This window comes from Scomber japonicus, chromosome 16 (genome assembly GCF_027409825.1).
Source record: "Scomber japonicus isolate fScoJap1 chromosome 16, fScoJap1.pri, whole genome shotgun sequence".
Taxonomy (NCBI): domain Eukaryota; kingdom Metazoa; phylum Chordata; class Actinopteri; order Scombriformes; family Scombridae; genus Scomber; species Scomber japonicus.
Window position 1 is genome coordinate 31,789,293 of NC_070593.1, and position 72,089 is coordinate 31,861,381.

The 72,089-nt window shown below is 41.3% G+C and overlaps 2 protein-coding genes and 1 pseudogene across 3 annotated transcripts in view; 2 read left to right on the forward strand and 1 right to left on the reverse strand.

Annotated features, from left to right (window-relative positions):
• LOC128375393 (mitogen-activated protein kinase kinase kinase 7-like) overlaps positions 1–16,711 on the forward strand; it is a 19,537-nt gene extending 2,826 nt beyond the window's left edge. Inside the window, exons 3-14 of one of the 2 annotated variants that reach the window (XM_053335739.1) lie at positions 1,244–1,309; positions 3,396–3,441; positions 3,682–3,820; positions 4,065–4,189; positions 6,184–6,312; positions 6,561–6,691; positions 11,441–11,525; positions 11,612–11,739; positions 12,595–12,736; positions 14,786–14,841; positions 15,692–15,807; positions 16,311–16,711. In XM_053335739.1, the coding sequence (XP_053191714.1) occupies positions 1,244–1,309; positions 3,396–3,441; positions 3,682–3,820; positions 4,065–4,189; positions 6,184–6,312; positions 6,561–6,691; positions 11,441–11,525; positions 11,612–11,739; positions 12,595–12,736; positions 14,786–14,841; positions 15,692–15,807; positions 16,311–16,482 (1,335 nt within the window). In that variant the 3' untranslated portion in view covers positions 16,483–16,711. The remainder of the gene's footprint in view (positions 1–1,243; positions 1,310–3,395; positions 3,442–3,681; positions 3,821–4,064; positions 4,190–6,183; positions 6,313–6,560; positions 6,692–11,440; positions 11,526–11,611; positions 11,740–12,594; positions 12,737–14,785; positions 14,842–15,691; positions 15,808–16,310) is intronic. The other variant, XM_053335740.1, reaches the window with a different exon arrangement.
• A 2,265-nt stretch (positions 16,712–18,976) lies between these two features.
• Positions 18,977–19,465, reverse strand: LOC128375014 (putative nuclease HARBI1). Its single transcript, XM_053335232.1, has 2 exons — positions 19,375–19,465; positions 18,977–19,272 (listed from the first exon to the last, which is right to left on the reverse strand). The coding sequence occupies exons 1-2, from the start codon at positions 19,463–19,465 to the stop codon at positions 18,977–18,979; spliced, it is 387 nt and encodes a 128-aa protein (XP_053191207.1).
• Positions 19,466–21,626: 2,161 nt separating this feature from the next.
• On the forward strand, positions 21,627–54,046 carry LOC128375016 (complement C3-like; annotated as a pseudogene).
• Positions 54,047–72,089: the final 18,043 nt, after the last annotated feature.

Genomic DNA, 72,089 nt, shown 5'->3' on the forward strand with positions numbered 1-72,089 from the left:
TCAACTTCAGGAAAGTCTCCCCAAAAGAGTTCAACATTTCGTTTTGTTGTTTTTATTTGAGTACATATTTCCTGTATTTTCTGTTTTTATCTTAATAAAGAGACTGAAAAATAAATATAGATGCTCATTAAAACTTAGCTAAAACAACAACGCTAGTGGTGGCTTAAGACATGTGCATAGTACTATATGCCTCATCACAGCCACATGTCATCTTCCTATATTGTAAATAAAAATATGGAGCTCCAGTCAACCTGTTTATTTGCATTAGAAGGGTTGGGCAATTAATCGAAAAATAATGTAAACCAACATTTAGAAATTCTAATCGACTTAAGCTTGCTCATGTCAATTAATGGTGGTGTTCACTGTTGCCATGACAGCAAAGGTTGCATATCTTTAAGGAATTTGAAAACTTGTGTCCAGTGATGATTTGAACCCAAACCATGATCTTTACATAGTTGTAATCAAGTAAACTAGACATTAACCACAGCTTAGTCACACCTTCAAACATCTTTATTTTACCTCCCTAAAGATCCTCATGTGTGAAAATACTAAACTAAAGAAACTGTGAAAATACATCATTGTTCATCAAGGGTGGAGATAATCCTTCATTAATCCTAATCAAGGTTAAAAGTTCAATTAATCAGGATTTAGATTTTTGTCATAATCGCCCAGCCCTAGAATCATAACTGATACATTTGATGTGAACATCAGCACAGATGTTTCTGTTGGTTATTTTGCAACAATCTGCTGTTTGCTGCAGACAGAAAAGTTAAAATTCAGTCTGTGCATATGGATGTTTTCATGGCGAGGTGCAGCAAGGCTGTGGTGCATTCAAGTGCTGTGGGAACATCTGGATTTCAAGACGTTAGAGTCACCAGTTGAACAAAGAGCTCAAACATTCACATTATCACAGTCTGTTTTTACACAACATGGCTGATGAATGCATAGTGCTTTGTGTCAGCTCACACTTGTGCATGTCATTCATAGTCACACATGAACATGCCACACACACTGACTTTTGGTTTCCTGTTTGTTTGTTTTTCTCTGACAGTTAGTGGAGCTTGGTCTTTAAATGCTGTTCTGAGAACAGTTAATACAGACACAATTGTCAAATATCAGTGCAGCTGTGCTTAAAGTCTCTTAGATACATCCAGTATATCAAGATAGATATATAAATAATGTACAGCAGCATTAGTAAGCATATTCATATATTTCCCATCTGCCCCTTTTTGTCTCTGTGCAGCTCCGCCAGCTCTCCAGGGTGAATCACCCCAACATAGTGAAGCTGTTTGGCTCCTGTGACAATCCAGTAAGTATTGTGAGGATATTATAGAATTGTGTATCATCATACATATATGTCTGATCAGAGATAACCCACTTCCTGTATACATTTCAGACCTCATCCAAAGTTTATCAGATGAAGGTTTTTTTCTGAATGTAAAATCAGGAATCATCATTCATCATTCACTGACAGCCAGTTTTGAAGTGAAAGAGGGAAATGAGGACTGTCGTCTTGTATACACACACACACACACACACACACACACACACACACACACACACACACACACACCACACACACACACACACACTGTGAACTTGTGTAGTTGTAAGCACACTGCACTGCTGTGGGCAGTGAAGGAGAAGTGGCACATGTAAGTGGAGCAGCAGTGATGTGCTAGTTATGACAGTTAAATGTTATAGATGCAGCGTATTATGTCAGTGAGATTCACTATGTGTCCGTTAAACATGATTGACAATAGAACAGCAGCAGCACAGTCATGGTGGCATATTAACTAAGATTTGGATAATTGAACTTAAACAACATTTCAATCTTTGGTTGTTTACACCTGCAATAAACATGTGACTCGAATGATCCAATCACAAGCGGACAGCTCTGAGTCCAGGTGTGAATGCATGTGGCCACATTCTATCAGCAGTGTAAAGCAGTGTGTCCTCAGCCACAGTGAAGGATAGAACAGAAGGATGGCTGTGGCTCAGGAGGTAGAGCAGGTTGTCCACCAATCAGAAGATTGGTGCACACATGTCCATGTGTGCTTGGGCAAGATACTTAACCCCAAATTGCTCCAGAAAAAAAACAGGGTGTGAATGGTTAGTTTCCTTCTGATGTGTGGTAGCTCCTCTCATCAGTGTATGAATGTGTGTGAATGGGTGAATGTGACATGTAGAGTGGTCAAAAAGACTAGAAAAGTGCTATATAAGTACAGTCCATTTATCATTTATCATTTACTACCTACTAAACTGACCTCTTAGTTCCAGCAGACTAGAAACAAGTATTGCATTTGATCACAGGATAAAGAAATGCATGTTCTGTTTGTCCTTTTTCACCTCTTCTCTCTATCAAGCAAAGAATCTGTCTGTCTCTATGTATGTTTGTCTTCTGCATGTCTTATCTGATCTACTTCAGATAACCTACTGTGTGTCATAGAGTTCCACTGTTGTCCAAAATCTATTAACAACACTGTTACACATTCCTTCCTTCCTTCTTATCAAGAACACACTAGAGTTTTTTTTAAATTATTATTATTATTTTGTTTTTTGGGCATTTTTGCTTTTATTTTGAAAGTAGATGCATTAGATGCTGACAGGAAACAGGGAGAGAGAGAGGAATGACATTCAGCAAATGTCCCTGGCTGGGGTCGAACCAGGGATGCTCTACACATGCAGCATGCACGACAAACACTCAGCTACCAAAGCTCTCCCACTGTAGGTTAGTTTGTCTTAAGATAAGACCTGGCTCAAATAAATCAAATCAAATAAATAAATGCATGCATTTCATTCACTCATACTCCAGTTTTTGTATCATACACTCATTCATTTGCCAGCTTAATCCCACACACACTGTCCTGCTGCCAGAAATACTCAAACACCAAATGTGGATTCATCCACTGCAGAAAATAGTCCCCAACAAAATATAGTATTTCTTCCTGTTTTGAATAAGGTTGGTTAAAAACTGACACGGTGAGCTCAGACACTAACACATTGTGGGATTTGTTGTCAATAAGAAAGAAGCCAGTGGGTGCGCAGGTGGTCGAGTGGTTAGAGCGCATGCCATATACGCAGCCGACCCCGGTTCGAATCCCAATCGGAGGTCCTTTGCTGCATGTCACACCCCCCTCTCTCTCCCATGTTTCCTGTCGGTCTACTGATAAATAAAAGGTGTCTATGCCATCTTAAAAAAAAAAAAAAAAAAAAAAGAAAGAAGCCAGACTGATGACAGATGAAGTACTGACATCAGCTGTGAAAACACAATGCAAAGACACAGTGATGAAGCCACAGCTGTTACTTTCTCCTACTGTGTGTGTCAGAGGAACATGAGTCATGTGGAAGTGTGTCACTGTGACTGCTGAGGTAACAGGATGTTTTGTTCTCAGGTGTGTCTGGTCATGGAGTACGCAGAGTGTGGCTCTTTATATAACCGTAAGTCTTTTTACATCTTTTTAAAAGTTGTATAGATTAAGCTTGATTACATATCACTATCAACATGATTCATGTAAAGGATGTCACTGTAATATCTCTCTCTCTCTCTCTCTCTCTCTCTCTCTCTCTCTCTCTCTCTCTCTCTCTCTCTCTCTCTCTCTCTCTCTGTCTCTCTCTCTGTCTCTGTCTCTGTCTCTGTCTCTGTCTCTGTGTGTGTGTGTGCTTGTCACTCAATCACAGTCCTGCACAGTGCTGAGCCACAAGCCCCCTACACAGCTTCCCATGCAATGAGCTGGTGTCTGCAGTGTGCCCAGGGTGTTGCTTATCTGCATGCTATGAAACCAAAGGCCTTAATTCACCGGGACCTCAAACCACCAAAGTAAGACTCTGGATAATGATGATGATGAAGCAGAGTGGAAGTTCCACAGTTTAGAGTTTTTCTAAGAGCTCAGAAAGCAGAGCTGAGTAAAAAAGATGAAAGAAAATAGATTGTTTTAGGGTGTAATTGTCCTTTACCACAACTAGGGGCTAGTGAAAGGCATTTATTCAGTACATTTTTCCTCCAGATGTTTAAGTATAACAGCTGATATTATCTAACATATAGTCTTGTGTCTCTGTTTCAGTCTGCTGCTCGTGTCTCGTGGCACAGTGCTGAAGATCTGTGACTTTGGAACAGCGTGTGACATTCAGACTTACATGACCAACAATAAAGGCAGCGCAGCCTGGATGGCTCCAGAAGTGTTTGAAGGTGAGCCGCCATCACCTCCTTCATATTCACCGCTGATGATGAAACACTGCACTCATCTGTTACTTTTTCACTGTTAACATCACAGCTAGACTTGGACTTACTTAGAAAAAAACGTTAATGTCCTCCAAGAGGCTATTTGTTGTACAACACAGAGACGCATTAAAAAAAACAGTAGACAAACAATCCAAATCACCCATAGCAACAACGCAGTGTCATCACAGTTCAAGCAAAAAAAAAAACACATTTATGACACATGCAGAAAGGTTCAGGTAAAATAAAAAGCAAATGGAAGCAAATAAATAATATATTGCACATTCCCCTGTATCCCCTGTCCCATAGTCAACAGTGTACTCCAAACTCTACCTGGCTACCTCAACTTGTTTACTTGGGTTATAGCCATGGTGAGTTTTGGGCCTTTTAGGTTCAGATTTTGGGGTATCTGTACCTCTGACCAGAGGGAGAGTGGAAGGGAGGAATCCTTCTCTGTTAATCAGTCTGCTCATGTAAAGGTGGTAAAGCTCCTCCTGCCAATCCTTTCACACTGATCTTCACAATTTTTCCAAACTTGTTTCTGTGAGTGATTTTGGTGCCAGTGCCAGCAGACCCTAGCAGAGGATACTCCAAATAAAATGTTCATAACATAAAGTGAGGATTATTTGATGAACATGAAAGAAAGTTAGTTTCCTAAGGAAATAAACATGCTGTTGACCCTTTTTGAAAATGGTATCGATGCATTGGATCTACTTGATCATGATCTTATGATCAAGACCTGATTCTGATTGGCTTCAGCCAGTCAGGTGCATCTTTGACTAGTAACAAGTGCTGTCATATAAAGCAGTTAGAGCTTGTTAGAACATTTTAGATCAGCAGTGGATATTTCAAACTTAGCAGCCTCTCTGAATTTTCACTACAAAGATTATGAAGCAGATAATATAGAGTGTCAGGCCTACTGCTGTCCATGCCATACAATACAAACTGCAGTTTCCTATGTCCTCCTAGGAACCAAGGGTATAAAGTGTCTTATTTCAGTTTATTTGTGATGTCATACCAATTTAGGCAAAAAAAAACATCTTACAATTTCGCAATTTCGACTTTTTTAAAATAGATTTTTGCTTGATTTGACAGGATGTCCCATGTAGTGGACCACAGGAGCATTGAGGTGTTTAGAAGATCAAAATGAATCAGATTATGGCTGTGTAGTGATATTCATCCATAATACATTCGCCTTGATTAAAAAACATCATTATTTAGCATTCTGGATTGTTTCACTAGTGTGTTGTTGCAAGGAATGAAGTATATTTTCTATTAAAACTGAAGTTTAAGATCCGATTTCAAATAAGATTAAGATTTAGGGGTACCAAGTTATGTGATAGCTATTCTCACCTGAGAAAAAATATGTTTGAAGGAACATTTAACTGTTTGGTAGCTGTTTTTCTTTTTTTGTATTTTATCTGTTTTATTTGTTCCATTCACAGTTTTGATTAAGCCCGTTCAGGTTTTCTCCCTGTCCCTACACTATATATTATCTGTCATTTATTGTGTACATTTCAACTTGTGCAAACTAAACTGAACTGATTGCCAGATCTCAGAAAATGTGGTTGCCAGTTTATAAGAAAAAAGAAAAGAATTGGCAGCTGATACAAACCAGAGTTACCCTACATAAAAAATGTAGCACCTTTTTTTCATTTAACGTTGGTGGAGTAATTACACATGGGGTTGTGTGGATCATTAGCACATGTGTCTAAAAGATATGAGAGGGGTGACGTTAGTGGCTTTTCAGAACAACATTTTATCTTTCCCCTGCATTTAGCTTGTTGTAAATTTGGAATTTGAAGCCCTTGAATACAATAATCGTGTGTGTGTGTGTGTGTGTGTGTGTGTGTGTGTGTGTGTGTGTGTGTGTGTGTGTGTGTGTGTGTGTGTGTGTGTGTGTGTGTGTGTGTGTGTGTGTGTGTGTGTGTGTGTGTGTGTGTGTGTGTGTGTGTGTGTCTCAGGCAGCAACTACAGTGAGAAGTGTGACGTGTTCAGTTGGGGCATCATCCTGTGGGAGGTCATCACACGCAAAAAACCCTTTGATGAGATCGGTGGCTCTGCGTTTTGCATCATGTGGGCCGTTCACAGAGGTGAGTGGAAGCCTGCAGGAACTCCAGCTGTGGTGTCATGTTTCTCTGAGAGAAGACTGAAGTGTTTGGCTAAGCCTGCCACAACTCAGTCTGCAGATCTGTTCATGTTGAAGCCAAGATGGTCAAAGAGGTTCTCCTCAGTGAAGCTCCCAGACCTCTGACTGTCTTTTTATATTCCACTGAAATATGTTTGTACAGATGCTGTTCAATGACAATAAGCATATTCATATCTGTCTACTGTGACACAGGTACTCGTCCTCCTCTGATCAGAGACCTCCCAGAGCCCATAGAGACTCTGATGACCCGCTGCTGGGACAAAGAGCCCAGCCAGAGACCCTCCATGGAGGAGGTCAAGAACACAATGAGCCGTCTCATGAAGGTACACTATCCTGTCCTCACCAGTCTGACTGTACACTGCTGCTATCCTCTTAAGATAAAGAGGTGTTTCCCAGAAGCATCATAGCTGAAGGTGCTCTATGATATGATGGGAGATGAATGAGTGAGTCCTATCACTTCTGTAGGAGGCTGAAAGCAACTTACAGGAGGAACCAAAAGCTACATTTTATTTTTCAGTGTGTGTAATCATTGTCCTCCTCACTCTTCTTCATAATATTTTCATGTCTTCATAACTGAAGTGACATTTGTTATATGTTTCTATGTCTGGTCTGTATGTTAGTCTCACACTTACATACAGAAATATTGTCTCAGTGAAACTTACACGAGGCTCCAATGCTTCATTTTGGTTAGAATGTGATGATCAGAGTAACATCTGTCTCCAGCAGCAGATACATCACTTAAAGTTTACTTTCTTAAAGCAGCTTTCACCCAGTAACATGAGTCAGAAAGACTTTGGACACACATTAAGCTACTGACTGTACACTATAATATAATTATTTGTGTAGTACTTATGTACTCCTTATGATGTGTATATTTTCATTATGTACAGTATGTGTCATGGCTTCCAGTTACTTAAAAATGTATTCATCATCACCTTCAAACATCTGATGTTCACAAACTCTGACTGCTTCAGTAAATGTGTAGAATATTAACCCTTACATACTGTTCAGGTCCAGGTTCAGGCCATTTTGACATTTGACATTGTAAACCCCTTTGATCAGTTGACAGCTCCGCCCCTCTCTTCACCCGAGTGTCCAAGACATGCGGCCGCAAGTCCGACGACACGACTACAAAGTCAATCATCGAACTGCGGCCTAAGGTTGTCCTGGTGCCAAGTGCACATATGGACACCCTTATGTTTGAACATGGTGTTCGTTATGGACAACCTGTGATGAGCACAGAAGTCCAATAACAGAACACCGCTCAGGTTCAGATCGGGGGGGCCGTTCCTCCCAATCACACCCTTCCAGGTCTCACTGTCGCTACCAACATGGGCGTTGAAGTCCCCCAGCAGAACGAGGGAATCCCCAGCGGGAGTGTTTTCCAGCACCCCCTCCAAGGAGTCCAAAAAGGCTGGATACTCTGAGCTGCTGTTTGGACCACAGGCACAAACAACAGTCAGGATCCGTCCCCCCACCCGAAGGCGGAGCGAGGCTACCCTCTCGTCTACCGGGGTAAACTCCAACATACAGGCACCAAGCCGCGGGGCAATAAGTATTGCCACCCCTGCCCGATGCCTCTCACCAGTGGCAACTCCAGAGTGGACGAGAGTCCAACCCCTCTCGAGGAGACTGGTTCCAGAGCCCTTGCTGTGCGTCGAGGTGAGGCCAACTATATCTAGCCGGAACTTCTCAACCTCACGCACCAGCTCAGGCTCCTTCCCCACCAGAGAGGTGACGTTCCACATCCCTAGAGCTAGCTTCGGCACTGCACCCGACCCCTTTGGCCCCTCTCACTGGTGGTGGATCTGTGGGAGCGGGGTCCCATGTCCCTTCTTCGGGCTGTGCCCGGCCGGGCCCCATGGGGAAAGGCCCGGCCACCAGGCGCTCGCCTCCGAGCCCCACCCCCAGGCCTGGCTCCAGGGGGGAGCCCCGGTGACCCGCGTCCGGGCAAGGGACACGAAAAACCAATTATGTTGCTCGTCATTGGTGTTTTCTGAGCTACCTTTTGTCTGGCCCCTCCCCCCGGACCTGTTTGCCATGGGAGACCCTACCAGGGGCATAAAGCCCTCGACAACTGAGCTCCTGGGGTCATTGGGACACGCAAACCCCTCCACCACGGTAAGGTAGTAGGTCAAGGAGGGCCATGTTCCGTGCCTCCATTGTTAAGGCGGCTGACCGGAGCTGTGGCCACAAGGTGGTCGGTGCCTGTCGGGGCGGCAATCCCGGAAACCACTGGTGGACACCGGCGGTGAGGGATGCCGTCAAGCTGAAGAAGGAGTCCTATAGAGCCTTTTTGGCTTGTAGGACTCCGGAGGCAGCAGACAGGTACCGGCAGACCAAGCGGAGCGCAGCTAGGGCGGTTGCTGAGGCAAAAACCCGGACATGGGAGGAGTTCGGTGAGGCCATGGAAAAAGCTGGAAGTGGACGGCTTCGAAGAGATTCTGGACCACCATCCGGCGTCTCAGGAGGGGGAAGCAGTGCGCCGTAAACACTGTGTACGGTGGGGACGGTGCGCTGCTGACCTCAACTCGGGACGTTGTGGATCGGTGGAAGGAATACTTCGAAGACCTCCTCAATCCCACCGACACGCCTTCCGGTAAGGAAGCAGGGCCGGGGGACTCGGGTGTGGGCTCTCCTATCTCTGGGGTGGAGGTCGCCGAGGTGGTTAAAAAGCTCCTCGGTGGGAAGGCCCCGGGGGTGGATGAGATCCGGCCCGAGTTCCTCAAGGCCCTGGATGTTGTGGGGCTGTCATGGTTGACACGACTCTGCAGCATCGCGTGGACATCGGGGGCAGTGCCTCTGGATTGGCAGACTGGGGTGGTGGTCCCTCTTTTTAAGAAGGGGGACCGGAGGGTGCGTTCCAATTACAGGGGAATCTCACTCCTCAGCCTCCCTGGTAAGGTCTATTCGGGGGTGCTGGAGAGGAGGGTCCATCGGATAGTCAAACCTCGGATTCAGGAGGAGCAGTGTGGTTTTTGTCCAGGCCGTGGAACAGTGGACCAGCTCTACACCCTCTGCAGGATCCTTGAGGGTGAATGGGAGTTTGCCCAACCAGTCCACATGTGTTTTGTGGACTTGGACAAGGCATTCGACCGTGTCCCTCGGGGAATCCTGTGGGGGGTTCTCCGGGAATACGGGGTATCGGACCCCCTGATAAGGGCCGTCCGTTCCCTGTATGACCGGTGTCAGAGCTTGGTCCGCATTGCCGGCAATAAGTCGGACTTGTTTCCAGTGAGGGTTGGACTCCGCCAGGGCTGCCCTTTGTCACCGATCCTGTTCATAATTTTTATGGACAGGATTTCTAGGCGCAGCCAGGGTGTGGAGGGGGTCCGGTTTGGTGACCTCAGGATTGGGTCACTGCTTTTTGCGGATGATGTGGTCCTGTTGGCTTCATCAGACCGTGACCTCCAGCTCTCACTGGATCGGTTCGCAGCCGAGTGTGAAGCGGCCGAGATGAGAATCAGCACCTCCAAATCCGAGGCCATGGTCCTCAACCGGAAAAGGGTGGAGTGCACTCTTCGGGTCGGGGATGAGATTCTGCCACAAGTGGAGGAGTTCAAGTACCTCGGGGTCTTGTTGACGAGTGAGGGAAGGATGGAGCGAGAGATTGACAGGCGGATCGGTGCGGCGTCTGCAGTAATGCGGACTCTGCACAGATCCGTCGTGGTGAAGAGAGAGCTGAGCCGAAAGGCAAAGATCTCGATTTACCAGTCGATCTTTGTTCCTACCCTCACCTATGGTCATGAGCTTTGGGTAGTGACCAAAAGAACAAGATCGCAGGTACAAGCGGCCGAAATGAGCTTCCTCCGTAGGGTGGCTGGGCTCTCCCTTAGAGATAGGGTGAGAAGCTCAGTTATCCGGAGGGAGCTCGGAGTAGACCCGCTCTCCTCCGCGTCGAGAGGAGCCAGATGAGGTGGCTCGGGCATCTAATCAGGATGCCTCCCGGATGCCTCCCTGGTGAGGTGTTCAGGGCACGTCCCACCGGTAGGAGACCCCGAGGAAGACCCAGGACACGCTGGAGAGACTATGTCTCTCGGCTGGCCTGGGAACGCCTCGGGATCCCCTGGGAAGAGCTGGACGAAGTGGCTGGGGAGAGGGAAGTCTGGGCTTCCCTGCTTAGGCTGCTGCTCCCGCGACCCGACCCCGGATAAGCGGAAGAGGATGGATGGATGGATGGATGGACATTGTAAAAACACCACAAATGTCTTTTATTCTGAAATTCAATGACCTTTCCTAAAGTGACCCAAAATGCACAAAAATGAAAATATTTAAAATATCATTAAATACATTTACATCATTATTGCTATGTTATATTTTCATGTCTTAGGTCAAATAGGACATGATATTGTGTGATAGGAGCTGTTTAGTGGTGTAAAAGCTAAAAACTACACTCTCTCTGCTCTCTGAAACATGAATCAAGGTTTAATCACACATTTATTGATCAGTCAGATCAACTATTGATGCTTTCTAAACACATCTGTGCTTCAACATTTAGTATAGACTCTTTTTATAAGGGATTCTTAGACCGGGTCACAATTAACTATGAGGGTGTAGAATATGAATATGTAAGATTTAAGAACATTCATAGAAACACTCAGAACTTCTATGAATGATTGTTACTGGGAAAACCTAAACAATACAATAGAAAAATTCCTTCATATAACTGTGTAAAGTTCATGATGTTAATTCAAGTTAATGCTAACTCGGACTGCATCATCCAATTGTTGAATGAACAAAACATACACAAATCATGAAAATCAAAATTTGGCAGAGTTTAAGATGATGTCATTTAAATAACTTTGTCTGACAGTCCAAAACTTGATTTATAATGCTGCAGATCATCATGATGATTGTTTAGCATTTTGTTTGTTTAGCATTCAATTATCAAAAAATGTTGCAGAAACTCATCGACTCATTGTTTCAGCTTCAACGGTTACACTGTAGGTAGTGTTTTGGATAAGACATAATGTTTAGATGGTATATTTATTGATAGTATATTGACTCCATTCTGTGATGAGCTCTTTTTAAACAGTCTGCATATGTGTGCTGAACTTTTTTTTATATTTCAGTACTTCCCAGGTTCTGATGAGCCACTGAAGCTTCCTCACCAGTCCTCAGCCAACAGGAGTGGCTCTTCATCAGCCACCAGCACAGGTGCTTAAACCATCTGCAAGCTTTAACATGAGTATATTTGTTCTTCCGCCTGTGTTTCAAACATTGAGTGTGTGTGCTGCCTGCAGGCTCGTACGCTGACTACACCATCAACAGCAACAAGAGTGACGACAACGCGGAGCACAGAAACTCTGTCGGCAAAGAGGAAACCCTGAAAAGCTTTGAGGCTTTCCCGCTGCAGTTCAAACCTTCAAAGGTAGAAGAAGTCTTTAAAGTCCGTGTAAAGTAAGAATAAATATGTGTTCTGAGTTTGACATACCACAGAAAAGTGTGTTGTTAACCACCCTGCCAAGTTTGAATGATTAAAAAAATCACCAAATATATGAAATTAGTCTTCAAAGTCTGCTTCCAAACGCTGAAACCCCGCCCCCTACCAAGTGGCATCTGTTAATCAAAGTCACCACCTCTACCTGAAACATGGACGCTACGTCTGAGAGCTTTCTGCTGCTAACTCAGCTGCTAGCTTGGCGGCTAACTCGCTGCTAGCTCAGCTGCTAACTCAGCTAACTGGCTAACTGTAGACTGTAGTAGTAGTAGTGTGAGCTGAATGTATTTATACCTCTACAGCAGCAGGGGTAGGTTTAGATAGATAGATATACTTTATTGATCCCAAGCTGGGAAATGACAGTGCAGCAGCAGCAGCATTACACACAGTGAAGATAACAACACATAGTATAAGAATATAAAGAACAAACTATACATAATAAAATAACAAAATAGCAAATAGAATAGAATAAAATAAAATGTAATGTACAAATGTATATACAACTAATTGGTGTGTTACTGTAGTGTTATGCTAATCACAACACGGCTGTGATTTTCAGACCCGCCCACTAAATCCTGAACACAGAAATCTTGAAACACAGTTTGTGAAGCCTAGCTCCACAATTCAACCTTTTTTATTAATACATTTATGACCTATTTAATGTGTTTAGAAGAAAATGTCTGAATTCACTTTACACTGTCTTTAACAGCTGATAATCACAGCATCATCCTGTCTGAAGTTTTGTTCCACCTCTGCTTCATCACTCCAACCTGTTTTCTCCTCCAGCAGACAGCCACACTGAGAACTGGTGTGTCCAGAGTGTCCAGTGTGGACAGCCAACCAGGACGCTCCCAAAGCCCCACCCGCTCCAACAGCCCTGTAGCCACCATCAGCCAATCAGAGCTGAGGATGACGTTTAATCCCACAGGTAAGAAGATGAGCTGATACTGAGTGAGAGATGGTTTTCATTTAGTCCTGATAGTAAAATGCTTCTGGTGTTTAAGTCTCAGTCTTGAACTTGAACTTTTAAAGTGAATTTTAACTCAATGAAAATTGAAAAGCCATCAGATTATATTGAACATTTCAGTCAGTCTAGTCGAGCCAAAACCAATCGCAAACAGTGTGTGAATGTGTGAGTGAATGTTAGCTCTGTACTGATTGGCCCCCTGTGTGGGAGCTCAGATCAGTGTATGAATGTTAGAATGTGACATGTAGTGTATTGGTGCTTTGAGTGGTCGAAAAGACTAGAAAAGAGCTATATAAGTACAGTCTATTTACTATTTATTATATTTATCAGCTGTAGGAAAACAGCAGCTGACTGAACAGCTGAAGAACAACAGTCACTTATCAGAGAGTAAAATGAAACATTTAAAGCTAAAAGCATCTTTGAATTGAATGGAATCTGAACTGAATTATGACAGCTGACACCTTGCTGTAACATTATAGAGGACGTTTTTTTTTACTTTCCTTTTCACTTTATTTTATAAACTATATATGAATATATTAATCACTGATGAACTGAAGGTACACTGTGTAGTGACAATGGGACACACATTGTTATGTGTTGTTTTGTTGCTTAGCTTAGGTCAGCTGTGAAACACACAACGGGCTCAATCTAGGAGCTAATAGATTCTACAATGTCAGGACTACATGTCAGGACTTCTAAATGTTAGTGGCATTTATCCTGTAAAACTCATATCACTGTGTCAGGTATATGTGTAAAGCCGGTTCTAATCAGCTTTATACATGTACATGCTTAACAGAGGAGGCACAGCATGGAGCAGCTGGGAGAAAGGAGAGATGCATCCTCATACAGAATAACTGCATCCACAGTCTAGCACAAAGTACTGTGTCTAAATATGTCAGTTAACCGTTGAACTGTTTAATTCACACACTTTGAAGAGAGAGACAGAGTGGAGCTCATCTTCACAGCATCAATAATATCAATCAGTATCACTAATATTTCACACTTCCAAAATAAGGCAGTAAGAGAGAAATCTGATTACTGATCATCAACACCATCAGCATTCTCTCTCTCTCTCTCTCTCTCTCTCTCTCTCTCTCTCTCTCTCTCTCTCTCTCTCTCTCTCTCTCTCTCTCTCTCTCTCTCTCTCTCTCTCTCTCTCTCTCTCTCTCTCTCTCTCTCTCTCTCTCTCTCTCTCTCTTTTCTTCTCCATACCATCACAGCTGCTGCTCTATTCACTCTATCATTTCCTCTTCTTGCACTCATTTACACACTTGTAACCTACCAAAAGAGACACTGTACTTAAAACACATGCATGAGGATACCTGAGGAGTGTGGGCCTTTCGATCTGGTTCATGTGGCCACAACAAAGGAAAGACTCACCATAGATACAAAGGCAACAAAAGATAACTACATGAAGCCAAATGAAATGTGCAGGATGAGAGGAGAAGCAGCTCACACACAGGCACATCACAGCAGGCCTCATAAATTCATCAGCTATTTGTGAGTGACACGCATTCATGAAACTATTTGTGATGTGTGTGTGTAAGCGGAGCTCACAGTTTGCTTTTGTGAAATGGGTCCATGAGTCACAACACTGAGAGGTGTGACCTGAACTCAGACACAGCACAGGTTTCTCATGTTCTGAATCAGAATATCACCCTTATGTCTATCTATCTGTTGTGTTATTAACTACTGAATTTGATTTGTTCCAGATTAGCTGTTGTCCTTCCCCCAAGACTACATGGAGCTTAGTAGTTTAGTAACTCTTCCAAATTTAGGTTCCAAAGGGTCCAAAAAGTGAGGGGAGAGGGTGGAAACAGAAGAAGAACCCACACCTTAAATTATGCATCATGATGTGTCTGTGTGTGTTGCACTGTTCTTAATCCACCACTGAGGGGCACCACAGTGCAACAGTATCACGTCTGTATCTGTTAAGATAGCTCTTTTCCTGTGTGTGTGTGTGTGTGTGTGTGTGTGTGTGTGTGTGTGTGTGTGTGTGTGTTTCCTCAGCTACCAATGGTTTAGACAGCTCCATTTCCTATCTGAAACTGGATCACCAGTTACAGGTAAGTTGAAAATCAGTTTTTATGTTCATTAAATGAAATACACACATTAATATTATATCTATTTCTAACACTTTATAACAACAAACAAAAACTAGGATGTGATTCATTTTACTAGATTGTAAAAGTACTTTGTTTGGCAAAGTATCATAGAATTATTAAAAGTCAGATTTTTGTTATTATCTATATGAAAACCAGGAATGTTGTTGAGTAAATAAAAAACAGGGATTTAAATCAAACTCATAATTTTAATACTGATCTGGTAAAGAGATTAACTGAAATCCAGACATGTGTTAGTGAGTCACACTACCAAAATGGTAGTGTGCATACCTGTAAATAATTATACATATATAATTATATTCCTTCCACAAGATGATACTGTGTTGGATCATTGAATGAGTAAGTGGTACTGCACAGTGGTGTCATTAGGTTTATTATATACTAAATCATATATGCATGTATGCATGTATCATATATGCATGTGGTAGTGCATATATCTATCGTAACTCTAAGTGAAAAAAATATAAACCTAAATGAATAAATTTGTCAAATAAATTGAAAAGAGCACACAGTTGACAATCATAATAATATAATCACATTAGTGTGTGTCAATATATCCTCATCACAAGAGAAATACAAATATTAATATGAATAAATATACATGTATGAATTGAGTTGAGGGTTTTTTGAGTTTCCAATCAATGAGTTACAAATGAAAGAAGAAAACAAAAATAGTGTGCAGTTACTGGTTGTGTTTTTAGTTTGATATTACTATTAATGTGTCAAAGTATTGCTCTCACTCTGTTCTTAAATGAGGCTTTTTATAAACTGTATGTATCCTGATTGGTTTCAGCCTCTGGAACCGTGTCCAAACTCCAAGGAGTCCATGGCTGTGTTTGAGCAGCACATCAGACTGGCTCAGGAGTACCTCAAAGTCCAGTCAGAGATCGCTCACCTTGTGAGGAGGAAGTAAGTCAAAGCATGTCATTTAGACATTTTCTTATTTGCTCTGTGAGAATGAGATGTTCTAGATCAGGTGTATATCAATGTTATGTCTGTGTTGGATGAGGTTAGATTAGTTTAGCATACACTGGAAGACAGGAAGCAGGAGGATACTGCTGGTCTGGCTCTGCCAAGTAAAAAAAACAAACACCCCTCACCTAAAGTTTACTCATGAACTCTGATCTGTTTTTATTAATCTGTAACCACAGAATAAATACATAGTCACTGCACCCAGCTGTTCATATAGAGTAGAGTAATAGGAGCAACTCCAAACTAGATGCAAGCTTTAAAAGGTGTTGCTAGGTGTATTTTTAAATTTTGGGCAAAGCCAGGCTAATTGTTTCCTTGTACTTCCAGTCTTTATTCTGAGCTAGGCTAACCTCACCCTGACCTCTCAGCTCACTACTCATTTAACAGTGGTTATGATGTAGTGAAAGTGACACAGGCTCTCTGCGTCATGGTCTGTTTAGACAGGAGCTGATGTCTGAGTTGGAGGAGGACCAGAGGGAGCAGCAGACTTCAACTCGACTCATCCAGGAGCACAGCAAGCTGCTGGAGGACAACAGCAGCCTGTCTACCTTCTGCCAGGGCCTGAAGAGCAACCTGAGCATGATCAAGAGTCAGAACCAGCACCACAGCTAGGACCTGAGGCCTGGACACAGCACACACTCCATGTCATTTTTATTTGTCTGAAGCCTGAGAGGAATCACTCCATGAGTTGACCATGAAGCAGTGAAGCTGCTATCCTTGGAAAATAACACCTTCTAATTTACCCCAAAAGAGTGTCTCAAGATAACATTACAAGCGTGTCATTAGTGGCTTTAAAGTCAAGCTGAAACTTGAATTACTTTTTTTGTGTAATGAAATTTAAGCTCACATAAGGCAAAATTCCAGTAGGATATCTGTTTGAACTGTGACTCATGCTGACCTTACACTTGCCACCTCTGTTTTAGAGATGTGGAGCAATAACACAGGTCAGAGAAGCAGCAAGAGTCTCCTGAAGCCTTCCAAATATATTTTAATTTTACATAACTCTTGACAAATATTTGGAGTCTGGCAAAACACAGAAATTAGCCCCATGGATTAGCTAGTAGCAGCATGGCTACAGCTACTAAACTAACTTGTGCTGCCTGCTCTTATACATATACTTTATTTTGCAGTAGTGTGTATCTTTATCACTCTAATGGGGGTGGTGTGTTTTGAAAGTTTATATTGAAAGCTGAACTGAATCCACAGTTATGAAGTAGGTATCAAGTGGAAGCTAGTTGGCCACACTGTTTATTTCTAGCTAGTGTTAGCTATCTTTTTTTGTTATATAAGGTTAAGCCTAAATGAGGTGAGACTAATGTCCGGACTGTCCTCACAACAACAGGTAGGAATGTGACATATAGAGAGTAACATACGGAGTGCTGAGGGCTCAGATGGAGCTAACAGCTAACAACAATGTTGGATCCCTCGACTGGGTTCAAACCTATACAACAATGGCTCTCAGATGTAGAGTGAAGTATGTTAGTGGCCGCACCAATCAAATGACATTAACAGTCGAGACCAAAAACATACTTTAACCATATATGTACAGAACAAGCACCAGATTTCTTAGCTACATTTACCTTCCGTTTGACTTTAAAATAAGGGTGAGCAATGTTTATCTTGAGATGATGAACTGAGAGTTAACAAGCCAAAAAGTAGCAGCTAGCATGTCCTCTGTGGGCCTGTGTATTTTAGTGATGGGTTCATTTCAATCATCCAAAGAGATTTAACATGGACTGAAATACTTTCTCTTAAATGGATTTGCATGGATTTAGACAATAACTCGCCTTTTTAACCAGTGACTTTTATTTAATTGTAATTTTTCTTTCTGAATTGTTGAAAAGTAACTACAATTGTGGTTTGTACATTTTTACTCTGATATATTCAGTTTATCCCACACTTTTTTTTTAAATCATGTTTTATGAAAAGAGGAAAGGCGCTGACAACGTGGGCCACATCGTTTTAAACCAATTTCACTGTGAATACAAGTGTTAGCAGAGGAAGTGTGCTTCAGAGACACACTGCCTCAGAGCAAAGAAAACCTTTGTTGAGACGCTGTTTGAAATGGAAATGATTGTAAAATAATGAACCTGACAGAATTTGTTTTTTTAAAATCCATTTAACTTCTATTTTTCTGCATTTATTTTTTAAACATAGTTATATTTCACAGAATGGTATTAGAATTATTCACTGCGCTTATTTGGGTTGAAGAAGTGTTCTGCAGATGTGCTTTTGCATTTGTGTGGAGGTTTCTGACAGTGGGTTACTTGGGGATGGGTTGTTGTTGTTTAAATGCAGATGTTCAGATGTTGCCTTGACATTTTTCCTGTACAGTTTGTTTTCATCTCAGTACACTTTTTGAATTGATGAATGAATGCCTGAGAATTGCTGAAATATGTCTCCTGTGATTTTAAAATGTACAGGCTGCAGTTATATATGCTTTACAGAAAGTAAAAAATGTTTATAGTATTTTGTCAGTTGTCATTTTATACAATATTTTGTGTTGCGTCTAACCCTCCTCCAGTGTTCAGGTCAAATCTGACCGATTTACAACTTTTCTATCATAAAAAATGTGTTTTTCATCAGAATGCCTCAAGATCTCATGATATCCTCCACACTAGGCAAAATGAATGGATAAGACTGTAATATGGTCATCCATCAGATGGAAAACATCCCTATACACACACCCATTCCACCACCACCTCTCACAAAGGCTGAAGAGATGGCCCTCAGTCGTGTGTGTGTGTGTGTGTGTGTGTGTGTGTGTGTCCACAATGCAACTTGTTTCTCTAACAGAGCAATGCTGGAAATTACAATGAGGAGGAAGAAGGTCCATCAACCTCCACAGCACAGCTTACCTCAGTAAGTACCTCAGATGTTGTTCAGCACTGACCCACAACTTACAATGACATGGCACTGTGAAATTCAACATCATTTGTGTTCCTATAGCTCCCTGTGAAACAAATCTACAAGGTATATTTACAATCACAACTAGAAATGGAACATAAGGCTGCAGATCACCAAGACAAAAATGGAAAATAAAATGGAAATGGAAATAGAACTGCTGGACCATCAGTTAGAGGTGGGTGACGTGCCCACATGATTTTTAATTGGGGGGGTCAGGATTATTATCTGTATCATTAGGGGGGAGAGTAGGACATTGTTCTCTTCGGATAGTGGCAATGTTGTGGAGAACCACACATGCCACTATAATATCACAAGCCCTTTCTGGGGTGACCCTGAGCCTGAACCCTAGCATCCCAATGGTCATCTCCACTCTGGCTCGTGTCCTACACTGAGCCAAGTTGTAGTGTTGCTGTGGACCAGGGTCAGGGTAAGGGGTCAGCAGATAGCACTGGCAGGGGTACCCTCTGTCTCTGAGTAGGTAACCATCGAATTCTCCTATGATAATACAAGATACAGTTTAATGTTTCAGTTTCAATAGGAGGAAACAAAATATTGATCATAGAATATAACTATATACTGTAGGCTATACAAACTCACCACGGGCAAATGTGGCACTCAGTGTAGACTCACGAAACACTCGTGAGTCATGCACAGACCCAGGCCAATTCGCTTCCACATTGTTTATCATGTGGGCTGCATCACATATGATCTTCACAGTGGAGAACAGTAATTAGCTGTATTGTGAAGTATATTTCATTTGCAATGTTAAAGGCTACTATTAAGGCCTACCTGTACATCAATGCTGTGGACAGATCTCCTATTCACATAATCTCCTTCATTTATTGAAGGAGCTATGATCGGAATGTGAGTGCCATCTATGCAGCCAATCACACCTGGAAACCCTAAAATATATCAAATTGACTGATTAGTGCTTCAAGTCTCAAAGCTTTATGACATAAATTACTGCTTAGACTGATACCTGCATTTCTGTGGAACTCTTCTTTGAGAAGTCTGGTGGGTCTGTGACTTGGAATAGTAGCCGTTTCAGTGCAAGTGTCACATTTCGGACAGCCCGACAGACATTTGCCGTGGACACATGCTCTGCATCACCGATGTTATACAAAAAACTGCCATTGGCAAAAAAAAGTGCAATACAAAGAATTTGCTCGGAACTGAGAGCATGTCCACGATGTGTCATGTGAACGATGTGAGGGCTGAGAATATTTAGATAAATAATTGATGATGCAGAGAAACGGAAACGCTCAAACAGGTACTCATCAGGAAATGATAAAACATCTAATCGGGGTCTAATAATCCTCTCCCGATGGAGATTTCTGCGGAGTATCTGCGCCTCGGCATTAACTGGCTCTTCAAGAAAAGGACACGCCATGTCTTGCAGTGTAATTGTAGAGTGGTGTGTGGGGCGAACGCTGGCAACGCTGAATGCAGGTCAAGTGCCATGCTGGTTATGCAACCCGTACCCAGTGGAAGTGCCTCAGCACCAACCCCTGGCCCAGGTGACAGAGGTAACAATGGCAGATATCCAAGGAGAACAAGAGCTTGTCCTTAGTAGTGTGGCATTAGACGTGGTGGAGGTAGAGGTGGGCCAAATTGGGGCTATGGGTGTTAACGATGTTACTGAATCCATCATCCTGTGCTGTCTTTACAGGGGGATGTGCTGACTCAAGACCAGCAAGGGGAATTTACCAGCCTGCTGTGCAAATGGACAAAGGTGTTTGCCAGCCACAAGGAAGATCTTGGCTGTACTGGAGTGGTGAAACACTAGCCATGAGGAGAGCCTGTGCTCACTGAGATGGTTCTAGATGTTTGACTGCCCACCCTGACTGCCTGCTGCTGCTGTGTCAGGAAGTTGAAGACCCATTTGCAGGTGCCAGTGTCCACCTCTAGCAGCTTCAGCTTTTCCGCCAACTGTTGTGGGATGATTGTATTGAATGCTGAACTGAAGTCAATGAAGAGGATTCTTGTATAGGTGTTTTTTCTCTCTTAGTGAGACAGTGTGAGGTGGAGTAATGGCAATGGCATCCTCTGTGGATCGGTTGGTTCTGTATGCGAATTGTAGGGGTTCCAGGTTCTTAATGTGCTGCATGACCAGCAGCTCAAAACTTTTCAGTATTGGTGTGAGGGCCACAGGACAGAAGTCCTGTATGATCATTTTTTGATAATGACTTGAATTATCATAAATAATTATTAATTATTAACAAGAAATTAAACAATAATGGTGGACTCCCCAGTCTGACCACATAAGAGCAGGAGGCGGATACGGGATTGTTTTTGTAATGCAGCCAATAGGTCTCAAGTCCTTTAAATCAGGGGAGGAAACAATCTGAGCAAGGATGACAGATTAAAAGTGAGAGTAAACAATAATTTATTACAAGAGAATATTCACCAAAACCCCTAGAAGTTACCAAAGGTAAAAGGCTGATCAGTCCCTTCTTAAAGAAATAAAACAAGCTCAACTTGGTGGGGGTAGTCCGATAGTATTGCAGACGCTGAAACGTCCCGACGGCCGCTGTACTCTGTTGCAACAGGTGCTGGCTCAATCTTCTGTCATTCTCCCTCTTAGGTATGGCTCCAGCCTGGCGACTCCCTCTCAAGTACAGGCGGCCTAGGGACACGAAAAGAGCCGGCAGATAACTGTGGCCAAAACAACTCAAAACAACGATAAACCCTCATTGATTTTTCACTGTTTACCTTTGTCAGAAGTGAGCAGTTTCTCAACTGTTGCTGGGAAATCATCTGAATGTCTGTTATGTGTTTACACATGTACAGCAATTGCACAAACAGGAGGGGGTGGATGAGACAGTGTTGAGGACAGGTAGAGGTGGGGGAGAATAAAAGAAGAGTACTGTAGAGCTCGAATATTGACAGCAGAGCAGGATCAGGTGGAAGGATGTGCAGAACTCCACTGTGGCTGCTGGCCTCACTGGCCTTTGCCTCCCTGTCTTCTCTAGCTGATGGAGCGCCAATGTAAGTAGACCTAACTTACCTTCATACACTCTTCCTGTGATTTAATGCAGAGACATAAACTTAAAAATACAAAATATAGCCTACAGTTTGTTTGCTCTGCTTTCTCATATTCACAAATTTTCTAAGACACTGTAATGAGCACAACAAGATCAGTGGTTGTCTGCATTTATAATTCATTTAACAAGTGTATGGATACAAACAAAAGTATTGTGCGAGTATTTGTTTAATACATACACACTACTGATTTTGCTTGTGTCTTACATAATAGTCAGCAGATTAGTTTGTAGTCTCAAAAGTCAAGATAATGTGGTCTTTCGAATGATACCAGCAAATTGGTCCACATTTGGTCTGAGTTTGCAAAGTGATGCATTACACCAGAGACAAGCAAACAATTGGATGCTTGATTTTAGTCTAGATAGTAAATAGATTACTCATGGTGTGTGATGTCCATACTAGTTGGGTGGGCAGATTTGGGTTAATCAAACCTTGAACACACAGGCTAAACAACAGTGGTTCTAAATTGAACCTTAAGGGTCATAAGAACATTTTGAAAAAGAAAATATGTGGATATTTCAACCTTTGTAGCCTGACAAAAGTCCTTTAAATGAAACAAAAAGATAAAAAAGAAAACACTCACAGCAGGTTACAGTAGTAAATCTGTGTTTAAACAGTGACCATTATGATGGTCTGCCCCCAACTTGTTGCGGGTAGGAACAGCAGAAAACATCTTTGTGGAATGTCAAGATTGCTCCAAAGGTGATATCCAGGTCGAAATCAGGGTCATGAAACATCCAACCAAAACCACAATGCTGGCAGACAAAACCGCCCTCCTTAATGAAGAAAACAAATTCCAGAACTTTGGAAAAATTACAGTAAAAAAGAACTCTTTGTACATATGTTCCGTACTGTATACTATAAATAATTTCCTTTTCATATTTTCTTGCATTAATCACCTAATCTGTAGAAAATGTTTTTTCTATCAAGACCACAAAGAAATATATTAAGCTTTTATATTTGCTCATGGTATATCTGATTGTGCTCCTCCACAAATGTTTGTATCTCTGGTTTCAGATACCTGTCGGGGACATCAGTAAGGATCCCAATGTGAAGCAGTATGTGTACCTGCAAGCTCGCTTCCCTGGCCAAGTGCTAGAGAAAGTTGTCTTAGTTTCCTTCCAATCCGGTTACATCTTCATCCAGACCGACAAGACCCTCTACACCCCCGACAGCAAAGGTGCGTCCAAATCAATGCTGAGAAACCCTTGTGATAAAGTCTCTCGGTACTCCAACATTTCTCCCGAGAAAATATATGACCAATATGTTTCAAGTGGTAAAATGTTATAATCTGTTGCAAAATTGAACAATAAACATGATGAACATTATGAACGAAGCGATGCTAAGCTCGTGCCACAGCTGGGGAAGCAGTCCCCCCGTCACTGTCCTCTCGCCCCCGGGCTGGTGTCCGACACTACGTGGAAGGCGGGTCAGTAGGGGGGTCGGCTACGGTACCATTCTCACCGATCTCCCCAGCTACGGGGCCAACTAGGCACCTAACCCTAACCCTAATCCTCGGCTGGTGCCTCGCAGCTGACTTAGAACTGGTGGGGACACTTAAGTGTTCATAAGGGACATTAATTCGCTAGTGCTGATCAAGCACAATATTCATTTTTTTCAAAAATAGACTTCTTGAGATGAACTATCATTTTTAATGAAGTCTTTCAAGTGAGAGATATACATTAATAAACAATGAGAAGAGAAACATCTAAATTTGAGAAATTTTAGATTACAAACACCAATGAGTAAATCATCAATCCTCATATCCTTCTTAAAAACTCAGTCCTCTCTGAGAGCATCACAGTTTGACTTCAACATTTTTTATTTTTTGAAATGAGTGACTGCATTACTACTACAGAAAAAGGCTTATTTTCACATAAGTGGAAAAGTAAATTCAAAACTCAAAACGTCTCTGTCTCAGTTCGTTACAAGATCTTTGGATGGACATCCAGTATGGAGCCTGTAGAGAGGGATGGGGCCACCCAAACTGATGCTTCTATTTCCATTGAGTTTGTGGTAATGCATTCTTTGTCTTTGATAGGCACAGAATTCAATGTAATATTGAATTCAACTATCACTGTTTGACTGTAGGCTAGACAATTTCCGTACTTTCCACCGTGTCTCCCTACATTCCTCTTAAATACCTAAATGACCATTGTTTCTTTCATTTCATTTCATCTGATACCCATCCCACCTCTCACTGTAAAATATATATGTCTCCCTCTAGTGGTTGAGTTTCAGCCTCTTAATCAGAGGTAGACAAGAACATACAAAAATGTTTAGTATCCAAGGGATCAGACCTATGAGTAGTACACACTTGTTAAAATATTGACATCACTCAATAAATGTAAACTGGCAATGCTCACTTTTAATGATTGTTCAATTATGCATTTTTAGACTCCTGAAGGCATAATTTTACCAGTTGATCCAGTCTCTCTGAAATCAGGCATGCACTCTGGAGTTTTCCCATTGGGTGAAATTGTCAGGTGTGTATTTTATTTTACTTTAATTACACACATTCTGCACAGTCTGTTTTTGTTGGCAGGTGTTAATGGGGATTTATGTATTTTTAACTTAACACTTCGGACTGGAAACGTTACGTTGTCAAACCTGAATGTAGCAAGTTAGCAGTTGCCAGGCAGCCAGCGCAGACTCCAGGAAGTTTTCTTTTTTCTTTTTTCTGATTGAGACATGATACACTCGTGTATCTGGGGTTCATGTAATATGACCCAAGCTCTCAATGGCCGCCAATCTAATTCCTCCAAAACAAATATTGTAACATATCCACAGATACAGTACATAAACACAGGAAATATAATAATACACACACACACACACGCACAAACACACACACATGCATAGCTGCATTAAATCAGAATATCTACGGAGGTAGTTGAAGGGCCAGAAGAAGTAAACGGAGAGAAATATATAAATAATAGTTATAATTGTTGTAATTCTGTTACCTACAGACTGAGCCATGCCAGTTGTTTTCCTCTGTTTCCAGTCTTTTAAGCTAAGCTAACTTGCTGCTGGCTCCAATTTTATTTTATGTAGAGATATGAGAGTGTTTAATATCAATCTTCTGATGTAAATCTCCAGTTGCCCCTTTAAATAGTGTTTCAATCTGGATATTAATTGTAAATGAATCATAGTACTAAGTCTAAAAAGGGGTAAAATAAAGGTATTGCAACTTTTCTAACTATTGTTTAGTCAGCCAACATAAATGTAGGGCACTAAAATGACTGTTAGCAGCTCATTTATGTATATCTCAACTTATAGAAGACATAAATAACTTCAGTCTGAGGTGTGGACTCCTGTGTTATGAATATTGTAACCTTTTACTGTGTGTGTGTGTGTGTGTGTGTGCGTGTGCATGTGCATGTTTAGTCCTGGACTTTGGAAAGTGCTTGCCAAGTTTAACAGCAACCCACAGCAGAGCTAATCTTCACAGTTTGAGGTCAAAGAATACGGTGAGTCCCTCTTACTCAAACTGTTATTTAAATTGATTTACTTTTGATCCATTTAGACATCCAATAAAATGTTTCCAATTTTTCAGTGTTGCCCAGTTTTGAGGTCAAACTGATACCTGAGTTTGGCTTCTTCTATGTGGACAGCAAGGACTTTACCGTCGACATTAAAGCTACGTATGTGCAGGTTTTTGTTTTGTGGATTTAGAAAATGGGCTTGATAGAGAATGTTAAGGGTGTTTTGACTATTCCTATTGAAACTCTTTCCTGTTTTTATTTGACTGTGGGCTTACAATGTCTTCTCTTGAGGCCATGCAGACGGAAAACATTCTGTAACATGAGTTCAGCAGTTTGTTTAGCAGAAGGTAACTTGGGTAATGGTATGAAATGTGCAGTTCAGAAAAGCGATCAACCACCGTGAGTACAACAGTGTTACCATCTGAGGGAGGAAGGCAGATGACAAAGTCCAGAGAAATGTGGGACCACGGTCGTTGGGGAACCGGCAGTGGATGAAGCAGACCAGCTGGAGCTTGCCGAGCGCTTTTATTCTGAGAGCAAACTTGACAGGCAGCAATGAATTCCCTGGCATCCTTCTCCATCGTGGCCCACCAGAAACGTTGTCTGAGAAGTGCCAGGGTCCGCGTGACCCCAGGGTGACAGGCCAGGGGTGAAGAATGCCCCCATTGGAGGACCTGGAACCTGAGGGTGTCTGGGACAAAAAGACAGTTACTTGGGCATGCACTAGGAGCGGGAAACTGAATGTTAGCCTGTTTGATGCCAGGTGATGGCACCCACCACACAAGCAGCAGGGAGGATGCCCTCTGGCTCAACCTGTGGGTTCTCAACCTGAAACTGTCGAGAGAGGGCATCAGGCTTAGCATTCTTGGAGCCTGGGTGGTAGGAGAGGACAAAGTCAAATCTATTGAAGAACAAAGCCCACCTGGCCTGACGGGAGTTAAGTCTCTTGGCAGAATGGATGTATTCCAAATTCTTGTGGTCAGTCCACTCCACAAATGTGAGCTCAGCCCCCTCCAGCCAGTGTCTCCATTCCTCCAAGGCAAGTTTGACCGCCAGCAGTTCACGGTTGCCTATGTCATAGTTCCTCTCTGCCGGTGTTAGCTTGTGGGAGAAAAAGGCACAGGGGTGAAGCTTTTGGTCCCTAGCAGACCGTTGAGAGAGGACAGCCCCTACCCCGCAGTCAGAAGCATCCACTTCTACCACAAACTGAAGTGAGGGATCAGGGAAAGTTAGTATAGGAGCAGATGTGAATAGATGCTTGAGCTCTCCAAACGACCTTTCAGCATCTGGAGACCATTTGAAGGGCGAGTTGACAGATGTGAGAGCTGTGAGGGGTCCTGCCACAGCGCTGTAATTTCTGATGAACCGTCTGTAGAAATTGGCGAAGCCCAAGAAGCGCTGCAGCTCCTTACGGGAGGAGGGAGAAGGACAGTCCAGGACAGCACTGACTTTGGCAGGATCCATCCGAATGCTTCCCTCCTTGATGATGAAGCCTAGGAAAGACACCTCAGACACATGGAACACACACTTCTCCGCCTTGACAAACAGTTTATTCTCCAGAAGCCTTTGGAGGACGCGCCGCACATGCTGGACATGCTCCTGCCTGGACTTAGAGAAAATAAGAATGTCATCCAAATACACAAAAACACAGGTGTTGAGCATGTCCCTCAGCACATCATTGACTAGGGCCTGGAAAACGGCAGGGGCATTGGTGAGACCGAAAGGCATCACCAGATATTCATAATGGCCCTGGGGGGTGTTGAAAGCCGTTTTCCACTCATCTCCCTCCCGAATTCGCACCAGATGGTATGCATTCCTGAGGTCGAGTTTGGAAAACACAGTGGCACCTTGTAACAGTTCAAAAGCAGAGGAGATGAGTGGAAGAGGGTACCTGTTCTTAACAGTAATGTCGTTGAGACCTCGATAGTCGATGCACGGGCGCAGTGACTTGTCCTTCTTGTCCACGAAAAAGAAGCCGGCCCCAGCAGGAGACGAAGAAGGGCGGATGAGGCCTGCTGCCAACGAGTCATTGATGTACATCTCCATGGTTTCTGGAGCAGACAAAGAAATGCGCCCTCTGGGGGGAGTACTGCCAGGCAGGAGGTCAATGGCACAGTCATAGGGCCGATGGGGGGGTAACGAGGAGGCCCGAGTCTTGTTGAACACCTCCTTAAGGTCCATGTACTCGGAGGGCACTCTAGACAGATCTGGGAACTCAGATGGGGGGTTACATTCAGTCACAGGTGAGGCAGAACGAAGACATGTGGCATGACAGTATGAACTCCATTGTGTGATAACACCAGAGGACCAGTCTATGTGAGGATTGTGGAGTATCAGCCAGGGATAGCCTAAAATAACAGGTGTGCTGGGAGCATTAATTAAGTGAAAATGGAGCGATTCTTGATGGTTACCTGCCGAAAAAGACCGGAGCCGTGCGGTGGGTGACAGTGCATAGTAGGCGGCCATCGAGCACACTAGCTGGGACAGGTTTAGCAAGGGGTTCACGACCAAGTCCCAGCTGAGCTGCCAGGATGTTGTCCATGAAGTTGGCATCAGCTCCAGAATCGATGAACACGGCTACCACTGAAGACTGACCAGCCACTGTAAACTGTCCATGATGCAGGGGACGAGAAGACATCTCAGGAGTCAGAGTGCGGCTCACCAGTACCCCTGGAATTACTGGTGAGCCTGATCTTTTACTGGACACGAAGCCGCGAAGTGACCAGCCTGGCCACAGTACAAACATCTGTTCTGTTGCAGGCGGCGCTGACGTTCCTCCACTGAGAGGCGAGTTCGTCCCAGTTGCATCGGCTCCGAGGTGTCAGGCTGAGAACTGGTTGTGGAACTAGGAGAGACCGCAGTTTCCCAGGCTGAAAGACGAGGAGGCGCTTTGGAGGAAGATGTACAGGCTTTTTCCTTTCTGCGCTCCCTGAGGCGCCCATCCACAGGAATGGAGATAGCGATAAGAGCCTCCAAATCCTCAGGAGGATCTCTGGCCGCCAGTTCATCCTTAATGTTTTCTTGTAAAAGGCATCATGAAGAGCAGCAGGGTTCCACTTACTTTCTGCCGCCATGGTGCGAAATTCAATGGAAAAGTCCGCCACACTTCTCTTTCCCTGACTGAGATTCAGCAGTCCCCTTGCCGCCTCTCCCCCTGGAGTAACACTTTCTTTAGTGCAGCAGAAAAAAGTTCAACTGAGGCACAGACAGCTGATTTCCTCTCCCACTCAGCAGTTCCCCAATCTCTAGCCCGACCAGTGAGCTGTGTGATGATGAAGGCCACCCGGGATCTCTCTGAAGGATAGGTGGAGGGCTGCAGTTCAAAAATGAGAGAGCACTGAGTAAGAAAGGGCTTACATGCTCCAGGCTCACCCGAGAATCGCTCAGGAGGGGGCAGCCGAGGCTCCGGTGTAGAGGGCCGCATGGAGAGCAGCTGCACCTGCCTGCGGAGCGAATCCAGAACCTGGTCCTGACGAGTGGCGAAATCCCGAAGACCCCCAGCCACCGAGTTGAGCTGGTCTTCTTGTTTTCTGATGGCAGCAGCTTGACTGGCAAGCTCTTGTCGCACTGGGTCTGAATCGGCTGGGTCCATGTTGGTCAGAGTGTACTGACAAGTGGTTGACAAGGCTGGGACCCAGAATCAACGATACGGACGCAGTGTAGCAGGCAAAAAACCAAGGGTCTTTATTAAAGGGAAAAGCAACAAAAACTTCAACCAAAAAACCACAAAGGTATCGAAAAACAAAAGGAGGGAGGCACAAAAAATCCTCAATGCCACAGGCAAAACTAGACAGAACAACAGGGCTTCGGAGGCACATGAGGACAGACACTCTGACACTGGGCGACTGAAAAGTGGCAGTATATATGCAGGTGGTAATGATGATGAGGGACAGCTGAGGGAAGCGGCGGGGCAACAGGTGAGGGGAATGAGGTGATTGCAGGAGTGGTGAGACCTGGAATGACAAAAAAGGATGATGAAAAACACAGAACAGGCCTAAACTGCTGGTCCCGTAACAGTATTTGGGGTTGTGAAGGATGGTCAAAAGAAGAGCTTCCCCAGCTCTCTTCAGAGGGTTCCAGTGAGCAAATACTAACACTTTTGTTACACCACAAGCATAAATCAAAAGTGCTACAAAATCTGCAAAACTGCAGAACATGAAAATATTCTGGGATTTTACTGTCCATATGTCTACAGTTATAACTGTTACATTTCAGAGGGAGGTATTCATGTTCAGAATGAAACCAGAGTGACATAAGAATTTACACATCCAACAAAGTACCTACTGACCTACTACTACCTACATTTCTGTATTATGTGGTTTTAGATAATACAGCAATAGTTAGATGTGGTGTTATGCTTGCTCTCGAAAAAAAACTGTGTGGTTCGTCTCCCTCTTGATGAACAGGTTGGCACCCTGTGTGGTAGCTCCTGTCATCAGTGTATGAATGTGTGTGAATGTGACATGTAGTGTAAAAGTATGAGAGGCTGTTTAGGAAATAATTTATAGCTGCTCTCACATGTTACATCATACTCTCTTACAAACACTAGTATAGTCACGCACACATACTATCATACTCTCTCACAACCCTACTATAGTCACACACACTTACTATCATACTCTCTCATATACACTATTACAGTGAACCCTCGCTATAACGCGGTTCACCTTTCGCGGCTTCGCTGTTTCGCGGATTTTTTTAGTGCAGTTTTTTTATGCTTTTTTTTTACAGTGCATTGTGTTCTGCGTCCTGATTGGCTAAGGGACTGTAGACCAATGTCAACAGTCTCCGTGCCTCGTCTCTGTACAGCTCGCCAAATTTACGTTTGCAATTTTCTCCATGACAAAACCCACAATGTCGACTAGGGTGGCATGTCTGTTTATAAGAATCTTCTTGCCCAGAAGAAAAAAGAGCGCTAACAACTACCCATAACTATGTTCTTCTCTCGGAAAAAGACACCTGCACCACAGCCTTCAGTAGAAAAAGACGCTACAGTGGAGCGGAGTCAGGACAAAGAGGCAGTTAGAGGAACTGTGAAATACGCGTCAGTCACAATGTGTCCAACCTCGTATTGATTATTAAAATTATTATTTTACAGTATTTCTAAAAACTATCAGTTATTTGTAAGAAAATCTTTTTATTTTTATTTCTTAAACAAATGCTTGGGCCTGAAAACAGGTTTTGATCTTTGGTTTCATTCTATAGTACAGTATTGTATTGTATAATAATTGTAAAAAATAAAGCTGACTACTTCACGGATTTCGCCTATCGCGGGTTCTTTTTGGAACGTAACCCCCGCGATAAACGAGGGTTCACTGTATACTCAAAATTACTAAAACACACAGCACAGCTCTGGCAGCTTCCTGACAGCCAGTTATTATTGTTGTGGGCCTCTTGAAGTCAACATTTCCCTTTGGCTCATTTGCAGTGATCTTGAGTTTTGAAATGAATTTATGATGGAACAAAAACATAAATGTAGGGCCTCCAGTGTTACAAAGCTCTCTTGATCGACAAAGAAGAATAACTGATCCAAAATCATGCTGTCATATCCACCTCTGTCAGTTTCCCTTGTAATGTGCTGAAGGCACCTCATTGCATTAGTGAAAAAAATCCTAATACTCATTACCATTTACTGCTAACAAAAAGTTGCTTTGAAAAAGAAGGTAAATTAGTGGAAAAATCATATTTGCAACTGCAGTTACTTACAAAATTATAAAATTGTACTTATAAAGTTGCCTTCTTGATTTCAGTTCCATTTAGCTAGCAGTAAGCTGCCAGAGCTGTGCACCAATCAAGGAATGAGGCTTTATAGTATTTCCTGTTTAAACAAACTAACTTCCTGTTTTGGTAATTTTGAGTATAATAGTGTATGTGAGAGAGTATGATAGGAAGTGTGTGTGACTATAGTAGTAAGTGTGTGTGACTATAGTAGTGTTTGTGAGAGAGTATGATAGTATGTGTGTGTGACTATAGTAGTGTATGTGAGAGAGTATGATAGTAAGTGTGTGTGACTATAGTAGTGTATGTGAGAGAGTATGATAGTAAGTGCGTGTGACTATAGTAGTAAGTGTGTGTGACTATAGTAGTGTTTGTGAGAGAGTATGATAGTATGTGTGTGTGACTATACTAGTATTTGTATGATGTAACATGTGAGAGCAAATATGAATTATTTCCTAAACAGCCTCTCATATAAAAGTGCTTTGACTAGTCGAAAAGACTAGAAAATTGCTATATAAGTACAATCTATTTACCGTTCCTTTCACCATTTAGATCAGGCGTGGTGCTGGACAGGTCACACTGAAGAGAGAGCACATCAGAGAGACCTTTGAAATCACTGAGCTGGTGGAGGATCCTTTGTATGTAGCTGTCAGTGTGCTGACGGAGAGTGGTGAGAAAGACACTTTTTCTATCTGTTCAGTATGTATTATCATGTGTGAATCATATGATTTGTCAGCACAACAGTTTTCAAATTAATCTTAAATGAGTTTCCAGCACAAGAAAGTCATGTGACAAAAAGTAAGTCAGAAATTGAATGGATTTACAGCTTTTCTGTGTCAATTAGGCATGAATAAAACAAACGTAAAAAAACTTCAGTAATGTGTGTGTGTGTGTGTGTGTGTGTTTGTGTGTTTCACAGGTAGTGAAATGGTGGCGGCAGAGTTGAGAGGTATCAAGATTGTCACTTCACCTTATACCATCACCTTCAAGAAAACACCCAAATATTTCAAACCAGGAATGACATTTCATATGGCGGTAAAGTACACATTTACATCAGCGCAAAATGAAACCAAGTTAATTTTCTTGAACATGAAACATTTCACAACTGAAACACAGTCACTGTTTGAGCAAATGACTAGTGCAATTCCTCAATCTGTGAAAAATTACACACTTCACTGATCTGTCTATTTGACAATGCTCACATAATCCTGAGGGATGTTTGCTCTTGATTGCATGCCAATATTCTGTGATGCAACGGGGCTATGCTGTTTACCAGAGAATGAAAGCATAGTTTATGATATGGCAATGATTGAAATAACTTTTAATAATTTTACCACTTGCCCATTCAGACAAGTAAATTGCTCGATTTACTAGCCCGACATGGAATTTTACTTAACTTGATGATTGTTGAACCATGAAGTCCTAAACTGGTAGCATTATGTTACCATTGATACAATGTCTTTAAATGAGGTACTTCAGTGTTTCAGTCAGTGTTCTGACTGTTTAGCTGTTTGTGTCTTGGATGGTAGGTTGAAGTTGTGAATCCTGATGAGACTCCAGCAAATCGTGTTAAGGTGGTTGTAAGCCATGATGATCATGAGGTACAGGGCACCACTGCAGCCAACGGCATAGCTAAGCTTACCATCAATACAGTGGCAGGAAACGACAATCTGAAGATCACCGTAAGTCTCCAAAATGTTTTGAAAGTCTCAACCCTTTGGCATTACAGTCAGGTTTGGCAAATTAAAACATTTTTGAGCTAAAAGAAGAGTGAACATTAAGTTCACACTCATCAGGTGGCCAGAAACTTAACTCTAAATGAAGTGGTGAATGAATTAATGTAGTTCTGTTTCTGCTGGAAAAATGACTAGATCATGTTCTCTCAACTGATGTTCATCTGGCTATATGTTCTTTTGTCATTCTTTCAATTGATTTTACTTTTTCGAGTCTGAGCTACACTAGTCAAGTATTGGACAGGAAAGATATTTCTTTATTTAACTGTGTTTGTGTATGTATACTTATTTATATGTTTTAATTGCAGGCAAAGACAGATGATCCTCGTATTTCACCTGAAAGGCAAGCAACAGCCCGCATGACTGCTGACCCATATAAAACTGAAAGCAACAATTACATCCACATAGGTAAGGGTCCTCCTGAAACAACATCAAATAGTAAAAAGATGGTGTGAATGACAGTGACAGTGTTGCCTTAACACAAAGCATAACATTGTTGTCTATAATATAATCACAAAGTGTAATTTCTGTAGGGGTGCATACAGCTGAGCTGAAAGTAAGAGATGACATGAAAATTGACCTCAACTTCAACGGGCAGCAAAACCATAATCAAGACATCACATACCTGGTGAGAGATGCTTTGCTCCATGCACATGTATTTGTCTGGCTTCACACAATGTGTGTATTATATGCATGCATTTTAGATAAGTGTTGCTGTTTAAATCTGTTCCCCTCAGATCCTGAGCAGAGGTCAGCTGGTGAAACATGGCCGTTTCAAGATGGATGGACAAGTAATGATTTCCCTGCAAGTTCCCATCCAAGAAGACATGCTGCCATCATTCCGCATCATAGCTTACTACCATACAAATGAAAATGAAGTGGTGTCAGACTCTGTTTGGGTGGATGTCAAGGACTCCTGTATGGGCTCGGTGAGGCACACAACACTGAAGTAGTTAAACTACTGAGATGGACAAAAGAAAACACCCACACTCAATATGATGAAGTTCTGTGAGATAGTGTTGTAACTGCGTTAACAAATACAAATCTGCATGTTTCCTTCATTGTCCTTTCTTTGGTCCAGCACCTGGTATCAACCACACACTTTTTGATATTTTTCCCTTCATTGCCCTTCACTTCACATTTAGCTGACGTTGGAATCAACAAGATCTGTTGCATCCTATAATCCTCGAAACATATTTGGTCTGAAGATAACAGGAGACCCAGGGACCACAGTAGGACTAGTGGCAGTTGACAAAGGTGTCTACGTCCTCAACAACAAGCACCGCCTCACCCAGAAAAAGGCAATTTCTATCTGTATTTTCTAAGCTATTTGAAAGGGAATTCATTTCAAATCTAAGTGTAAGGCATAAATAACTTATACATGTGTTCACTTTTCTGTATTTCTAAAGAACAAATTGGTACACAGTGTACAATTGTGTTAGTCACTTTTACACAGGATAAGATATTGTCATGCAGCAGATTTTTGGCCTGCAGTTTGTCATGTGTTTATTGATACATCCATTTTACTTGAACCTTGTGTGTTTGCATTTTGCTGCTCAGGTGTGGGACACGGTAGAGAAGTACGACACAGGCTGCACACCAGGTGGAGGGAAAGACAGCATGAGTGTGTTCTATGATGCTGGGCTGTTATTTGAGTCTAGCACTGCTTCTGGGACCCCACACAGACTAGGTGACACTACTTATTCTGGTCTCATTGTTTTTTCCTCCTTCTTATCTCATTCCATACATTCCCAACCAAACCCAGCTTTGGTGTGATCGCAAATGTGCACCTTTAGTCAAACTAACTAAGCTAAAGGTGATGTCACTGGGTCACTGAATACACCTGTGCATCTCTGCAGCAAGAGAGAAAGTTTAACCACTAGGCAAGGCAGATTTATTTATATAGCACATTTCATACACAATGGCAATTTAATGTGCTTTACATAAAACAGAAAAACATGTAATTTGAGAAACCATACAATTAACCCCCCACCCCTCACACTAATAATAAAAACAAAGTACAGAAAAATAGAAAGACATAAATAAAATGCTAGAATAGAGCATTAAATATAAGATTGCAGCATAAAATAATAATTAGCTTTAAAATCATTAAAAGGACATAGAGTGCAAATGAAAGATTAAAATGTAAAGTGCTTTAAAAGAGTTCAATCATAAGCAGAGGGGAAGAGAAATGTTTTTAACCTGGATTTAAAAATGATTTCAGTTCTGCTGGTAGTCTGTTCCAGTTAAGTAAAAGCTGCTTCATCATGTTTAGTTTGAACTCTGGGCTCAACTATCTGACCTGAGTCAGTAGATCTCAGAGCTCTGGGCTCAACTATCTGACCTGAGTCAGTAGATCTCAGAGCTCTGGGCTCAACTATCTGACCTGAGTCAGTAGATCTCAGAGCTCTGGGCTCAACTATCTGACCTGAGTCAGTAGATCTCAGAGCCCTACTGGGTTTATATTCTACTAACATGTCATTCATGTATTCTGGACCTAAACCATTCAGTGATTTGTAGACCAGTAGCAGAACTTTAAAATCTATTCTATAGCTGACTGGGAGCCAGTGTAAAGACTTTAGAACTGACTGGGAGCCAGTGTAAAGACTTTAGAACTGACTGGGAGCCAGTGTAAAGACTTTAGAACTGACTGGGAGCCAGTGTAAAGACTTTAGAGCTGACTGGGAGCCAGTGTAAAGACTTTAGAACTGACTGGGAGCCAGTGTAAAGACTTTAGAACTGACTGGGAGCCAGTGTAAAGACTTTAGAAGTGACTGGGAGCCAGTGTAAAGACTTTAGAACTGACTGGGAGCCAGTGTAAAGACTTTAGGACTGGAGTAATGTGCTCTGATCTCTTTGTTCCGGTTCAAACTGGAGCTGCAGCGTTCTGAATGAGCTGCAGCTGTTTAATGCTTTTTTGTGGGAGTCCAGTCAGAAGACCGTTACAGTAGTCGAGTCTACTTGAGATGAAAGCATGAATCAACTTCTCCTGGTCTGTTTGAGACATAAAACCCTTCACTCTGGATATGTTCTTAAGCTGATAGAAGGCTGTTTTGGTGATTGATTTGATGTGACTGCTGAAGGTCAAATCTGAGTCTATCAGCACGCCAAGGTTTCGGACATGGTCCGTAGTTTTTAGAGAGAGTGACTCGAGATGTTTACTGACAGCAATCCTCTTCTCTTTATTGCCAAAAACAATGACCTCAGTTTTGTCCTGATTTAACTGAACGAAATTTTGGTTCATCCAATTAGTTACTTGCTCTAAACAGTGACACAATGACTGTATTGGACTGTAGTCATCTGGGGACAGTGCTAAGTATATCTGTGTGTCATCTGCATAACTGTGATAGTCTACCTTAGAGGTCAGCAAAGACACAATTTTCAGGGGTTACTTTTCCCACGGTTGTTTCATCCTAATTACACTATATTTCATAAAAATCCAACAAATAATATATGCAATTGCTAAATGACCTCTGAATCTGTCTTCATCAGCACCACGTCACAGACACCATGCAGTACTCAAGCCTAAATTTAACACTGTTGAGTTCTGTTAAAGATCTGGTATGTGTTGCTTTTCCAGAATTGAAATGTCCAGCCCCCAGCAGGAGGAAACGAGCCGCTACTATAACAGAAGTCATAACCAGCTTAAGTAAGAACCATAGCTCAAATTACCCAATAATCAAATATTCAGTCTCCCTCTGCCACACAGCTCTCTGAAATGTTTGTAATTACAAACAATATTTGTTATTGCAATTCTGTGTATCAATGGAACGATTTCATGTTTCTGTTTTTGTTGTGTAAATGTATTTTCATTTTACAAACATGTTTATATTTTTAATAACTGTGCAGTTGTCCATCACCCTCTTCTTGCTCTCTATACCATCTCACCTCCGCCTCTCTCCCTTCGCAATCTTCCTTCTTTCCAGCAAGTCAGTATAAAAAAGGACTACAACGTGACTGTTGTTTGGATGGCATGAGGGACACCCCCCTCTCATACTCCTGTGAGGTGCGCAGCGAGTACATCACTGATGGTACAGTCTGTGTCGAGGCCTTCCTGCACTGCTGCAAGGAGCTGGAAAGTCAGCGAGCTGAGAGGAAGCAGGACAGCCTTGTATTGGCTCGCAGTAAGAGACAGGTCTTGCTATCCATGGTCATAGAGGTAGTTAGAAAATAATCATTGTCTCTCAGTGAAAAGCTTTTTTAAATCTATGCATCAGGTGAGGAAGATGACAGTTACATGGACAGCAATGACATTGTTTCTCGCACCAAGTTCCCAGAAAGTTGGCACTGGCTACCTATTGACCTACCTGCTTGCCCTCCAAGAGACCCTAACTGGTGAGGCAACAGAAATATACAAACTAAAAAATCATGCCACAGCTAAAATTTTGGATATCAAACTGCCCAATTGCCTTAATTGATGAGTCAACTGACATCTGTAAACACACACAAATACACTGATAACTAATTTCATGACACCACTTTAAAGTCCACTTTTAAAGACTTTATTTAAAGTCACCTTTTACCTGTCAACCTGATTACACTTTTCTATGTTTCAGTACTGCCACATCTGTTGAGCAAGATGTTCCTCTGCAAGACTCCATCACAACCTGGCAGTTCACTGGCATTAGTCTTTCAAGAACTCATGGTGAGGATTCAGTGACTAAAATCTGTCTTGTGTTTTAATTTGTGTGCCTAAAAAACCAAAAGCTTTCTATTGTACTGTCTCTATATCCCCCACTTTTTTTCTTCTGTTGTTTTTTAAAAATCCCTTCCACCTTTAAGGAATCTGTGTTGGCGAGCCATTAGAGGTAATTGTACAGAAAGAATTCTTCATTGATCTCAGACTGCCTTACTCTGCTGTCCGTGGAGAGCAGATAGAAATTAAGGCAATTCTCCACAACTACAGCCCAAACTCTATCAATGTAAGTCTATGCCACTCTGCTCTGGTGTTTTGTATCTTTCAGCAAGCCTATGAGACCATGATATTTTAATGGAGAGTTTGCCATCAGAAGGGCAAAAACAATAATAAATATTGGACCAACATACAACATGTGGCAAAAAGGGAGATTATAAATGAAAGTAATGCATGAAGCAATCTTTTCTCCCGTCAATATTCACTGTTACCTTTCCATTCAAGATCAAATTGATCCTTGGGGAAACAGTTTAAAGCATTAAATTTTCTTCAAATGGGGACTACATTGTTAAATTACTTAAACTAATACTGATCATTATTATAACTTATAATGATGCAAGTCCCTATTTAAAGGTGCAGTGTATAGAATCTAGTGGCAAGTAGCAGACCATACTTAGCAGAAACAGAATATTTTATTAATAGGTGTGTTTTAATTTTTGTATAACGTACCGTACCGTCTTCTTCCGCTTATCCGGGGTCAGGTTGCGGGGGCAGCAGCTCTTCCCGGGGGATTTGTATAATCACCTGAAAATAAGAACTGCTAATCACCCGAAAATAAGAACTCCTCTTGAATTGAGGCCACCATGTTGCACCCTTATGATGGAAAACAAACATGGAACCACGTTTCCCTTGCCCAGATGCAGTGTTGGGGAGTAACGGAATACATGTACCGGTGTTACGTATTCAGAATACAAATAATGAGTAACTGTATTCCGTTACAGTTACAATTTAAATAGTTGGTATTTAGAATACAGTTACATTGTTGAAATCAATGGATTACATGACGATACATCTCTGTTTTACCAGTAAATTCACTGTCTAAATAAATTAAGGCAACCATGCATTTCCCAGAAGCCCCGACAACAAATTAGCCAGACATTTGCGTGATCTGCCAGTCTGAGTCTGATGAAGCAGCAGCAGCAGCAGCTATGGAGCCACCGAGCCAGGACAGAAATGCTTTTCTGTGCTGGAAATTCAACCAATATTTTTCGTTGAAGAAAGAGAAGGGAGGGAGAAACATTACGGTTCAGTGCAACCTCTGCTTATCTTCAACCAACCTACTCTCCGCGTCTAAAGACTCCACCTCCAATCTAAAGAAACATCTCAAAGTAAGTTTTTTTTTCATTCAATTAATCAGGGGTAGTCGTCTGCTGTAGTTTTACTGCTCACCTTGTTATTGTATAGTTGTAGGCTATCAGGTAGCTATCTATTAGTTGCCGTACGACTATACATTAAGATGTGCTGATTTACTAGCCCCAGAGCTAGACTGACTAGCCCTGGCATGCTAGCTAACGTTAGCTAAAATTAGGTAGACTGCGGCTAGATTTTTGAAGTATGCAGTTTGGGACTACAAATACAGACATCTATCTCCTTGTTCAGGTACTCGTTACTAACCCTACTGTGGAAGCTTTTATATGTTAAAATGCTAGCGTAATGTGTTTCTAATGAATGATCAGACCTAGGTGATGGCGGCTTCTCGTGCTTTTTTAAAATCTGTACTTGAAATGAAACCATCACTGAAACCAATTCTGAAATATTATGATTGTGCTATTATCTCTATATACTTATTAATATGCAGTTAGTGTAGTTAGTTAAATTTAGCTTACTGCCTACCGTCTTCAGTTAGGCTGTCTTATGTTTCCTTACATGCCAAGACCTTCTGTGTATGAAATATGTAGGCCATGATGTGATAACGTGATATGTTGAATAGCCTAGGTGGTAGTAGACTTCACACATTACATTTAAAAACAAATTATAGTATGCATAATGATTACTGTAGCCTAATATCACCATCAGCATCTCTAGGAAGTTGTATAGTCCTCTTTATCCTTCCAAGCATAAAACAATTTAAATGTTATTAATTTGTGCTCTTTCTGTCTCTTTATTTTAGAGAAAGCATTCCAGTGTCTTGCAAAGAGCAGAAATGGCATCAGATGATGGTGGTGAATGAAGTGTCATGCCCTCCACGCCTCCTCTCAAACAAGCAACACTGAGCACCTCAGTAATCACCCAAAGGAAAGTAAACTCCTTGGTTCTTGAGTTCATCATTGCAGATGTGCAGCCCTTTTCACTAGTGGAGAATGCCCCATTCCGTGAGATGATTCAAGGAATTAGTGGGGGTAGGACACCCATGTGCAGAAAAACATTGATGGTGCATATTGAAAGGGGATCTCAAAATATGAAGGAGGCACTTACTGAAACTCTTCAGGATGTACAAACCGTGTGCACAACAGCAGATATATGGACGGCTCATCATAGGAGTTTCATGGGAATCACGTGTCACTGGATTGAGCCAGAGACATTAGACCGAAAGTCTGCTGCGTTGGCATGTGAAAGAATAAGGGGCCGCCACACCTATGACGTCATTGCTGCCAAAATTAGTCAGATTCATGGGGAATTCCAGATCCAAGGCAAAGTAAGTGCCACAGTCACTGACAATGGTAGCAATTTCGTTAAGGCGTTTAAGGAATATGGAGGGAATGAAATGGATGAGACGGATAGTACAGGTGATGTGGATATCTCTGCAGTTCTTCAGGAGGAGCAAGAGGAAGAGGAGCTAAACTTCTTTTTGCCACCTCACCATCGATGTGCCGCGCATACTTTGAATCTTGTTGCCACGACTGATCTTAGCAAAGTTGCCTCACAGGGTGTTTCTCGAAAATTATACAGAAGTGCAATGTCAAAATGTGCTGCAATCTGGAATAAGGCTCATCGCTCATCAGCTGCTGCTGATGCAATTGAGGAAATTGCTCCGGTGGAGATGTTTGGTACCTTCAGTGACTAGGTGGAGCTCAGAGTATCATGCAATCGAGAAGTTAATGAGTCTCACTGAGAGTCAGCTCAGTGGAATCTGTGATCAGCTGGAAGTGGCCAAACTGCATCCTCAAGAGATATTGTTTCTGAAAGAGTACACAGCCATTCTGAAACCTCTTGCCTACTCAATCAACCTGCTCCAGGGAGAGAATAACTGTTACTTTGGATACATAGTTCCCACCATTCTCAGCCTAAAAGTCAAGTTAGCTGAAAAGTTGACCCAAGTGCAGTTCTCAATCCACATTCTCTCAGCTGTTATAAAAGCCATTGACACTCGATTTGGACAGGTGTTGGCCTCCCATGAGGCAAGAATGGCGGCTTCCACCATCCCAAAGTTTCAACTGTGGAGGCTTGCTGATGAAGAAAGGCTAGCCATGAAAACAGCAATGATTCAAGAGATTCGTCTTCTTCATACAGAGCCTTCTGAGGATGCGGGCACCACTGGGAATGCCGCAGTTGGAGGTGATCCTGAAGATGATGACAACTTCTTCACTTTTGAGACAGCACAGATGACAAGTTCATCAGCGGAGGAAGAGGTGCAGAGGTATCTTCAGGATCCAGACAAGTCATTGGCTTCATTGAAGATGTATCCAATGATCAGAGCCCTCTTTGTTAAGTACAATACTACTCTGCCATCAAGTGCTCCTGTCGAGCGACGTTTTAGCCAGGGAGGACTTATTTTCACTCCTCCATCGTAACAAAATGACAGATAAGCACTTTGAGCAGGCTCTCCTGCTACGATAAAATCGGCTTTACTGGAGTGTTGACATGTAGAGTAGGTGGGTCAAATATGTAGGTAGATGGCTCAAAACATATTGGTCTTTAGGTTCACAGGCATCTACTGCAAATGTTTTTCACCCTATGTTATGTTCAACTTTGACATTTTTGCCTTTGTTGTTACATTACCAGGAAGTAATGTTGGTTTTTTCAGTATAACATTGTTTCATGTGGGTAAAATGAATATTTGGTGGCATAGGCATATTGAAAAATATTATTTTGCCATCATCACATTCAGTGATGTTTTTGTTTTATTTTGATGGACCATTATTAGTGTGTCATTCTTAATGAAAGTGAAATAGTCAGCTGTAACAATCTTGACTCTTTTTTCAATGCTTCATATCATCCTTTTATGTTTTAATCCTGTAAAATCAGGAAAAGGGTAAGGGAAAATGCAGGTTTCCTTTTGGTGCTTTTTATTTTAAGGTGATCTGTTGCAACACCTATGCACTTAGTCGCTCAGTGAAAAAAATGCTAGATTTAATAGCAAACTCTGTATAGAAACAGAATATGTTATGTTTGTCTATTTTACCCACTTTTAACAGCTGAGCAAATAAAGAAACTGAAAAGGGAAAATTGGTCAAATCTTATCTTTTTTAACCAATCAAAACATCCATTGCATAAACAAACACTTATAGTCTTTGTTCTTCTACAGCAAACTATAATATATTGCACTTTTATGGAGACTTGGGAATAACACATTCAGCCAGTTGTAACAGAAGAACACACCAGAATAGGCCTGTTTAGTAAGCAGGATTTGATGGCTGCATTCCTACACTTATAAAATGCAATTCAATGTGGAAGTAATCCAAGTATTCAGAATACGTTACTCAGATTGAGTAATGTAACGGAATACATTACAAATTACATTTTTGGGCATGTATTCTGTATTCTGTAACGGAATACGTTTTGAAAGTATCTTTCCCAACACTGCCCAGATGCGGGTCACCGGGGCCCACCCCTGGAGCCAGGCCTGGGGGTGGGGTTCGGTGGCGAGCGCCTGGTGGCCGGGAGGACAGCCCAAAGAGGCAACGTGGGACTCCCTTCACATGGACTCACCACCCGTAGGAGGGACCAAAGGGATCAGGTGCACTGTGAGCTGGGCGGCAGCTCAAAGCAGGGACCTTGGCACTCCGTCCCTCAGCATAAGGGTGTCCATATGTGCACTTGGCACCAGGACACCTTAGGCCGCAGTTCAATGATTGACTTTGTAGTCATGCTGTCGGACTTGCGGCCGCATGTCTTGGACACTCGGGTGAAGAGAGGGGCGGAGCTGTCAACTGATCACCACCTGGTGGTGAGTTGGCTCCGATGGTGGGGGATGCCGGTCAGACCTGGCAGACCCAAACACATTGTGCCTCCATTGTCAAGGCGGCCAACTGGTGCTGTGGTGCTCAGGCCCTGGATGTTGTGGGGCTGTCATGGTTGACACAACTCTGCAGCATCATGTGGACAACGGGGGCAGTGCCTCTGGATTGGCAGACTGGGGTGGTGGTCCCTCTTTTTAACAAGGGGGACCGGAGGGTGTGTTCCAACTATAGGGGGATCACACTCCTCAGTCTCCCTGGTAAGGTCTATTCGGGGGTACTGGAGAGGAGGGGTCCATCGGATAGTCGAACTTTGGATTCAGGAGGAGCGTGGTGAGAATTTCGTCTAGGTTGTGGAACTGTGGACCAGCTCTCCGCCCTCTGCAGGATCCTTGAGGGTGCATGGGAGTTTGCCCAACCAGTTCACATGTGTTTTGTGGACTTAGAGAAGGCATTCGACGTGTCCCTCGGGGAGAACTGTGGGTGGTTGTCCGGGAGTATGGGGCTTTTTGCAGATGATATGGTCCTGTTTGCTTCATCATACCGTGACCTCCAAATCTCACTGGATCAGTTCGCCGCCAAGTGTGAAGCGGCCGGGATGAGAATCAGCACCTCCAAATCTGAGTCCAGGGTCCTCAACCGGAAAAGGGTGGAGTGCACTCTCCGGGTCGGGGATTAGATTCTGTCCCAAGTGGAGGAGTTCAAGTACCTCGGGGTCTTGTTCACAAGTGAGGGAAGGATGGAGCGTGAGATCGACAGGCGGATCGGTGCGGCGTCTGCGGTAATGCGGACTCTGCACAGATCCGTCGTGGTGAAGAGAGAGCTGAGCCGAAAGGCGAAGCTCTCGATTTACCAGTCGATCTTCGTTCCTACCCTCATCTATAGTCTTTGGGTAGTGACCGAAAGAACAAGATACAAGCTGTAGGTATTATAGTAGCTGTATTGAGTTTCCTCCGTAGGCTGGCTGGGTTCTCCCTTAGAGATAGGGTGAGAAGCTCGGTCAGAACCAGCAAACCAAACACTGGCTAGAGAGAGAGAGAGAGAGAGAGAGAGAGAGAGAGAGAGAGAGAGAGAGAGAGAGACTATTTTTGTGAGAACACAACTCCACAGGCAGTGATAATCTAACAATCTGACTTCTTAACAACCAAAATGTAAATTATTACTATTTTACTCAACAGCTGTTTTCCCTGCTGAACAGAGCCTGCTCTGTCTGCTGGTTTAGTTCAGTCCATTTTGATCCTCCATAAAACAAATAATTCGAACAGTTAAACTGTGTGCATATCATGGTCCCTTTTTAAAACTTCATCCTCCTCTCCTTCATGGTGGCAAACCTGCCAACCACTTTGTCCTTGTCAGTATTTATGTCCCCCTCCGCACGCAGAAAAATGACATTAGACAGTCTGGCGTCACCCATGCACGAGCGTAAATATGTTTTTAATGAGGCACAGACGGCTCAAACTCTGTTCAGCACTGGCACTACTGCTGGGCATAGACATATATATGTGTATGCTACTGGGTACATAGCCTACTTTCGTGCTTCCGCATTCCTATAATGCATTGCAGTGAATAGAGTAGTATTAAAATTTTCTGTTAAGTTTGGCGTTTTTCTAAAATTCAAATGTTACTCTATGATTTATGTAGTTTAATGTGTCTGCTTAGTTTTTTTTGTTGGTAATTGTAATTCCTGTGCTGGTTTGCCATTGTCACCATGAGTGAAGTAACTGTTACATTTCATCACTCAAAGAATCATCACTCGTTAACAACTTTTCTTACTGAACCAGCTTCTTGTGAGATGCTAGGTCAGTCAAGAAAGTCACATGGACTTATATCAATCAATCTTTATTTGTATAGCGCCAAATCAAAACAAAGTTATCTCAAGGCACTTTACACATAGAGCAGGCTCTAAACCAAACTCTTACAGTATACTGGTTGATCGCTTCATGATTTCAAACCCATGGACACTTACCAGAGTTTGCTTATTTTAGGATATTTTGTCAAGTAAAATGATCTTGCTGCATGGACAGATCATTTCACTCGCATTGAGTCAGTTTCTGCTGGAATTAAGTATTTTTTCCTATATTTTAGCTTGCCTTTTTCGCAGTGTGTACCTCATTTTCTTTCTCCATCTTTGCTTTGCTTTCAAGGTGCGTTTGGATCTGATTGAGAGAGAGCATGTGTGCAGTTCAGCATCTAAGAAAGGAAGGTATCGTCAAGAGGTTGAAATTGGTCGAGAAACAACACGATCTGTACCCTTTATTATTATTCCTATGAAGACAGGAGAATACCAAATAGAGGTCAAAGCAGTTGTTAAAGACTTATTTGTCAGCGACGGAATCATGAAGTTACTGCGGGTGGTGGTAAGAGGCTTTCAGTGATTTGCACTGAGTAGCCACTTCATTGAGATCAATGTCATATTAGTCATTGTCAGTAAAGGGAAATACTCATCTTTTGGGGCTTAATTTTGATCCATATCAAAAAAACTTGTTTGCTGTGTATCAGTCTTTTTAAATGCAACTGGAAATAAGAAAAACAGAAATAACAACTAACCTTTGTTTTTCAGCCTGAAGGGGAACTGGTTAAATCTCCTAAAAGTATAACTCTGAAACCTGAAGGTTTGTGTGATCATTTTTAACCATTAAATTGCTACAGTATGGGCACAACCAGGGGTGTAGTGGGCAGGGGACACGGGGGAACGCCATCCGACCACTTCTTTCAGCATGATTAAAAAATAAAAAGACATTAATAATAAGTAGCACAAGAAAGAAGGCAGGAGAACGAGACCTGTAACCAATTCCTGCAATAACCGTTCTGACCCTCTGCGGCAATTCATTTAACAGTTTTTGGAGTAGTAGCCTAATGAAAAGCAAAACATCAAATGCAAATTACACTGGTGTTTTTTATTATGGCAGCGCTGTCTGCTCATTGTAAGACTGAAGTCACACTTCAGATTTAACATTGTACATAGGCTATACAATGCGTGTGTGACTTGTGTGTGTGAATCTAGGCCTGTATTATTATAAATTGGTACGACTTGTGTGTGTGTGTGTGTGTGTGTGTGTGTGTGTGTGTGTGTGTGTGTGTGTGTGTGTGTGTGGTTATGAGAAAGAAGCAGTACAGCAAACACTATAAATGTTGTTGGTGATGTTGATTTTTTATAACTGATTAGCTATAGTTTTCATATCTGGCAACTCATAAAAACAGCCCTCCCCCACTCAAAAAATCTCCACTACACCACTGACAACAAAGTAATAATTTAGTAATATGTTTTCATCACTTTTTACTAATCCTCCAACTTGCTCATGGTGTGTCCATTTAGGTGGTACACAAGAAGAAATTCTCAACAGTGGTATTCCAAAAACAGAATTGGTTCCAAACACACCTACTCACACAGTGATCTCTGTGACAGGTGAGATGTTGTTTGGGCATGCCATATGATACAGTGCCTGAACAAAAAAACTTTGTAAACTGTTACTGTTGTATGTGTATCACTGACAATGACTTCACTAGTTGTGCAGGACCTTTACATGTTTGTTTGGTTCTTTCTTCTAGTGGATCTCTAATGGTTTAGTTTCTGTGTGTGTGCATGCAGGGAGAGAGCAAGTAGGTGCACTGGTGGAGAATACCATTGGTGGGAAGTCAATGGGTAGTCTGATCTTCCAGCCCTCAGGCTGTGGAGAGCAGAACATTGCCAAAATGACCCTGCCTGTCATCGCGACCACGTATTTGGACAAAACCAACAAGTGGGAAGCTGTGGGCTTTAATAAGCGCAATGAAGCTCTTCAACACATCAAAACTGGTGGGCAAACATAGATACAACAAATAACACATAAAGCTTGGGGTTGGATTTTATAATTCTGATTTTGGCAGGGCTTGAATCAAAAATGCATACTGCCCCTGCCCCACCGATCTGGGACAGGAACACTCAGAATATGGGTTAAGTGCAACACATAGACTATAGCAGGTTTCACTGGGACAATCAACATTACTTGGAAAGTGCCATAATTGCAGAAAAGAAAACATGAATGTAAATGAGGAAAACAATTTAACGAGGCTCCTCAAATTGAGATCCATTGGATAAAATGAGCTGAAAAGCAGTCAGTGAAAAGGTTGTGTATTTTGGTTGTGTCCAGGCTACAAGAACCAGCTTAACTACCGTAAGGGAGATGGTTCTTTTGCTGTGTGGCCCAAGGCACAAAGTAGCACCTGGTGAGGCATCAAACATTCATGAACACATATTCAAATGTTTGCTCATCCTCCTTTTACTGAGATTTTGACTTTGTGAGGATGTATTTTATGTGACAATAAATGAAAGTAAACTTTTACACCCTCTCCTCTGCTCTCTAAGGCTGACAGCATATGTTGCCAAGATGTTTGCCATAGCCCAAAGTTTGGTGGACATAGAAACATATGTGATCTGTGGCGCTGTCAAGTTTCTGATTCTGCATGCACAGCTACCTGATGGCATGTTTAGAGAAGTTGGACAAGTGAGCCAAGGACAGATGACTGTATGTACACTAATTTCAGTTACATCAGTCATTAATTGATGCTGAAACAATTACTAATCACATCACTATGATCTTGCATTACATGAACAAATAGATGTTTATTCTGCTGATATTGATGATAATGATGTTCCAACAACTGTGTTTAGGTGTGATGTTCAGGCTGCAGATTCAGATGCCTCCATGACAGCTTTCTGCCTCATTTGCAGGAGTCACGCACGCTATGTGACACCACAGTTAATGTGAGTACCTCACCATTAACATATTTTTCCCTCAGCAGGTTTATTTTTTCATTCTGTGCGGGATCTCGCGCGACCACACAGTATTTCAGTGATCGCACGAGATTTCGATGATGTTTACAGCTTTAGTAGTAGCAGCAGAGTAAAAGCCATCAGGTAAGTGTTATTTTAATAAACTCCTGGTGTACTTACAAACTTTCCAATGCATGGATTTCTGAGTAAAAACTCTATTTATACTACTGCAGAAGTTTGATAACAATCCAGGCTTTATTGGTGGGGTAATTTACAAGATACACTGTTGGTTCCATTAGGGCCTGTACTAAGACATTTGGCTGATAGCTCTCTAACTATTTTGCAACCAAATGAAAAAAAAGTGCTGAGGAGGTGTTTAGATAGACGTAATGGTGCATATGAGGCTAGGTCGAAATTACGCCGAACCATCGCTTTAAGGCAAAGAAGATAGTAAGAGAGTGAACAATCCAGACATATCCCAGGTTCAAATACTGCTCTAACATATACTGTAGACTGGATACTGAAAATGAGTTGCTGTCTTCTCCCCTATTTTAAAGTATCTTGTGTTCACTAACATTTCTTCTACCTCCTTCCCTCATCTGCCCCAACTTTCCAGAGTATGCCAGGCAGTATAGCCAAAGCTGTTGCCTACCTGGAAAAGCGTCTGCCGCGTCTCACCAACCCATATGCTGTTGCCATGACATCATATGCCCTGGCCAATGAAAACAAACTGAACCAGGACATACTCAACAATTTTGTTTTCTCAGGTGGTGTCACACAACATCATATTAAACATATCCAGAAACAGCATCTATAGATTTAATGTTATGGCAGATAAAGGAATATCAGTGAACACATTAGACATTAAAAACTGCAGTACAGAAATACCAACAATATGTTGGATGTAATTAAGAAACAGTATCACTTTTACATAGATTGTCCATCATAGCAAATTATTTCAACATTGTTCATGACATTCAAAAGCAGTGGAAGTATTCAGATCCAAGAAATGCTGTTGTCTAAGAATATGCCAAATAAAATACTCCAAACTATAATAATACTACTACAATTAATAGTATTTATTAAGTAAAAGTACAGAAATATTATCAGCTGATACTATAGACTGGCTGCTTCTAGAGTGTAATATGACGATAGCATATTGATAGTATGTTACATTGTTTTTATTACTAACAAGTACATTTAAGAATATTTTAATGTTGTAGTTTGATTCATCAATGTTGAGCCAATGTTATTTACTTTGCGTTGGTAGTAGTAGTAATAGTGCAGCATCATAATCAGCCTTTACTTTACTGTTGACTTAGGAGCACATGGGCTCCTTTGTCTGCTGAGGGGCACCAAATGGAATCAGGGAAGCCTGATTTGACTTTTCCTTTGCCGCTCAAACAAAGGAAATGGCACCAGAAGGGCACCCTCAGACCCTTCCCCCAGGCCTAATGACCCCGTATCCACCCCTCCTGTTTCTTTCACACACACGCACACACACACACACACCCCTGCCTGTTTGCACAGATTTACTCATACACAGTGCTGGTTTAGTGTTTGTCTATGAGTCATATAGTAGTAGGACAGTTTATAACTGGTCATTGGTTAACTTGTTGACTGATGGTTGGTAATACATTGTTAGAAGTGTCTTGTGATTATTGTGCATAGATTGAGGCTAATTTAACTGTTTGGTTATTGTTTCCCAAATTGGTGCCCCAATTGAACAATTAGTATTGATTATGCTTTAATTTCCTTTTAATAATTAATAATTATTTATGATAATTATTAATTGTTATTAATAACCAAACGCTCTCTTCCACTCCTAGAGTAATAATTATAATAATAATGACAATAACAATATCAGTGTCATAAAGGCCTTATCAGTCAGACTTTTTATTACATTTTTCACATATTAATCTGTGTGTGATTCAGAGTTAGACCACTGGCCTGTACCTAAGGGAGATGTCTACACCCGGGAAGCCACAGCTTATGCTCTTCTGGCTTTGGTCAAGGCTGAGGTGAGCATGTCCTAATTATGTGTGTTTCACCAGTGCATCATGTTACAGAAAACATACAACAGAGTCTTTATTCCTATTACTTCACCTGAAGGGCTGATGGTTGGTAAAGAGAGGTACTTCCCTGACTGGATACTGAAGTCAGTGAAATGTCTGTTGGTAATGTCAAATGTAAAAATAAAGCAGACATTATGTTTTATTGTGATTGTTTGTATCAGACAAGTTTCAAGTCTCTTCAAGATGACATAAAAATGTATACTTGGCTTTAGAAAGTGACAGGAAAGAACTAAAATAATATAGTTACACAGATTTCAACCATTTTCTTCGCTTCTCTTAAGAAATTTGAGAATGCTGAACGTGTTGTGAGATGGTTCAACAAACAGCAGTCTGTGGGTGGAGGCTTTGGATCAACTCAGGTAACAGACCTCTCTGTCAACCTTGATACTGTGCATTTACATACCATTCATTGTGCTGCAGTTTTTTTAAGGTCAACTGGGCTCAAGTTCACCCCTGTTCAGCTGATTACTGGACAAGTGCACAAGAACCAGACTATAATCTGGATGTAGACATCCTGTTGCCTATCAAGACAGACCCTGACAAGTACAACTTCAACAATGACAACCACTATGCCACAAGAACATCTAAAGTGAGACACACAATCATTACGCCCAAACACACAGGGCACCATTTTACCCATCATGCCCTCTGCTTTCTGTCTGTGCCTTCCCTGCTGACCTGTGTGTGTGCATATTTAAATCCCAACAGATGAATGATATTAACCAGGATATAAAAGTCACTGCCAAGGGCACAGGAGAAGCAACGGTGAAAGTAAAAATATTTTTGTTCTGATCATCTGTTGTTTATTAGTGTGTCCTTTTGGAATTCCAAATTATTTCATTTGTCAAACTGAATTCAATATTAAGATGTACTTGTGTCAATGTGACAGATGGTGTCGCTGTATTACCGTCCGCCTAAAGAAGAGGAGAGTGACTGTCAAAAGTTTAACCTGTCTGTGCAGCTCATTAAAGGCAAGTTGATGACCTGTCTCTTCCTCTTCATATATTACTCTGTTGCTTTTTACTTTTCTTAAATGATAAAAACTCTAACATAGCAATGCTCTAATGATTTGCTGTTCCAGATAAAATGGATGAGGATGAGATGGTATACAAGCTGACAATAAAGATTTTGTAAGTCCAATCAAGAAGTCATAATGACCAGTGTTTCAGTAACAAATGGCGCTTTTCCACTACACAGTTCTAGCACGACTCACCTCGACTCGTTTTTTTTTTTTGTGTTTCCACTAGGGATAGTACGGAAGCGCATTGCATTCACTGGATAAAAAAAAATTTGACACCTTATCTCGTAATTACGAGAAGAGATCTCGGATAGGGATAGAGATAAGGTGTCTAAATTTTTTTTTATCCAGTGAATGCAATGCGCTTCCGTAGGATAGTACCTGGTACCTGGTACTTTTTTAGTACCTGCTCTGCTGAGGTTCCAAGCGAGCCGAGACTAAATGTGAACTCAACAGACTGCTGGCTACTGATTAGTCAGAAGAGTCATCACTGGAAGTGTCATGAGCCGTCCCACACAAGAATCAAACCCGGCATTTTTAAATACCGGCAACAGCGTTACAGCCATACGCCTCAATTTTGTTGCTTTGTGTGAGACAGAAAGTCACATACAGCAGCAAGTACACCACTGCCTCCATTGTTTGTGTTTGTGTCGCGCAGGCACATGCACACATAGGGCCCTAGGGGTGCTTGAGCCCCTGCCCTTTTTGCCTCGTATTAAAAAGTGCCCTCTGTGTGTGTGTGTTTATTTGTTTGTTTTAAATAACATTAATAAATTCCTGTTAGGGATGTAAAAAAAACGGCGGTACAAAAACTGTACCCATTTCATGTAATACGGGGTTGTTGTGTGTGTTGAGCTGCTTCTTTATCCGTTGCGGCTCCACTCGGTCACAGAGAGTGAGAGAGAGAGAGAGACAGAGAGAGAGAGAGAGAGAGAGAGAGAGATGCATCATGGATAACTGAGGAGACGTGACAGTGGAGCAACTTCAACCTGTGAGTTATGGTCTAACTAGTGGCCTTCCACTTATTCAACGTGCTTAAATATGGGTAATATTTCAATAAAACGCTCTATTTTAGTCAGTGTGTGTGTGGACAGGAAATCGTGTACAAAATACAAAATAAAACACCGGGTTAATTTTCAAAATAAAATGCACCGTGTTTACGGTGGATCATATTTCCCTCACTACAGGTCTGAAGTACAGGTCCGAGGTTTGGATATAAAGTTTATTGTGACTTTGATAATGTGAATAAACAGTGCCTGGTGTCGCGTATAAAACGAAGTCGCGGCAGTATTGCGGAGCCGTGCTATGACGACCCCGCCCACGAACCAAGCCGAGTCAAGACCAGCCAAGTTGAGCTGAGTAGTGCTAGAACTGTGTAGTGGAAAAGCGCCATAACATCAGCAATGATTTTTACCTGCCCTGCCCCTCAGGGCCCTGATTCATTTCTTTGTTATCAACTCTTCCTTTTCTTGCATCAGAAAAATACGAGCCCAAGAGAAAGATCTGAGTCTTTTCCCTAATTTAAAATGTTATTTGAAGCATCTGTAATCTTTAAGGATATTTGATTAGATATCTGATATTAGATTTTTTTTAAAGTTTCACTTTCTTACTTTCTCTCCATCTGTTTTATTGCTTTTTAAAATTTTCTGTCCATTTTCTGTGTTCAGGTATAAAGGCGAGAAGCGTGATGCAACCATGTCAATCTTGGATATTGGCTTGCTAACTGGTTTCACTGTTAACACAGACGACCTCAACTTAGTAAGAACCTTTACAGATATGCACATACCCATGTAGAGGAAACGTTTTATAGTTAAGGAAGTTGACTGATGGTGTGTGTGTGTGTAGTTGGCCAAAGGTCATGCCCGCACCATTGCGAAATATGAGATGGACACAGTCCTGTCAGAAAGAGGCTCACTCATCATCTACCTGGACAAAGTGAGGCATCAGTACTACCTTCCTCTACTTTTGACTCTTCCTTGTTCTTTCTGTATCAGAAGCTGAAAGTGGGCATCTTACAACCAGCTGCTGTGTCTGTCTATGACTACTATGACAGTGAGTCTCAAAGACACTTCTACTGTATGCTGTCTCTGTATGCTTGAAGAGTTTTTATTTGCTGCTGCTAAATGTTCAGAGTAATACATAGGGTGGATAAGCAGATTAGATTTTCTAAAATTTTATGTACATTTTATAATATACTGCAATCGGCACAAAATATTCTCTAAATATCTCAATTTCTCGTTGTAGGGACACGTTGTGTGAAATTCTACCATCCAGAGAAAATAGCTGGAGAGCTTTTGGTGCTCTGCAGAGGAACCGAATGCACATGTGCTGAAGGTAAACAGGATGATGTATCATGGATAATCTAATCAGTCTGTATGTAAGCATACATTTGTTATTTATGTGTGATCATTCTGCATTGTCCGTAAACTAGAAACTATTTCATATTGAACATGAGTAAAGATAGGATAGAGAGTGATTCTAAAGTTACATGATCTGTATAAAAATGCTGATATGCTGATGTTACTCAGACGTAATGATTACCATGTTCACTATCTTACTAGAGAGTTAGCTAATATTTGCAGATTAAAGCCAAAGTTGTGATTACAATTCACTCTGAGGGAAACATTAATATTTGTACCAAATTCCATGGCAATCCATTCAATATTTGAAATATTTCAATCTGGACCAAAGCAGTGTACCGACTGACAGACATTGCTAGCAAGACTATAAAGACTATAAATGACTCTGGTTGTATGCTTGGGGTTGTTGTCATGCTGTAGAATGAATTTGGGACTATTTTGATGCCTCACAAATGGTACTGTATGATGAATAAGAATCTAAATAAAGTGCCTAAAAGAGTAAAACAGTGCTAAAACAGTGCTGCAGTAATCAATAGCACCTGCACTCAGAACTAAAATACATTCACTAACAAAACTAAACTGTGACTTTGATTACAGAAGTGTCACAAACGTCACATTTTAGTTTTTTTTTTTCTCTCTGACTGAAGATCAATAACTTTTTGATTAGATGGGCTCATGCTGTTTATTGCTTTTGTATGGTTACTCTTTTGATAAAGCTTATAGTTAGGGCTCTTTGAGCTCTTAACTTATGCTGCCATAGGCTTAGACTGCCGGGGGACCCCCATGATGCACTGGGCCTCTCTCTCCTCCTCCCTCTCTCTCTCTCTATCCATCCATCTATATCCATTAACACTCATGTTCTATTAATGCATCAATAAGCTAAACTTCTTCCCCGGAGTATGAATTTTTTGGATGTCAGCTGAAGTAAAACTGAAGGAAATAAAGTGTTCTTTTAAAATCAGCTTTTATTTTGTGTAAAACTTTATCTTTCGAAACTAGACGAAACATATTCGTCAATGACCGTTTTTTTTCCATGACTAAGACGAGGTGATGACGAGACAGCATCAACGGGCGGTTTTGGTGGTTATGACTTTTATTAGTATTACATTCACTTATATATATATACCATATATATACCATATACTGTATATACCATACCATGCCCATCACGCAAAATCAGGGTCAAAACTCTGAAACTGAAAAAACTTGACCTGAAACCACAGACTGTATATAAGAAATAAACTGAAAAAATGGGATTTGAAACCAAAAAGAAAATTTTGAAACTGTAAAAAATGAAAAGATTTGCACGAAAACAAATCTATCATTATTATTATTATATTTTTTTAAATACTTTTTTTTTTCATATTTCAATATCAAAACTTGGAATTTCAGTTTCAAATCACTTTTTAGAATGAATAAAACATATGACCCTAATTTAGCTCCATACTACCACTGTGCCCAGGTGTTGAGGATATGCTGACCATGAACAATAATACCCCTGTTCCTCTCGCAAACTTGATGAATGTACTCTTTTGACAAAAGTAGTTGGAAAAAATGTTCTGCTGATTTAGAATTTGATATCAGTATTGAGGTTCAATACACAATTCTCAGGGGGATGGCTACAAACATTTTAGTAACACTGTATATCTTATATTGGTTATAATCACTACCATATACATCACAACATCCTGGTGTTGTATGTAGCCACAGTTGATAAAGGGTGTGGTTACAATTCCCCATTAATCTCTCATGACAGCTAACTGAGTGCTCTGAGTAAATACACAGTATGTTTATACAGTATAGAAGAAGGAGTATCCTCATTCTTTGCTTTGTCATCATAAGTGTTTGATCATAATAATGTTTGATAAAGACTAGAGTACAGTGGACAACTGTTTCAGGAAATTACTCAATTTTCTTTTTTTTTAAATAAATGAAACTATATATTTGTGAGCATTTGTTTTAAGATTTATGTCTTTAGTACGGAAAAATTTGCCTTTATGGAGCTTTTTATTATTTACCCTGCAATCAAGTTTTGTATAGCATATCTTGTCTTAACCCTTACATTCCAATCAGGTCCTGACCCCTTTTTGACATGTTGACAGCTGTAAAAACACCCCAAATGTCTTTTACTCTGAAATTTGATGACTTTTGCTAAAGTGGCCCAAAATGTATGAAAATGAAAATATTTTAAAATGTTATACTCTTGTATAGGTGCTAAAAAATGTGTCCATTGATGCTGTTCTGGGTCAAATATTAGCTGTATCTATTGCCATGTGTTTATGTTAAATGAATAGTTCATAGTTTTAATAAGTAGTAGTTTCTATGATGTAGCAGTGAAGACTGATGGCTCTAATGGTTCTACAATAAACCCCACACTTCCATAAAGTTCTGCTCATTTTACCTTTACATTCAATACATTTACATCATTATTGCTATGTTATATTTTCATGTCTTAGGTCAAATAGGACATGATATTGTGTGATAGGAGCTAAAAATACACTCTCTCTGCTCTCTGAAACATGAATCAAGGTTTAATCACATTTATTGATCAGTCAGATTGACTATTGATGCTTTCTAAACACATCTGTGCTTCAATATTTAGTATAGACACTTTTTATCAGGGGATTATTGGACCCTAGAGTCGTAAAACTAACCTGGAACATACTGCGAGTGTGTAGAATATGAACAGTATGTAAGGATTAAATTCATTCAGAACAATGTTTAGTAGTAAATTAACAAGCTTAATTTCCCTTTAACAGTTTTCTTAAGCACCTTCTTCTACCTATTTGTTGTGTTACAACTGTGTGGTTTTGTTATCTGTTTTATTTGAACTGGGTCTTCTATTCAATCCCAGAAAGTCTTTTTACATTAGTCCTACTGAAACCTGCAGGCAGCATAGTTTCTCATTCTAAGGACTCACCATTGTGTGCATGGCTTACAGAACCTCTCCTGGCATGTACACAGTGTGTGCTGAGCAGAGTGAGTCTTGCTGTTATTGATGTTGCAGTTGCAGGTTGATCCTGTGGAGCAGGGAAGCACATCAGTGATGACTGGCCAGCAGAACTCACAGTGTAGCACAGAGAAAGAGCTTTGTCTGCAGGATGATGGTTAAACCTCCCACTCACACAACCAGTCTGCTGAGTTTACTGTCATCACTAACTTTCCTGTAGCTTCTTATAAAAGGCACTTAAAGAGTCTTCTTATAGAAAATCTGCTTTGCCTCTACATACTATATTTTAACCCATGTGTAGTCACATGATATTGGTACTTGATCTATACTCCACTAGTCAGAACTGAAATAGGAAAAATACAATTGTCTTATAATGCACCTTACACATGGAACAATCTGCAAAAGGCCTTAAAATTAGATTTTTTACTATCAATATTTTACCTATTAATGTTTTGTGTGTTGTTGTGTTGTAAATGAGAATTTCTCCTTAGTGATTTAATACATTTGTACATCAGGTGTCTCAATAGAACCTGAACAGTATTGAGTCCAGCATTACAGAACAAGTTGCTTGTTTTTATTGAGTAATAACTGACCGCAGTCATTATAGGCAACCTGAAGCCTCTGCATGCTCTCATTTTTACACTTTGCCCACAAGGGGGCAGTATACACAGTGCTATCTTGATATGATCAGAAAACATAACATTTTCTTGCCAACATATTGGAGCATATATGTCATCATCATCATAATCATCATCATCATCGTCATCATCATCATCATCATCATCATCAACAACAACGTCAGACATTTGATGTGTGTGAAGTCCCCAAATATTTTGCCTTTTTACAAACAGAGAGCTCTCACCCTGATAGATAAAAGTCTGGGAAGTTGAGGTCCTTGTCCTCCATTGTTCTATATATCATGACAACACTTTAAAAACGTAACACATCATGTTTGATCCCATAATCAGAACATATGTTCAGCAGCTGTTGAAGGCCAGCACTGCCGCCAAATCATCATCTTACATAAGGAGAACAGATACCTGCATCTGTTACAGAGCCATGGAATGAGCAGACACTGAGTGATCCTGAACCTGCTTCTGTTACACTGATTATTAGGAGGGCACATTGTCTTATTGACCTAATCAAAGCCTTCGCAAATCCAGACATTGTAAGTAGTGAGGTTTTTATTAAGATGCGTCTACTCAATGGAAAACTTGAAGAAAGGGCGTTGGAAGCAACACTTGGAGAAGAGACGTGAGAGTTCTCTTTATTAGACATGATTATCAGTGTGAGAAGTGGCAAGCAGCTGTCAGAATCTTAGCAGTAGGGTGGAGTATTGTACGCTGTTTCACAGTGAAACTGGCATCTCCATTCCTTGAAGAGGCACATGTTCCCTCCTGTAGTACATATCAGATCAGCGGAGAAAGGTCCTTCTGAAAGGTTCAGAAGACTCCAGCTCTGTTGACAGTGATACATTGTTGGATGCCCTTGAGGCACATGAATACCAGCAGGTTGCTACCAAGGAGAATCTAATCCTGCTGCTCTCACAGATAGGACTCATGGCTCCATTACAGTAGTATGTAATCGAGTGTTGGCATCCTATTGTGGTGCACTTAGAATAGAATAGAATAAAATACTTTATTGTCATTCTGCCCATGAAACATTAAAAGGACGAAATGCGGAACTCGGTCTCGGTGTAATAATAAATAAAAACACAATTAGCAGGTGTGTTGCCACCAGATGTTCTGCATTATGTCATACAGTACAAGCACTAACTGGCAAAGCCATGAAGGAGCTCCTGCACTTCCCAGATCAGATAACTCCACCCTACGCAGCAGTTACCTGAAGAGACGTAGGTGAAGCTGATCTGAGCACAGTGTTTCCTCTGTTCCTGCACTGGTTCCAATTTGGTGGAAAAACCAAATTAAGGTAGACTTCATCAAAACTCAGACTGTAAGTGAAGACAACAATCACATACACATGTCTGCTTTTAAAGCAGGGATGTCAAACATGCGGCCCGTGGGCTAGGTCCGCCTGCCTTCCTGCCTTCCTGCCTTCCTTCCTTCCTTCCTTCCTTCCTGCCGTCCTTCCTTCCTGCCTTCCTTCCTTCCTTCTAGCCTTCCTTCCATCTTTTTGATGATTCGGCCCTCGTGAGAATAAATTGGGCAGCATGTGGCCCTTTAATGTGATATATCACATCTTCTATAGAAGAGGCATAGATGAATGGGACTGTCCTTAGCAGAAATGACCTGCAACGCCTGATTTATCTGACTGAAAGAATGTAATGTTTTCCATTTTGTTCACACACACACACACACACACACACACACACACACACACGCGCGCGAAATGCCACATTTGAATAAAACGGTCACTTGCAGTCACAGCTGAAGTATTCATAAGATAAGATAAATAGTGAATTATGATGAGCAGGGAAAGTGGACACATTGTCAGATACACAGGAAGTCAAGGGTAACATTCAATAAGCACATAGCTGGCAGATAGCTTTATGGAGAAACTAAGCTGAGATAAGTACCCGTTTATGACTCACAGATAGGGATTTGCATATTACATTTTGAGTTATTGAGAAAATCCTCGCACTGCATGACATGATTGTTAGTAAAATGTTATGGACCCTACTATTAACAACATGTTGATTTGAAGAGACTGATTCCAAAGGACAGTAACACTATGAGATGTGTTTAGTGTTGGTTCTGTTTTATACAGACATTCTTTCATTCTATTCATGTGACTGTTTCCATTTTGTTATTATATATACCCATCCTAACTATTTACAGTCACCACTCTGCGACCAGACATTGTCCTTGTGTCTGAGTCCACCAAACAAGCGGTGCTTCTTGAGCTGACAGTCCCGTGGGAAGACCGCTTGGAAGAAGCCTTCGAGAGAAAGCTCTCCAAGTACGCAGGGCTGGTCAGCGACTGCCATCAAGCTGGTTGGAGAGCGAGGTGTTTCCCGGTGGAGGTTGGATGTCGAGGATTTGCAGCCCGTTCTTTGGCAAGAGCCTTCAGCTACTTAGGCATCGATGGAGAGAGGAAGAGGAGAGCCATCCGCAGTTCCACCGAAGCGGCAGAAAGGGCCTCAAGATGGCTGTGGCTCAAAAGAGGAGTACCATGGAGTCATGGTAGTTAGCTAGCCGTCTGGACACAAGCCGGGACTTGATCAATCCCGGTTGGGTCACCTGGAGGAGGGCGTATGATTGTTGAAAGACCCGAAATGTCCAATGAGTCCAGGCACATCACTGATGATGTGTCCAGACTAGGCATCAGAAGATGTATGTACACAGTTTAGACACTTAGCTCCAGTTCTAATACCAGTGCTTGTTGCATCATTGCTGACCAGCTCACATAGTTGCACTCTGAGGATGTTGTTTCACTGATTCCTGAGAGGTGATGAAGTTGTGTTGTTTCCATGGAGACTTTACAGGCTGTGTTTTCATGTAGAGCACCAGCTCAAGTTTGCCTACATTAGGCCTGCTACTAAAATAAGACTATTTAAAAAAAAAAAAAAAAAAAATGTTTGTTGTTGGGGTTTTTTTTTCAATCATTTAACATAAAATACTGCTTCAGTGCTTCATTGCAATGTCTGCAGTACATACTGTTGTATGCCTTAAAAAACCTGGAATAGAATAGTATAGAACTTTATTGTCCAGCATGGTGGAAAATTGTCTTTGGCTCACCAGTAACACACATACAGTAGACATAAATTACATAAGATCCATAGAATCCATAAACTCCTTAAAATCATTCCTAAAATTCAAAAATACATTCAAATATGTAAAGTCTAAAATATAAGTACATCACTGCCTGTGTGCGTATTGATCATTTGGAAGAGTTTAACATATGAATTGCACTTTCTTATGAATATTCCTGGTTGCCAATTATATATTTATAAAGTAATGTACATAAAGAAATAACAAAAAATGAAAGTTTAGACTTTATCAATCAATCAATCAATCTTTATTTATAAAGCGCCAAATCACAACAAAGTTATCTCAAGGCACTTTACACATAGAGCAGGTTCTAAACCAAACTCTTCAGGTTTTAACTTTAAAGAGACCCAACATTCCCACATGAGCAACAGTGGCAAGAAAAAACTTTTAACAGGAAGAAACCTCAGGCAGAACCAGACTCAGAAGTGGGCGGCCATCTGCCTCGACCGGTTGGGGTTGAGAGGAGAGAAAGGAAGGATAGAGGAGAGAAGCACAATGAAAATCAACAATGAAGCTAGAAGGTCTGGGACTGGAATCTATCATCCAGACGTCTACAGGCCCAGATTACCTGTGAGACGAGAAAGCACAGACAACTCCGGGGAAGAAGTTTAGGTTATTGAATGCATTAATAGAACATGAATGTTAATGGATATAGATGGATGGATAGAGAGAGAGAGAGGGAGAAGGAGAGAGGAGCTCAGTGCATCATGGGGGTCCCCCGGCAATCTAAGCCTATGGCAGCATAAGTTAAGAGCTCAAAGAGCCCTAACTATAAGCTTTATTAAAAAGGAAAGTTCTAAGCCTACTCTTAAATGTAGAGAGAGTGTCTGCCCCCCGGAACACATCTGGAAGATGGTTCCACAGGAGAGGAGCCTGATAGCTGAAGACTCTTCCTCCTGTTCTACTTTTAGAGATACTAGGAACCACAAGTAGACCTGCATGCTGGGAGCGCAGTCTTCTAGTAGGTACATAAGGTACTATCAGTTCTTTAAGATATGATGGAGCCTGACCATTAAGAGCTTTAAAGGTGAGGAGGATTTTGAACTCTATTATGAATTTTACAGGAAGCCAATGCAGTGAAGCCAAGATGGGAGTAATATGATCTCTCTTTCTAGTTTTTGTCAGAACACGAGCAGCTGCATTCTGGACCAGCTGGAGAGTCTTTAGAGACTTGTTAGGACAGCCTGATAATAATGAATTACAGTAGTCCAGCCTAGAAGTAACAAATGCATGGACTAGTTTTTCAGCATCATTTTGAGACAGGATATGTCTAATTCTTGCAATATTACGCAGATGAAAGAAGGCAGTCCTTGAAATTTGTTTTATGTGGGAATTAAAGGACAGATCCTGATCAAATATAACTCCTAGGTTCCTTACAGTGGAGCTGGAGGCCAGAGTAATGCTATCCTTTACAATGTATGAGAGCTTTGGACATTATGATTGATGTCTATAATGGTCATTTCTCAGCTCAGTTATGTGTAATAATAAGTTGCTATAGTACATCAAGTTATGGGTTGATGCTGTTAGTTATATGGTAGCTTTACTACACTTAAGCTACTTTTGACTTGAGAAATAGAAAAAAAACCTTTAAAAAGTTCATATTGTCATTTAGGATAATAACATTTGACATCTGGAAATTCCTGCAAAAATTGGCTGAATAGTGAACACTCCTTCCTAAAAGAAGCTGAGGAAATCCCACTTATTGTCAGTCATACATTCTGAGTAGCCTCGGTCATTAGTGCCTGAGAGTAAACTCAACTATAAAACATGAACATGAAAAATTCCAAGGTGGATGAATATGTTTAACAGGAATTATACAGGTTATCTTTCTCTATCTAACTCTATGATAAATGTAACAATGAGTGGGGCCACTTTACATCAAGTAAGTGCTTTAAGAAAGATTTTGAATGCAAGGCTTTGATATTTTCGTCTCAGCTGGGATTCCATGTTCCAACTCCATGTTCACATTTACCAACCTGACAGGTAATGTTTGAAGTCAGATATTCTTGGACTGTTTAGTGCTTGTTGACACTTGACAGGAATCCATTCATTATATTGATACAATCAGAATCTGGTTATTTTCCAAGTATGTTGTACAGGCGAACTTCACTACATACTTCAGGAACAGAGGCTGGTCTGTTGTGCTAGTTTTCTTCACTTATCTTGTGTGCACAAATGTATGACGGCGTATTAGGGCCATATGTAAAAGATAAATAAATAAAAAATACTGACCTGGAGGAGGAGGGAATATTCATACACACACACACACACACACACACACACACACACACACACACACACACACAGATGCAGAAAGCTGTCGACTGGAGATTGGACTGAATTTGAACCCATCATCACCCTCCATCACAGCAGTGCAACACAGGCATGAGCGGCTCCCGCCACTCTGCAGCACTCATCTTCATTCCTTTTAAAGAGGGAAGAGAAAACACAAGAGTGACACTGCTTGTTAGTTAAGACTTCTTGACTGAGTCAGACAAGCTTTCAGTACTGCTACACTATTTAATATGAGTTTTAGATATTCACAAAAATAAAAAGTTACATATTTTAAGACAGATTATCTCAAAGCTAAGAGTGTTTCTATATGAATAATCACTGTTGCTTTCTCACTCACTGTTTATTGTGCACCAGATATACTTATTTCCATCAGCTTCCATTTTTTCAGCAGTCTATGGAGCTACACACTGGCGCATGTCCAACTGAAAACTATGACTTTAGACCTGTGGCCCTGACTTCAATTATTATGAAAAGTTTTGAAATTTACATGGTGTCTTTGCTTAAGGCAGAGGTCAAATCAAAGATCAGTGGGGGACCACAGCCCTGTGGTCATACATGACACACTTATTAATCAAGTCTGCTCATATAAGTATCCTGGCGTTCACTTGGATGACACCTTCAGCTGGAAGGCCCATGATGACAATGTATGCTCTCGTCTACAGCAGAGGTTGTATTTCTTACGTAGACTCAGAGTGTACAGTGTGGACCACAGGATCATGTTTTTATTGTATCAGGCTGTATTAGAAAGCTTAGTGAGCATGGTATGGCAACCTTACTGTGCGACTAAAAAATAAACTAGCTCGCCTGGTCCACACCGCTATGAAGGTAATGGGAAGGACTGAATACCAACCCCTTCAGTCCATATATGAGCAGTCTGTTCTTAGGCAAGCTCAGAGGATCCTGATCGATCCATCACATGTCCTCCATACAGAGTATGAGCTTTTGCCCTCTGGCAGACCATACTGTAAAGTCAATCAATGTAAAGCTGCTTGAGGCTGGATGGACTGTGCAATATTCTAGGAGCTGTGAGGTCAGCCATGGGTATGTGCAATATGTGTTATGCATAATATGCAATGCACTGTATTGTATGTTTTACTTTATGTATTTATCAAGGGATGTGTGCAATATTTGTGGTCTGTCTATGTAACAATTTTTTGTGTGTGCAGCACTCAAATCCAAGACAAATTTCCCTAAGGGGACAATAAAAGAATATATCATATCATATCATTTCTGTGGTGTCTGACTGTAGTTCTTCTACCATTTTGTAATTTTCTTCCTTAGTACTGTGATTTAGTTTTATATTTTTTGACTGCTATAGCAGTAACATGGCATTCTATCATAGGCAGAGCAGAAAGTCACACTGAGCCTGACTGTATCCTGCTACACAACACAAGAGTCACAAACTCTGAACAACAACCCACATTAGCTTTCCCACTAAAGTCTCTGTCATATATAACTTACAAACATGAACTTGTTTTGCACCTTAGCTTGTTGAACGAGCCACCAAACATCCACCAAGGAAAAGTGCACTACTAATGTCAGTTTGCAGCCTAGACAGCTAATTAGCTGTTCAACTGCAGCACATTGAGCAGCATGTAAACATACCTAGAGATGTCACTTTGAGGTGCAGTTAACCCTGATGCTGGTATGGTCCTTAGTCTTCAATACCACTGCTTAAAACACACTGTCTGTTTGTGTGCTTTGTCTTTTGTTGTTGTTGAGCTCAGCCCGCCAGCTGCTGTCAATCAAACAGAGATACTGACACACACCTCAAGCTTCTTAGGAGCATTTCTGATATTTCCTACTTTCTTGTTTTTAATAATAATGTAACTTTACAGACATTTTAACTGCAAAAAAGGATCACTAAATGTTATGTCATTTTTTGAAAAACACCTTTTAATATGTCTATTTAAAAATGCTTTAAACTATCAAACAGACATTAACACAAGAAACAATAGCATTTTAAAAGAATGGGATAAAAGAGAAAATAATGATCTGAAATGGAAACAGTTGATTTCCTCAAAGCACTCAGTGACTGTATGGTATCAAAGTCACTTGGTGGTACAATTTACAATTACAATTTACAATTTAATTTAGTGGACACTTCTATCCAAAGTGATGTATATCTGAGAATTGATAAAACACAAGCAGGGTAGCAGCAGACCTGGTCAGGAGAGAACAACATGAGTAAGTGCCATAGAGCAAAGTTTGAGTCCAATAGGTGCCAACATGCAGTGCACAGAGGCAATGCATAGAGTGTATAGAATGCAAAGAAGATTTGTTTTGTTCAGTCCATCAAGTGCAGAGGTGTTTGTGAAAGAGTTGCGTCTGAAGTCAAGTGTGTTGCTTTATGCTGCAGTTTGCTGGGGAGGCAGCATCAGACACAAAGATGCAAGGCGGCTGGACAAACTAGTCAAAAGAGCTGGCTGTGATTGGAGCCAGGTTGGACACACTGGAGGAGGTGGTGGAGAGATACACTGTGAAGATGTTTGAGGCCATGTTGAATTACCCGGATCATCCACTACGGCTACACAACACTTTTATGGACCAAAAAAACAGCAGTGGATGGCTCCTCATTTCCATTGCAGAATGGAGAGATTTAAAAGATCCTTCGCTCCTACAGCCATCAGGCTGTCTAATTCTTCAATAATTTACAGAAGGGCTAACAGGCTAATTGAATTTCTCCTTGGGGATTGAAGATAAATAAAGTAATTTTGATTTGATTGATTTAATGATTTAAGGGACTCTGCAGATCAAACAGAGTTTGAAAACTCGTTCCACCACCAGGGAACTACAGGAGAGAAGAGTTTGACCCTGTTGTGGTGGTTTTACCAGACACCTCTCATTGGCAGAAAGTTGTGAGCTGAAGGGAGCGTACTCCTGAATGAGAGACTTCAGGCAGGCAGGAACTGTTTTAGTTGCTACTTTGGAAGCGAGTGTCAGGGTTTTGAATCTGATGCAGGCAATCCTACATGAACAGTGGGGTGAACATGCCGTTTTGGGCTAGTTGAAGACCAGTCATGCCGTTGTGTTGTGGATCACCTTTAGAAGTTTGACCGTACAGGGGACGCCTGCCAGTAAGGAGTTGCAGTAGTCACTGCATGATATTATGAGAGCCTGAACCAGGAGTTGTGCTGCATGCTCAGACAGGTAGAGTTTTGACATTGAGAATGTGGGCAAATTGAGGCCACATGGTCCTTAAAGGGTATGTGGTCATCAATCATGACCTCCAAGTTTTGGGCATACTTTATGGCCATGAGTTGGGTTAATTTGAGCTGCATACTGTCTTGCTGTATAGAGGGAATGACTGGGATGACAAGGAGCTCAGTCTTAGAGGGGTTAAGTTGAAGGTGGCATTGTTTCATCCATGCTGATACATCGGCGAGGCATGATGAAATCTGAGTTAAGACTGTGTGGCCTTCATCATCATAGTAAAGGTATGAGAAGTCATGGCAGTGGATTATTCATCAAGTGAGGTGATGTATATTGAGAAGACAAGGGGAGCAAGCACTGACCCTTAAGGAACACCTGTGGATAAGCTGTGTGGTTTGGACAATTGGCATTGAGTTGATTTCTCTCCTCCAAGATACTCTACAATATCTCCCTGAGAAATAGGACATGAACCAGCAGAGGGAAGATCCTGACATACCAAGCTCTGTGAGTGTGAAAAGGAGGATTTGGTTGTTAACCTTGTCAGGCTTCTGACAGATCTATAGAGCTGAGGACTGACGAGCATCTCTAACTGAACACAGGGATTTTATTAATGACAGGAGTGCAGTCTCAATAGAGTGCCCATGCTTAAAGCCAGACTAATTTGGGTCATACAGGAAATTCAGAGACTTGATTAAAGACTTTGTGATCAAGTACTGTTATGTTAATCTGCAGAGAGCATGATTATAGTAAGATATTTACTTGTTGTCCATAATCTGAGCTGGTTGCAAAGTGATGCTGTCATCCTCATTTCCTTATTTGACAAGCAGGAACACAGAAGATTATGGACTGAGATGAGGGGCCACAAAAGTCTTATGAATGACAAGATAGCCAATACACTGATACACTAACCAGTATAGTGTGCATATCAAAGCCTGATATATCTTATTTCTCTGTGCTATATAGCTCCATTGTTGTCCAATAACTAAACACTGTTTCACTGACATGTTCCATCTTTACCATGATCACACACCCTGTAGTTCATTTTGACTCTCCTCCTGCCAAATGTACTTTCTAGAGCACCAAATGTGGATTCATCCTCTGCTGAAAATAGTCCCCAACAGATATACTGTACTGTTTCTTCTTGTTTGAGTAATGTTTGATAAAAACTACAATGGCCCACTGTTTTATGTCATTAGTCTTGTTTTTAATGAAAGTGTGAGAGCTGTTTAAAAGATTTCTGTCTACAGGATTTTTTTTAGATCTATCTTAAACAGAATATCACTAGAATTATCATGTAATGTGTATACTGTAGGTACACTGTATTTAATTTGGCTTTTGCTTAGAGCAAATTACACATTGTATATGAAGTAATTGTTCAAAACCCCAACAATCTGAATGCAAAGAGTTTCACTGTATCAACAAACACAGTGATTGTGATTAACCTTTTAAGATGTATGTGTGCCTTCAGGAGTCTGTTGGCGGCTAGCTTGTCTCATCTTTGTCATTTCAGGCCTATCAGGCAACCCCTGGATCCATCCCTGAGAACATCACGTCCCCCCGCTGAGCTGATCGTAGCTGCCAGAGGAGCTGTACAAATCAGTTCTGGCTATTTATAACATTTTGACATTGAGAATGTGGGCTGATCTGAATCCAGCCGCTCAGAATGAGGCCCAAGAGGTGCCTGTCTGTGGCAAACTGATAAAATGTAACAGCTCTGCCAGCTCCCCCAGGATTACACTCAATAATAGGAACGGTATCGTACCTACCATCCTGTTCAGAAGGGCTTCAGCTCACTGCATATATGGCTTCAAATACATGTGATTTCATTTTCATCCAAGCAGGAATTATTCCTTACATGATCCCATTTATGTCTCTTTTGATTTCCACGCCTGTAGTCAGTTGCTATAGAGGCCAATCCTTTTGTTCTTATCAAGTATCAACATATAACTCACCAACTAATCATTGAAATAATTAATCAGTAATGATATAAAAGATTAAAGAATATTTAATAGTATTTAAATACTGTGATGTTTGTGGGTTTTTGGATAGTTGCTCAGACAAAACAAGCAATCTGAAGATATCTCTGGGAATGTATGATCAGTGTTTGTCATTTCTCAAAGTATATTTTTTGGGCTTTTTGCCTTTAATGGGCAGGTTAGTAGAGATAGACAGGAAACAGGAGGCAGAGAGGGGGGAATGACATGCAGGATAAGACCACTCGGTGCGGGATTCAAACTGGGGTCGCCTGCAGCGAGGACTGTAGCCTCTACACATGGGTGTAGAGGCTGATGATCTGTTTTTTTAGTATTCAGGAAAACTACTAACAAAAACTATGTTGTGTTTTATTACAATAACAACATCAAGTATGAACTGCATGTGTCGTATTAGTTAGAATAAAACACACTAGATACAGCAATGCTTTAATGTCTCACACTATGAAATACCAGCATGATGACTTCTCTTTCACGCATGTGATCTTCTTTTATATATGTATGTATATTTATGGTGTGCCTTTTTGGGTAAATGTGCATATGTGTATGTATTGTTTATTTTCTATTTCATGTTCATTATGTCCATGTAAAGCACTTTGTAAACTCTGCTTTTGATAAGTCTGACATAAATAAACTTTATTATGATATCCATTATGCTGTTGTCTCAGGTTGTTTCACGGTTCCTTATATATATATATATATATATATATATATATTTACATTCCAGAGTGATTGGTTGATGATTGATTGATATTCTAAACTCTCCATGTGAATATTTATAGACAACTTGAATTTATTTCTAAATCAATTTGCAGTTGACTTTAACACATTTATTCTTTAATTAAATTGTTCCAAAATAAGAAAAATAAAATAAAGATACCTTCCAGCTTTCCCTATATTTACAAGAAGAAGAAATGTGCTGCGACTGGCGCACTTAACAAAAGAAGTCACTGAGATTCCGAAAATAAGATGAACTTGAACAAAAAAAAAAAGGTGATCAACTCATGATAACGCATAAAGTGCACAAAGTCATAATCAAAGTAATCACAGTGATGAAATCCAGCTCACCCTCTCTCTCTGTGACATTAAGAAATGAACAGGTGACTATATTAACTAACATCCCCCCCCCCCCCCCCTGCTACTGACAGTGAACTTGAAAATAAAATAGGTTTCTTCATATTTTGGCTGTGACTGCTTGATGAACACCACCTGTTTTCTTGGCTTATCTGTTAAAAATCTGTCCATCCTGTACTTCACATGACATAATTTCTTGACCGACAGTCCAGAAACCTCAAGATATTCAGTTAGTCAGAGAAAAGCAGCAAATCATCACAATGGAGGAGAGAGAACTAGTGAATGTTTGGTATTTTTGCTTGAAATTTCTGACAGTCTCTTCATTGTTCACAGATGAATGGTGTTTTTCACAGCAAACATTTTAGGAAATGCACAGGTGGAACAAACAAAATCAACGATGCATCAGTTCATTGATATTAGTTCCAGAGAATTATCAGTAATTTAGTCCAGGATAAGCATTTCTGTCAAGTCCTGTTGATATTGGACTGATGTTGACTGAGCCAGCATCTTGTTCCAAAATGTTCTAACTGGACTCTGCTTTCATATCAGAGATCAGATGAGGTGGAGGTGTCTGACAGACAGGGTGAGACAGGGAGAGGCAGCATAGTAAAAGTGTCTGGAACCATTCTGGGACAGTAGTGAAGACATTGAAGAAAATGTTTAAAATAGGAGTTATTTGTATATACTAACCGCATATAGGAGTGGAAATGGTCAAACTTTAAAGTAACATATAAACAGTAAAAATACAACAGCTTTTAGCCTGGAACAGCTTAATCTGTGCTATGCTGCTATCACTGCAGGTGTTACACTGTATTTGGTGGCCCATCAAATTCTGTGACCTGCCCTGATATTCATCCCACTCCTCATCCCTAAACCAACTAACTGACACTGCTAGTCTCACAAAATGTAATGGGTCACTAAATACTGAATTGGCTGAAAAACAGCAGTAAGCCCCCTCCTCCCTGGAGAGAGCCACAGTGACAGCTAAAACCATGAAGGCATGATGCTATATTCCTCCTACACACAGCTACACATTTAAAACAGCACAACAACCCTGAGTTTATAAATGTACCTTGATTGACATTTTTACCAGAATGCAGTGACAGCTGCAAGAATAACACAAAAAGACATTGACACAATGAGATGTGATTTTTTTTTTTTTAAAAACTGACACCCTTTTAAAAACAGATGTGATTTTTTATTTTCATTGCAGTCATTTTGTGCAGTTGTTGTTGTTATATAGCGTTGAATTCTTCATGATGACTCACATGATTATTTCCCAGATTTTATATTGGTCCCCAGATGTATACAGGAATGCAGGAAATGGGATTAAATAGCATTTTTTGTTCTGTGGGAGGACCACCAGACCCCCCTCGTTTTAATGTGCCCCCCTCTCAAACCAGTTACACCCTTGCAAATATGATATTGACTGTTGGTTGATTCAAAATGTGATTATGGACATTGTCGTGCTCATTTTGATTTCCATGAAATTATTTCACTGTTAGACATTTTATAGATAAAAACGCATATTTAATTATTTGACTAATCAATCAATCAATGGTGAAATTCAGTAGTTGTGAAGCCAATCGTGCTGTACGGTCGTAGTGAGGGTACAATTCACTAAACATCTCCGCTGCATCACAAGGCGGGGGCTCCAGCACCGTAAGAGCGGGGAGGGGTGAGGGGTGAAGGGGGGGGGGCGTTGTTGTGAATGAGGGCCAGCATGACGTCAGGAAGCCAATGTCAACAATGCAGCTCCTGGAGGAGAAAAGGCGTTTCATTCTAACACACGCGCGCGCACACACACACACACACACACACATATACACACGCGCACACACACACTAGAGACCCGTCTACCACACACCGACTGATGCGTACGGTCCTTTAAACATCAGCGGTTCTTGTTGTGTGAGAGCTGCGGAGATAAAACACAATGTGGACTGACTCTTATTTGTGAGGAGACTGACCGCAGGACGAGCAGGACAAACGGGTAAGTGTGTGTCTGCATTACGAGGAGAATAAGCATCCAGTGGGTTTCACTACGCTACAATAAAGCAGACTACGGGAGCCGTTTGTCAGCCTTGGATTTGTCTCTACTAATCTGTTTGCTCGTACTGGCTTCCTCACTTTGTGTGTGTTGTGGTCAGGCTGGCGTTGCTTTAACGGTGGTGTGTGTTATTATCCTGGAGCTTGTGCTACTGAGGTTTAGACACCGTAGTGTCCCCGCAGGTTAGCAGGGATGCTGTGTTGATGTCTTAGCTAACAGTTAGGTGTTACGCTTCAATGTGTTTCCCTTCAAAAATGTGTTTCCCTTAGCCTAGATATTACGTCGGGAAGTAGAAGCTCTAACAAAGTGGCTTTGTGTTTTTGGACTGCTTCTTTTGTTAACGACACAACTTTCTTCAAAAAAAAAAGATGCAACACTAGTTCATATTATTACGGAGAATGAACGTAGTCGTTGTTGCTTGGTAACGTTCTAATGTTCTATAGTGGTTTATGTCAGTAAGAGCAGCGCTGTGTGTGTGGTTGTGTGTGTGTGTGTGTGTGTGTGTGTGGACTCACTATGACAGACCACACGCGTCCGTTCATTCTACGAGGAAGTTGACGGTGTTTTATAGTAGCCTGCTGCTTATTATCAGCTAACTGTAGTACATGCTCACTGTACATTCCCGAACATGTAGGCAGGAAGACTCAACAGAGAGCAGGGGGCGGGGGGTGCACACATGTTTTGCACGGGAGACAAATGCTAACACAACCGCGGCTGGCGCTCCTGTCATGCTGGAGGAGGAGGAGGAGGAAGGGGCTACAGAGGGACAAAGGACCCAGCCTCCCACCCCCTCATTCCCGCCCTCAGCCGCCGAGCAGCAAACACCCACCGCGGAGTAAAGCCTGAAGCTAGCGTTATGTATCTGTTTCTATTGTTTTCATTCATCGCTGTGTATGACTGTAACGTGTTCAGTTAGCGGTTAGACATTTCGCCACTTCACAGGTTTAAATATGAATCAACGAGGTACTCTGTTCTTTTCAGTGAAGCTCACTTAATTTCCATAAATGTTTTAATATCTAATTAACACGCACGCTTTTAATTGAGAGAACATTTTTTGACTGGAGCTGTTTGTTGTGAACATGCCTTCCTCTTTGTTATCCTCTTATCCTTCCTTCGTACAAAGACACTCTTCCATCTTCCATCTCTCTCCTAATGGGAAAACAGCTACATCAGAGTACAGGCGGCACTCTGTTGTAATGGGAGGTGGGTGTGTGTGTGTGTGTGGGGGGGGCTTCTCTGTCTGTCCTCTCTCGTGGTTAACATACAGTTGCGCTGAATGTAGCAGATGAGAGGTGACTGAGGCCAATGAAATATTTACCAGTAAGCACTTCTGCTGCAGACCCAGACACTTCTCTCCAGTAAAGACTGCAGGAATATTTCTCCTGCTTTTCTCTAAATATTACCTACTTCCTGCTTCACGGTTCTGTGATTGTAAACAGCATCATCACATAAACAAACACAGAATTATTAAAAGGGACATTTCCTCTTTCTCCCCCCACAACTTTTAACTATTAACAACACGTGAAACAAACAATGACTGGTGATAACATGAAATATTCATTTCATATAGCCAACAGGATATTTAAAGTACTTCTTATGTTAACAAACACATCAGTAATAAAATATAATATGTATATAATATATTAAGAATAAAAGCTGAGTAAATAATATAAATTAATAAAGTAAGATAGGTCTAATGAATACACATAATTAAAAAAATAAGCAAACAAATAAAAAACAAACTAAATGAAGTTATCTCAGTTTGGGCTTGGAGAATTCATCCATTAATCACAAACTAGCCCCTAGTGTCACAAACTAGGGGCTTGGACTTACATTTACCTGACAGATGATGCATTATGGGAATTGTAGTATCCAGTGTGATGGACCCATATCTCAGCTCCTGCAAATAAATGGTCAAAATCTGGTGTTGCAGGGGCTGAGATATGGGTCCATCACACTGAATAGGCCTACTACAATTCCCACAATGCATTTTCTGTCAGTTAAATGTCTGTGAAGTCCAAGCCCACCATTTGGGACACAGACTTTTTAATCTGTCTCTTGCAGGTCCCCATTG

What these genes read in the sequence shown, in the direction of transcription:
- LOC128375014 (XM_053335232.1), bottom strand. Translation starts at nt 19,465, where the DNA reads ATGATAAACAATGTGGAAGCGAATTGGCCTGGGTCTGTGCATGACTCA. An exon ending in GAGTGCCACATTTGCCCGTG is followed by an intron (nt 19,273 to 19,374) that starts GTGAGTTTGTAT and finishes GTATTATCATAG; the next exon opens with GAGAATTCGATGGTTACCTA.